The 60,948-nt window shown below is 33.2% G+C and overlaps 7 protein-coding genes, 1 long non-coding RNA gene, 2 other non-coding genes and 1 pseudogene across 13 annotated transcripts; 4 read left to right on the top strand and 7 right to left on the bottom strand.

Annotated features, from left to right (window-relative positions):
- Window positions 1–8,088: 8,088 nt before the first annotated feature.
- LOC122608547 lies at window positions 8,089–9,527 on the bottom strand. Its single transcript, XM_043781647.1, has one exon. It carries the CDS (start codon window positions 9,265–9,267, stop codon window positions 8,302–8,304), a length of 966 nt encoding a protein of 321 aa, XP_043637582.1. The 5' UTR covers window positions 9,268–9,527; the 3' UTR covers window positions 8,089–8,301.
- A 4,984-nt stretch (window positions 9,528–14,511) lies between these two features.
- On the top strand, window positions 14,512–15,297 carry LOC122608558. Its single transcript, XR_006325250.1, has 3 exons — window positions 14,512–14,664; window positions 14,778–14,907; window positions 14,992–15,297. It is a non-coding gene; the product is annotated as an uncharacterized LOC122608558 (long non-coding RNA).
- A 721-nt stretch (window positions 15,298–16,018) lies between these two features.
- On the bottom strand, window positions 16,019–19,243 carry LOC122608130 (annotated as a pseudogene).
- Window positions 19,244–22,108: 2,865 nt separating this feature from the next.
- LOC122607073 lies at window positions 22,109–24,404 on the top strand. Its single transcript, XM_043779992.1, has 5 exons — window positions 22,109–22,180; window positions 22,278–22,381; window positions 22,491–22,644; window positions 22,759–22,899; window positions 23,414–24,404. The coding sequence occupies exons 1-5, from the start codon at window positions 22,109–22,111 to the stop codon at window positions 24,107–24,109; spliced, it is 1,167 nt and encodes a 388-aa protein (XP_043635927.1). The 3' UTR covers window positions 24,110–24,404.
- A 668-nt stretch (window positions 24,405–25,072) lies between these two features.
- LOC122608058 (methyltransferase-like protein 22) lies at window positions 25,073–30,736 on the top strand. 3 transcript variants are annotated; one of them, XM_043781143.1, is made up of 10 exons: window positions 25,073–25,337; window positions 25,519–25,632; window positions 26,612–26,685; window positions 26,976–27,078; window positions 27,914–27,964; window positions 28,405–28,552; window positions 28,968–29,106; window positions 29,204–29,309; window positions 29,742–29,923; window positions 30,287–30,736. In XM_043781143.1, the coding sequence occupies exons 1-9, from the start codon at window positions 25,166–25,168 to the stop codon at window positions 29,894–29,896; spliced, it is 1,062 nt and encodes a 353-aa protein (XP_043637078.1). In that variant the 5' UTR covers window positions 25,073–25,165; the 3' UTR covers window positions 29,897–29,923; window positions 30,287–30,736. The 3 variants fall into 3 exon arrangements, with proteins under 3 accessions (XP_043637078.1, XP_043637077.1, XP_043637076.1); XM_043781142.1 differs by lacking the exon at window positions 30,287–30,736 and adding an exon at window positions 30,133–30,276; XM_043781141.1 differs by lacking the exon at window positions 30,287–30,736 and having other exon boundaries at window positions 25,074–25,337; window positions 29,742–30,053.
- A 750-nt stretch (window positions 30,737–31,486) lies between these two features.
- Window positions 31,487–34,225, bottom strand: LOC122607794 (coatomer subunit beta'-3-like). The gene is made up of 9 exons (XM_043780842.1): window positions 34,208–34,225; window positions 33,315–33,335; window positions 33,146–33,207; window positions 32,984–33,038; window positions 32,845–32,881; window positions 32,428–32,753; window positions 32,202–32,333; window positions 31,881–32,101; window positions 31,487–31,800 (listed from the first exon to the last, which is right to left on the bottom strand). The coding sequence occupies exons 1-9, from the start codon at window positions 34,208–34,210 to the stop codon at window positions 31,740–31,742; spliced, it is 918 nt and encodes a 305-aa protein (XP_043636777.1). The 5' UTR covers window positions 34,211–34,225; the 3' UTR covers window positions 31,487–31,739.
- Window positions 34,226–37,731: 3,506 nt separating this feature from the next.
- Window positions 37,732–40,235, top strand: LOC122608361 (protein ROLLING AND ERECT LEAF 2-like). Its single transcript, XM_043781456.1, has 4 exons — window positions 37,732–38,380; window positions 38,629–38,804; window positions 39,039–39,262; window positions 39,431–40,235. The coding sequence occupies exons 1-4, from the start codon at window positions 37,804–37,806 to the stop codon at window positions 40,197–40,199; spliced, it is 1,746 nt and encodes a 581-aa protein (XP_043637391.1). The 5' UTR covers window positions 37,732–37,803; the 3' UTR covers window positions 40,200–40,235.
- Window positions 40,236–47,923: 7,688 nt separating this feature from the next.
- On the bottom strand, window positions 47,924–48,005 carry TRNAL-CAA. The gene is given in 2 exon segments: window positions 47,924–47,959; window positions 47,968–48,005. It is a non-coding gene; the product is annotated as a tRNA-Leu (tRNA).
- A 1,315-nt stretch (window positions 48,006–49,320) lies between these two features.
- Window positions 49,321–52,019, bottom strand: LOC122607035 (trihelix transcription factor ASIL1-like). 2 transcript variants are annotated; one of them, XM_043779956.1, is made up of 3 exons: window positions 51,863–52,019; window positions 50,598–50,746; window positions 49,321–50,523 (listed from the first exon to the last, which is right to left on the bottom strand). In XM_043779956.1, exons 2-3 carry the CDS (start codon window positions 50,617–50,619, stop codon window positions 49,460–49,462), a joined length of 1,086 nt encoding a protein of 361 aa, XP_043635891.1. In that variant the 5' UTR covers window positions 50,620–50,746; window positions 51,863–52,019; the 3' UTR covers window positions 49,321–49,459. The 2 variants fall into 2 exon arrangements, with proteins under 2 accessions (XP_043635891.1, XP_043635890.1); XM_043779955.1 differs by having other exon boundaries at window positions 49,321–50,746.
- Window positions 52,020–54,396: 2,377 nt separating this feature from the next.
- On the bottom strand, window positions 54,397–54,470 carry TRNAR-UCG. Its single transcript has one exon. It is a non-coding gene; the product is annotated as a tRNA-Arg (tRNA).
- Window positions 54,471–55,025: 555 nt separating this feature from the next.
- Window positions 55,026–60,581, bottom strand: LOC122608322 (probable sulfate transporter 3.4). Its single transcript, XM_043781417.1, has 13 exons — window positions 60,303–60,581; window positions 60,121–60,169; window positions 59,215–59,422; window positions 58,957–59,128; window positions 58,665–58,730; window positions 58,181–58,294; window positions 57,977–58,093; window positions 57,460–57,586; window positions 56,752–57,038; window positions 56,073–56,263; window positions 55,827–55,912; window positions 55,372–55,448; window positions 55,026–55,281 (listed from the first exon to the last, which is right to left on the bottom strand). Exons 1-13 carry the CDS (start codon window positions 60,549–60,551, stop codon window positions 55,162–55,164), a joined length of 1,863 nt encoding a protein of 620 aa, XP_043637352.1. The 5' UTR covers window positions 60,552–60,581; the 3' UTR covers window positions 55,026–55,161.
- Window positions 60,582–60,948: the final 367 nt, after the last annotated feature.

Genomic DNA, 60,948 nt, shown 5'->3' with positions numbered 1-60,948 from the left:
ATCTACCAATAAACTAAAACAAGATTGAGACATTTCGAAACGACACATGGCATAATTCTTGATCGACACGTGTCCTTTTAATTTATTTATTTTATTAAATTTGTTTTTGTAATTGTATATAGATTCAAGTTCTTATTAGATATAGAATTAAACTCTAACCTTGGCTTATTAATACAAATGACATTATAACCTTATTCGATTAATCGTGATCTCATTAATAAATTGTCTCTTTTTCTTTCTCAATACTTAAACTCCTATTACTTATAATAATAAGTTATTAACATGAAAACTTTAAAATTTTGAGTTTACGATCTGAAATCACAAGGCTATTTGACGTCATCCACTATGCTTACAAGTTCCAATTTTGATGTGATTCTAAAATTTTTAGTAGGTAAATCCAAAATTCTAACTAAACATATTATATTTATCATTACTACTTATATAAGTTAGCTTCGATAATCGATTTACTTTAGCCAGAATTTATTTAATACTCACGAATCATGTATTAGGCATATTCAAACTTCTTTATGATACAATCTATATAACTACCATATATCGTACGGGTATTAGGACTATATAATACGGAGTATATTTATTGGTATATCATTGTTTTATAAATTTGAAACTTGTGCTCAAAGTCTCAAACACGTAAGAAGTCCCCAGCTAAAACATTTGCATTATGTACACTATTAGGTCAGTTCGAAGCAAACAATTAGTTCTCCATTCTTCGTGATTTCAGTTCTATTTAGTTTCTAACTAGCAAAATGGCCAAATGGGTAAACAAAATTTATAGAGCTTGATACGAAACAGGTCAAAAAATATACGTACACTTTTTTTCGGTAAAAGGCAAATATACGTACACTTTGTTCTCTTCGGTTGTAATGATATTTGATGCATTAAATATACATGAATTGCTACAAACTTTCTACTACTATGGCATATTGAAGCGCATAATTGGTTGAAGATCGCTAGACGTTTCGAATGAGGTCAACCAAGACCATCAAGCACTAAGTTAGTCGTTTGACACATCCAACCCACATAATATGCCCATTTTGCTATTGCTTTAAGCATATTATGGAAGATTATGGAATACAAAAACAGGATGAAATTATCAAGACAATGGAATATAAAAACAATGAAGGGCTAATTTGATTGTGTATACATACAGTTTCAAAAAACTATACAAAATCAAATTTGATTTTATGCATCGAAAAACTATACAAAATTATATATGATTCGATACATACACTTTGATTTAGACATTTCATCAAACACCTTGTAGGCAAAACTATTCTAAGAAATTTTTAACAACGATGTCCAAGTATACGACTACTCATCATATCAAGCAACAAAAATTACAAAAAAAAAAAAAAACAAACTAAAAATCATGCATAAAATTGTATAAGTAATATCAATATGAATTAAAAATACAAATATGTAAAAAAAATGTGATTGGTGACATTAATGAATGTAGCATAATAGTGAGTTGATGCCGTTGTAATGTTTTTTTAACTAATTTCATTTACTGTATCATCAAAATTTCTTTTATCCATTTTATTAAACGACAAATTTGTTGACTACATTTGACGACGGTGATGAATTGATGACAGTGATGAATTGTTTCGCCAGAGATTACATTTTCTATAATGATGATGATAATAGAATTAGGGTCCTGGCGAAGGAGAAGCACAACATGATCGTAGAAGATGATGCCCGACGTTTAAAGGTGATTAACGAACACGATGACATGATCGATCTTCGGCGAATCGGTTAGTTTTTTCCGGCGATGATCTCAGGTGAAAAAGAGATGGTTTTTGAAAGGAGTGTGTAAATTTCTCAAAGAAGTGTGTGTGTGTGTTTTGTGCGTATGTTTAGCAGAATGAATGACTGAGCTTTTTTTAGATGCAAATTGACACAAATACCCCTTTATTGTATTTTTTAGATCTAATCTTAGCCTTACAATGTGTTTGGTCCAAGGGATAAGATTTAGCTCTTGGATTTCACCAAATTATTCAGTTTCTCCCTGATCACAACTTATATATATATATAACGATAAAGATAAATGATGATACGTATTATCAAGAGGTAATTACAAGATTGGTCCTTGTGGTTTGTTCATCTTAGCAATGTGGGGTCACTTTTATGTTGTGAAAAAGACGATATTGCCCCTGCACGTGATGGCCACGTGCAGACTTGACGACACTCGAAAACCCATTGGAAAAAAGACAAACTTCAAGGACCAGTCTTGCAATTAACTCTATATATACAATCAGCGGCGCCCCCATGAATTCAAGTGCCCAGTTCGAGCTGGGAACAAAATGCCCCCAATCCTTAGAAATCCAATTATATAAGCAATTTTCTTTTTATAATTGAGACATTATAACAATAACAAAATGATAGTATTAGAAATACATATAACCAATGATTCGAGAAGCTCGTCTAGCATTCTTCATAGCAAATTAGTTTATTAGCTTTTCGCAGTCTGACTCTCTAAGATTTCATTTCTCAATAACTATCATTGTCAATCCATTAAGTCTTTCTTAAGATTTTTCCTTGTTCATTGTAAATAAGATTTCAATAACTTCAACTTCGAAAAAACTCTTTTTCGCAGATACAACTATGACTGGAATAGTCAACAATATTTTATATACAATGGTTGCATTCGGAAAATAACCAAGCTATTTCAAAACCTTCAAAAAGTGTCAGGAATATTTACTCTTTATCCCGATGTGGATAGTCTAATTAAGCTTTATTTAGCTAATTGTAAAACAAGTACTCTCTATTTATTACTAAGGACATAACTTTGTATGTACATATATATTTAGTACCTATAGTATTATATTATTTACAATTTAAGCATTAATTTGTTATTAGAATCAAATATATCTATATCTATACCTATATCTATAAACCCTTATAAAGGGTATTGAGTTTAAGAAATTAAACAACATTTTCCATTCCCATAATACCCCCCTTCTTTCTTTTGTATTTTACCCCTCCTTAACTATCTACTGAAAATACCCTTATCACAAATAATCACAAACCGGATCTTCTCCCCCAAAACACAAACCCACACAAAACACACACACAAAAAAAAAGAGTCGGCCAGAAGATCCATCTCGACCATCACCGGATTCATCATCATCATCACCCATAACTCGAACTTCCGGATTGATCATCATCATCACCCATGCCGGATTCTTTCCGCCGCAACAAACGGTTTATTCGGTATGTCGTTTTACATCATTGATGTGTAAAATCTAGTCTTAAATTTATAAACAAGAAAATACTAATAGTTAGACTTCTACACACAAGCAGTATACCTTATCATGTATAGTAAAGCTATCAGTAAGTCCAGGATCGAACACATGGACTGATTAAAAGCTAGCGAGTTTAATGCAGTTTAAAAAAGAGTTTGGTTTTTAAAGACACCACGTCATCTTGATTTTATATTAAAAGTTAGTTGATTGAAAAAGTTAGTAATTCCATAGAATTAATTGAAAAAAGAGTTTTTAATATCAAAATTAATTAAAAGATCATCTACTTCGACTCCATGACACTATAAATTCAGGTTGCACTTAATTGAAGAACCAATTCAAATATGTTGATTAATAACCGAGAACTAAACAAAGACTAACCCCGTACCCGTCAAGTTAGTTACTTTATTCAATCCTCTTAATTAACTAGTTCCATTACTAAGACCGGTACCCCAAGACGCCTTTAATAACTTTCCTAGTCAACTAATTGTTTTGGTTATTTAGATAACAATTGTGTCTATTGATTGTACCCAACCATTAACTCGTTAACTCTTATTAACTATTAATTACTTTCTACCGTACCCGTCATAGAAACAATCGCTTCTAACCAAGCAATCAAAATAACTTCTACACAACCTAGTTACCACTGAAGTTATGCAAAAACTATCCGCAATTGAGAGTTAAATAACAAAGAATTAATAAGCTAAAATTACGACACAATGTTAAATTAAATCAACTTGAATTCAAAAGATTTATGCAACCATTATTCAATTGTATCACTTCATCTTAGTAGATGATCAAAGATTTAGCTAGACATATTAAGACAAATAAAACTAACAACAATTATATAAATAGAATTCATAATAGTAATTGTATAGTAGTATAGTCTAATAATATGCAACTAATAATAATACTAATAAAAGATAGGAAAAAAAATCGAACGAGTACAGGATGCTACGGCTGAATTCGATTAATGCTGCTTCACAAAAAATCAAAGGCATAAAGTCTTTTTGTTTTTGTCTTTTGCGGCTTGTAATCCTAAAAACAAAGATACACCTCACGAATGCTTAATTCTTTTAGCGGATGAAACCCCCACCTGCCGACCTCACGTACGTCCACGAGATCCTCTCCTCTCCTCTCCTCTATTCGATTCCCTCCTAAAAAACTCTATATTCGATGATAGATTATTGTGTTCCAGCTCTCCCTTGAACGAATATATATATATAGATAAATTATGTCGGTACTTGATGACAACATTAGTGAACCGACTCTCCCTTTGACTTGTTTCCCACGTATGGACTTTTGTCCATTCAGCCGAGCCCATCACAACAAACCAACAATAATATTGAGCTGCTTCTATTCTTTTTGTCCTCCTCGGCCCATCACCTCTCTCTCAATCATATCATATTGTTTATTAGTATATAATAACAAATACTCATATTATTTTGTCCTGCGTGAAGTGCCATTGCCGAGCCCACAAGGATTGATGGCATTTTACTCTACTAGCATCCATGGTCCAAATCATCTTAGTTCATATTCGCGTTTCGTCTTTTGGTTCCCATCTTCAATTTTTCATAAATGATCTTTATTTAACATCTTTTCGTTAACTTTCATCTTATAGACCTATAAACATATAAAATTACATCTTAAGTATAAAAGTCTATAAAAGTGACAATAATACAAACATAAAATAAATAAAAGAAATGATATCGCGCAAAAATAAATATATATAAAATAGGCGATATCAATCATCTTCTTTCAAGATCAATTTCTGGTAAGTATTTAATTAGTTTGGATTTAATTAAAACACCTTCTTTCTTAGTAATTAGTTTGGGGCCTCATCAAGTCAAAAGTTTCCGGCGATCGACACATTCGAACATATCATTTAATGGTTAATCGACACGTTCATATTGACACATTCGATCTTTTTTGGATCATTTTATGTGAACAGCAAGAGAAAAAAGTGGGAAAATATGCATTTGAAAAAAATAGGTGAATTCTCTATGATTTTGTTTTTTTCCTTTGATCAATTATATATCATGTAATGCTTAATCTGTTCTTTTTTAATATCTATTTTTGATTGTTTTAGGTTGGTAGTAATTGCAGGTCAATCTTCGAATCGTTGGGGATCAAGGATTTTTACGGACATGGAGTTATTATACTATCGCCACCATTTCTCTGTAATCTCCACACACATCAATTTACACACCAATAATTCTTCCTTATAAGTCTACCTTTTATTTTTGTTGTTGCTCCAACCATGGCAGAAACAGAAACAGAAACAGGTCATTAAACCCATGCCACTATCGATTCAATTCCAGTTGCTCAATCCCCCATACCCAGTGCAACCCCTACATTTGATCATTTTGATGTATTTGAATGGCCCATCAAATGATTTAGCAACATGAACCAAAAGATGATACCACCACGACCACACCCCAATTTTTTTGGTATTATTCTTAATATTTTTAAAAATATATATTCTAAGATACATGAATCTATGCCAAACTGGTCGTGAAGATGAGAACTTGCTCTTTCCTGTGCGTTTTTTTTAATTTAATTTTTTTTCCCTGTGCGTTTATAGTGTGTTTAATTTATAATGTGTTCGTGTTAAGTGACTTTTTTTACTTTTTTCGATAATGTCTTGGTCAACACTTCTGACATCTTTACCATTTTCAGTCATGTTTTATAGTTTTGGGTATTCGGTTCCCTGATATCTACATTCTCAGAAATACTAACGCCGTTTAGTGCAATGTGGTAACATTTTCTGACTTTTTAAGTATCTTTAGTAGAATTGAGTAATTCATGATCAAAAATAAAGGAAAATAAAATGGGTCGACATTTTTTTATGGATGAGGATTTGTAATTTCTTTAGCAAATGAACCAATTTTTGATTATTGAAAGTGTTGATTCACAATATGTCATCAATTATTTGTTTTGTCCATACTTAGATTCTATTTATATAATGTGGCTATGTGTTTGCAGAGTGTTATTTGGTCAGAGGGTTTCAACTTTTCGGGGTGGTGTTGCACTGTTGCTTAAGGTTGTTTCATTAAATTTTTAGGGGTCAAGCAAGAAAGTTCAAGCTTAATGGTACGTACATTGTGGTTACTGGTAAGTGACCACCGACCTCTGTTGTTTGTGAGTCATAGTTAGTCATTTGTGTGATTCGAGAGCTGTGTTTTGTGTTTAAGGGTTTAGGTTTGAAGGAATGATGTTAAATAGTTTTTGGATGTATAATGACATACTTAGGATGTAGTTTACTCTATTGCATATATTGTGTGATTCTTTTCACATAAGCTCCTCAAGACGAGTCTTAATATTGAAATGGTGATACACTTAAGTGGATTCTATAACATCATGTCAGGCTCCTTTTTCTGCATTGGTCATTGCAGCAACAATGCATTCGGGTGAAATATGAAAATAAGAAGCAACACCAGATCTTTCTCAGGTTGTATACATGTCCCCGAAACACAAGTTACTTTTGACTGTTGTTACCTGCGTTTTTATCAGGTTGTATACATATGGCCCTAGCACATGTTGTTTTCATTGTAACTGAATTTTTATCAAGAGTATTATCTGACCATTTTAAAAAGTGCTTTTATTGTACATGTATCTTTAATTGTTTCTTTGATAGTTGTAGACCCTGTGTGGCACCATGAATAGATTCAAGCTTATATTTGGGGTTCCTGTATCTTTTATTCACGTTTATAGTTGTCTTCAGCTTTGTCTTTCTTACTCTTATTTTTTTCTTCGTTTTCTAGGAACTCAAATTGTCTTTGCCCCTTTCTATGATTAATTATGCAGTACGAGGGACAGTTGGGTCTTCACTGCCATCAGGGGGTCGGTGTTTGTATTGCAGCTGCTCACAACCACGCTTATCACTACATCCATGAACAAAGGTAAATGTGTCGAAACTCCGAACTATTTGTCATTAACCAAGAAGTGCGTTGATAGTCTTAGTGGACAACATATACCAGAAGTCAACTAATAACCATACTACTATCTACGTTTATCAAGGAACGAGACTCTTGGAAGTTCCCTTAGTTGTTTAATCATCTTATTATAATTGATCTTTATGTAGCATACAATTTTACAAAGTACATGAGCAGATCCTGTTCCCGCTGATTTTGTTCATGTCCTTGGTGATGCTAATGTATATTAGGACTCATGTGAGACCTCTTTATTACCTCAAGATGATGCCTAGGTCGTTTTCAGTTAGCAAAATTATGTTTTACTTCTTGGCGATCGTATGTTCATTGTTAAAATATTTACATTAGTGCAGATGTTGAAGATCAATCAAGAAAAGGAGATAGATGGGTTTGTTCCCAATGATTTTGACTCATAGAGTATGATCCTCAACAACAAATTGAATGGAAACAAAGAATATATAACATGTGTATCTTGATTTAGTGTGCAGCAAGAGTATAGAAACGTTTGTATTGTATTTCATTAATCTCTAATTTGAAAAAACCTGTACACATCTATTGTATATTTTTGAATATTTTTGTCTTTTAATTATTTGTTATATCTTATGTTTTCTAGATTATATTTGGTAAGGATTTATGAATCAATGCAACTTTGCCAAGTTGGTTCATTTTTACGTATGAATCAATACATACTTATTCTTTCTTTGTCAAAAATGCCTTTTTGGGATTATGTGTTTCTTCACACTTAAAGTTTGCTATTTGTTAGTTACCAGTCAATAACTTAGCAATATGGGTTATCTATTGTTAAGAAAAACATAACATTAACCAAGTACCAGTGTGACTACTTTGACGGTTTAAAACATGCAACGGAGATTCTGGTTCATTGAAAACGAGTATCATTTCGTATATTATTTTGTATATGTTTATTTTTCGCTCATGTGTTCATAGCTTGGTGTGTAGCTATACATTATCTTGAAGTAGCTACACATACAGAAACTTATAAGACAAACCAAGACACACTGACCACCTGTACCATGGTATCCGCTGCAACGTGCGGGTACCATGCTAGTATATATATATATATATATATAAGCTAATGAACATGATCCATATTATTACTTAATTAATCGGCTCTCGAGACACTGATAATGAATCGCAAACTGATCGCACTCCAGGCACTTGAAAATCGGCATGTACTGCAACTGGGCATCACACATACTGCATTGACCATGGCTTTCAATCCCTTGTACAAAGGTGAGAGTGTGTGGGTGAGTATCTTTGATTTCAACTTCTCTTCCAAACTTAACATTCAGAAAGAGAAAGACACATCTCGGATACTCGGAATAAACAGCTTGTTCACTTTGTAGAATTAAGGGAACACAAGCTGCATGCATGGACCAGGCACATGTAGTGCAATGATAGAACCACTGTCTCGAGTTAAATGAGTATATTCCATCCTCGCAAATCTCACAAAAGTATTCTTGCGGATGGTTCTCGACTGGACCGTATCTTAGACTCAACGGATGTTTGTCGTACTTGTGCCGGACTTGTCGAGGCAATAACAAAGCACACGATGTATGGATGTAGAAATCACAAGAGGGACAATGGAAACCCCATCCAAATTTCATCAGGACCCAACATGCCTTGCAATACTTATCTGATGGGATGTCTGAACCCTTGATTCTTCGCAACAGATGGTTGGGGTGAGCTTCATGAGTGATTTCCTCCGGTATGAGGGAGCAATTGATGTCTACATAATATCCACACGTTGTGCACCCATACGCAAAACCATTGCAGGGTAACCGGCAAACTTCACAAACGAATACAGCGGCCAACTTTGCTTTTGGCAGTAGAAGTAGTAGCGTGTGCTGTGGATGGCCCGGGTGGTCATGTAGTTGAGAGGGTAGCTTTGCACACCACTCATGGAGCACAAAACCACCACAGGATGATGATGATGATGATGATGATGATGATGATGGGTTTTCTACATTATATTGGGGACTACTACCACTAGACTTGTAAAATGGCACTGACGTGATTGGTCTGACACATCCATCACATAGCAGCTGTGTCTTCTTCATGGGATCATGAAGAGGAATAACTAATGATTCGTTACGTACTAGAATGAGTGGGTGTGGATGACTAAAATGGTTGATCAACCTCCTTTTATCATCATCGTCGTCGTCGTCATCATCATCATCATACTTTTCTTTGGCAAAATATTCCTCCTTGCGATTGTAAAAATAATAGTGCTTCAGAAGGTTGCAACTTTCATCGGGAAATGGGCAGTGGAGTAGATTAGGATGATCAGTGTCGTTGAAGTTTTTTTTGTAAGTTTTGCCACGGCCTGATAATTTAAAGTTAGAACCATTAATTAATATATCAACCACATGCAATATACACATCATGCACGTACACTTGTAATTTATCAAAGGTTAATTGCTCACCTGCCCGCGGTGAAGTCGCACATCCAAAATGGACGTAATATCGACATTTATCGCATTTGTAAAGCCACGCGAAATAGCCAAGAAAAGTGTCATCACAGACTTTGCAAATAGGAAAGGTGTTAGCTTTCAGTTCGATATAGGGAAAGGAAGAGGCAAGGGTGAGTAGATGAGAATGAGTGAAAGTGTCTTTGGTAGATCGTTGAATCGATAACTTTGTCGGCAGCAAAGCGCAGTCCAGGTGGATCCGGAACCAAGAACAGATGGTACATTGGTAGAAGGTCCCCCTTTCATCATTATGACTCGTAGCACAAGCATCACAAGTAGCTGATGTCGACTTGAACGTACGCTGCAACGGGTGATCAGGATGATGATTTGGGTGGACCATCTTTTGTTGAGACGTGGTCGCACAAACTATGTCCATAGTGAATTTGCAGATGGCACAATGGTAATTATAAAACATATTATGATAAGCTTTGCAGATGTAACAGCTCCATGTCCAACCAGAAGGATCTGCAATTCTGAAAGAGGGATCGGGTTCGGTAAACTGGAGTTTCTTGGACAAGGTCAGCTGATGACCCGCCGGATGATCATGTAACGGGTGGCTCTCTAGGATTAAAGGCAGTTCCGCACAGAATTTGTGCAGAGAATAGTCGTCGTCACATTCATGACACTTGTAGTAACACAAATGAAATGAATAAATCCGCTCCTCACACATTTTACATTGCCCCCCATGCTGCTGCTGGTCTTCTTCTTGTACCACCACCTTCAAATCATCATCTTCTTCTTCATCATCAGAGGAGCAATAATTTTGAATGATGTGGCGGGTTTGTTGTAGATGCGTAAGATAGAGCATATGTTGGTGACTAAAGTGCTTCAATTTTTCCATTGCAACTCACCTACCGACCTACATTATGCATCATGAGTTATATATATGCGTATCGCCAATACTACTTATTTTTTATAAATTAAGTTTAGTGTTCTACAATTCCCTTTGATACATTTCGTTATTTATAGATAAACACTCATCTTTGGTTATCATCCGAATGGGAAAAAAACACACACATGTAAGAGCCTGTTTTAATGCAGATGGAAAGGAAAAAGAAAAAAGAAAATACCTGTTTTAATGCAGATGAAATAATGGAATGAAACTATTCCGTAAAGAGCTCTAAATTGAATATAAAAAAAGTTCAAATTTAAAAAACCAATCATGAAAATGGATGGAATTGAAATGCATTGTTTTATAAAAATGTATACATTGTTTGATGGAATTAAAACAACCAATCATGAAAATGTATTTCTCGGCAATAATAGGCTTTTACTTACCTACACGCATCAGTTATATATGAGTATTGCCCATTAATACTACTTTTTTATAAATTAAGTTTAGTCTTCTACAATTCCCTTTGATACATTTCGTTATTTATAAATAAACACTCATCTTTGGTTATTATCTAAATGAAAAAAAAAAAAGCGCACACACACAAACGTGTTAGAGCCCTTCAAAATGGAAAGGAAAATGAAAAAAATACCTGTAATAATACAGATGGAAAAATGGAATGAAACTATGCCATAAAGCTCTAAATTGAATATATAAAAAAAGTTCAAACTAAAAAAACCAATCATGAAAATGGATGGAAATGCATTGTTTTATAAAAGTGTATACAAATATTTTTGGTTACACAAATGGAATTGTTCAATGAAAGTGAATAAAAATATCTTTAGGCCTAAGACATTAAGGAATCCGCCCCATTCTCACGTATAACGCATTGCAACATCAATGCCAGACCATTTTCATTTAATTAAACATAAAATTAAAACAATAATATAAATTTATTGAACAAATTATTTTATTAATATAATAATAAAATATTAAATTAATAAAAACACATTTATTAAACAAACTATTTATTAATATAACAAAATTATCTTAAAGAAAATTATTTTCTCAAATATTAAAGCTATCTAGCATGTAGAGACTATAAGTGTCAAATTAATATACTCCCTCCGTCTCACTAAATATGTCCACTTTTAAATTTTCAAAGTCAATTGTTTACAACTTTGAGCTTGAATATCTTTGTTTGTGTCTTATAATACTTGATGAAGTTATATGAATTAATTGAGTTATCAAGTGTTATATATAATACAAACAAAGATATTTAAGGTTAAAGTTGTTAGAATTTAACTTTGAAAATTAAAAAGTCAACACATTTGATGGGATGGAGGGTATTTTATGTCATCTTCTTCTCACTTCTTCTTAGAGATGTGGGCCCTAATTAAATGGCCCCAGAAGACGTTGCCACTAGCGTTTTGAGAATGCGTTTTGAGAACATGGTGAAGAACACGACACTAAAACTAAGGACATGAGAACGCAAGAATTTTGCCCAGCGACGACCCTTATTGTCACCGACTTTAGTTATATGAAAGGAGTTATTAAATAAATAATAATAAAAATATGTTTGGTTTCATTTCAAACTTAGTTAAATTAAAGGAATTATTATTCTGTTAACGTGACTCTATTATATTATTCCAAACTTAGTCAACAAATTAGAATAACTTATGTATTAAAAAGTTGAAACTCGATAACAACTTAATTGTGTTCATTACAAGGTGGATAGAATTGTGAAAATACATTGACAATATTCTATGTGTGTTACTACAAATGATTCATTACAACTTACGGTACCATCTAACCCGCCTATTCATAATAATAAACTATGATACTAAATTACAAGTTTTTTTTTTGTCTCCGTGGACTTTTTTTCTGAACCCAAAAGCATTTTTTAATTGAAGAAAAAAATGGATGAATAATAATGAAGATAATACGCTTTACAAAATTTAAAGGAAATGTAATAAAAGAATATTACCTTGTTGTAGTGCAGGTAAAAGTTCTTCCTCAAAGCTGAATATTGAATAAATGTAAAAAATGTCACAAAAATAACCAACTTATATTTAGCTAGTGTGGAGGAGAAAGAAATATTTATTTAAATAGAAGCGAATGCGAATAGTTTCAACGGTTGGTAAGGGACTTAAAATGAGTTAGTTATCCAATTAATGAATAAGAATATATTTGGTTACACGAAAAGAATTGACCAATCGATACGAATTCACATTCTTTTTAGAAAAAAATAAAGTCATATTAATTCCTTAAGCTAAAGTGTGCTTTATTCTACCACGTAATCTTTTGCAATTAATTTTATCTTTTGAAAAAACTGCAAGCAAGTAATCTTTTGCAATTTATTTTATCCTTTAAAAAAACTGCAAGCAAGTAATCTTTTGCAAGTGTAATATTCTTTGTTTGCAAATAACTTCCATTTTTTGCATTTGAGAATAATAGTATCATGAAGCAACATGTCGCATTAGAACAAGTGAACAACCATATTAACGTATTACGAGCTCTAACAATTTTATACCTCATAGTAAACCTGTCTTTCATGATTAAAGTCAAAATGAACACAGTATATTGGTTTTAATATAAATTTAAGTTCAGATTTATACGTAATTACTAAACCTTGACGACCATCGGTACATCCCAATTGCGTAATTACTAAATTTATTTTTAGTAATGATAAAAGTAGTAATCCATACATGGTTGGAAATAATTAATATTTGACAGTTAAATATATAGACGTAAAGTTAAGTCCTTATTGGCCATATTCACTGGGAATATCAAGTTATATGAAAAAGACTCGTTCCCTAGAACTGGTTAGGGGCATAAAGTCTTGATCATTCATGAGCCAAGTACATCTGTACATTCTTCAGATTATAATTTGAGGTGGACGGGTTGTGTAACGGGTCAAAACAGGGCATAGTGAGTGGTGTTGACTTGCACACACTTTTTTTTCTATTAAAAATTGTAATGCGGCAAAGAGTTTTCTAATCCCATTGGACATTAGAACTATTTACTGAGCTTAACTTTTTTTTTTAAGATCAGCGTGTTAGTTGGTTACTGAGCTTAGTTAATGTTCTTAAATGTGTATAATTAAATCTGAAAGAAACAGTGTGTATTCTTACTGGTTGTTCAACCCACAAAAGGAATGAGGTGCTGGAGAATATATGTTAGCCATATTCAGATTTCATATTTCTCCCGAGAAACCACTTGGTTAAGCCTTTTCTGGATTCAGTATTTCATTCACTGCATTATCGTTTTTGAAACTGTCATAACTGGAACAGGAGTTCATGATGCTTTTCGACAATATTCCATTGACACAATATTTAGCAGCCTCAATGTTGTTGCCAATTTGCAGAATCTCGTATCAAGGGACTGATCACCTCTTGATTTCTTAGGTAACTTTCAGATGTATCTGACAAAATGGCGGATCGAGTGGGTTGAGTAATGGGTCAAACTGCTACCTTATAGTAATGCAGGGAGACAAGTCAAGTCAGGTTTGATTGACCTCACATACATCCTATCAAGAAATTTTTTGTTTTCTTGTACATAGCTTAGAATACCAAACGGCTAACTACTTATGAATGGTCCTGTTACATCTGTTTTAGTATTAGTATTGTTGGAGTGTGATCATGTTAAATAATAAACGCATGTTCGGAAATAATTTAAGCCTACGGGGTCACACGAAATGACACGGTAACTCTATACTATTAATTAGTATATTAAAGTAATATATTGATTAATTAGATCACAAAATGATTAATAAACTTTTATTAAGTGTTAAAATAAATAATGTTTATTAATTAAAAAGGAATTAATAGTTAATTAAAGAGTTGGAGTTGGGCTAGGATTAAAGAAAGGGAGCCCGAACCATTTAAGGGGTTTTAGGCCCTAACTAAACTTGTTCATCAAGTTTAATAACTCTAAACATAAGCCCATATATACAAGGCCCTAACTAAACTTGTTCATCCATAAAAAACTTTAAGCTCCCTTCAAAATTGTCTTGTTTGCCTCCTCCGGGCCTCCCATGTATACAATATAACCCCAATTAACTCTATATATACAATATAACCCTAGACGACGTTTCTTTCCTTAACGATTTGTTTAGAAGCCTTTCATCATCATTCTTTCACCAAGTCAGTCGGGTAATTTCTGTTTTCGTTTATTTTTGTATTTCGTTTTCAATATGGCCCCAAACACAATAATAATAATAATAATTTATACTAATACTAATAATAGTAATTGTCGTCTGGTAAAGATCCCATGGATTTTTAAAACAGATATCATTTAAGCCCTGGTATGAATTCTCCTCGCCCCTGGGTTCCGACTTTACATAATATGTTACGCAAATTGCATCCTGAGTCATCATCAGCACCTTTTCAAGAAAGGTACTGTAATTAATAATTTTTCTTTCCCGTAAATAGTGTGATGATATACAAAAGCCGTAGTTAACAACAAATTGATTGTAACAGGTATAGGAACGACCCAATATATTGTACACCCGAGGGACTAAGAATTAAAGCTTTGAATAATCAGTTTTCAGATCGATCTGCATTTGAACAGTTAATTAGCCTGAGTAATTTTGGGGAGAATCATTATCATATGCTTTTGTGTTAAGATTCTTAATTCAACCTGCTCTTTTTATTTATTTGGACTAATCTCACATGAAATATATTACATGATGATCAAATTGCATATGTGGGACTCCCACTTGACCCGGGACATAGCTTGATGTGCATTTACGGTCACATTAATATTAATATTTCAGGTGATTATTTTTGGTGATTATTCCGATCGACATTTCAGAGGAATTTGTTGATGGGCTTTATGAAATTTATGTATGCAATTGTTTCTTTTTTTTTTAATTTTTAAGTTTGTCTACTAATATATGGTTTCGTGTTAATTTGAGGTTTGTTTGTAGTAATATGTTTCAGGAAGTCGAGTTTTATTAGAAAGGGAATTTTAATTTAAGCTAGATTATGTTATACACTCCTATTTTATTAGAAAGGGAATTTTAATTTAATCCAAGTAGACAAAGCTGGTTGATATTGTATATTTCTTTTTGTTAATTAGTTTTGTGGGATATTATCGGGTGAATTATCATATTTGAACAGGCTAGAATCAAGATAGCGCTTAAGAATATTATGGAAGATTATGGAATATAAAAACAGGATGAAATTATCAAGATCTAGATTGATAAAGTAAAGTCGGAATACTTGTTCGCACTACTCAGAATTAGGAATTCTACTAGACAATACACAGGATCAAACTGGCACATGTCAACAATCATTGACATCCAGCGACCAGCTTGAGTGCTTAAACAATGAGCACGCTATTTCCTCTTATGACCTGCGAAAATAAGGCATGGTGATTTTTTTTTCAGTTTGTGACGATACATTAGATATCATTTAAGAATTCTACCCATTTATTAGACTTTGTACACACTACACACTATACGTTTACTTGGGGAGATGGAAAAATAGATGGGTTGGATAATGGTTTGAAATAAAATGATCTCTGCCATGCATTTAATCATAAACATGGTGTCCTTTAGAGAAACAAGGTCCATCAACTAAAATCAAGAAATGACATAAAACATAATAAAGAACTGAGCATCGATAATGGCCACCGCCAACTTACCAGAGCCAACTAAAAAGATAATGAGAGTTTCTAGTCACTGCTTATCTCTTCTTACCACCACGTTCTTTTAACGACAGAGAAAGCATTTCACCTTCACCAACATTATAGTATGCAAGCGATAGATTGTCCTTCAAGAAACCAGCCTTTCCACTTAGCTTCTGCTTGTTTGCAATAATCTGAATCTCTGCAGCAATTTTCTGTTTCAAACTGCCAACGCTCTCACTCAAAGATTGAACAGTAATTTCCAGTAACTGCCCTTTCAGATTTCCTTCATCCACATTTGGCACAGACACAACAATACGAACAGCTCCCTGCAAAAGCCACACAAGAAAACTTCAATCAATAAACTCAATACCTTAGTTAAGAATCTACTATAGAATACATAAATCTTATACTATTTAGAGATGGCAAAATGGGTTGGATATCAGGTCGAAATGGATAACATTTTGCAACGGGTCAGTTTAAACCAACACCTTTCGTCCAATATTTAAAAATCCTCTATTTTATAAATACCTACTGTAATATATGATTACAAAACATACGGTATATCTGAAGTAAAATGGATTGAAAAGGTTATAAATTAAAAGAGCTTTAGGCACCCCTCAACCCAGTTTAAGATTAAAAAGAACAACCCAAGTTGACCCATTTGTAGATAAAAGGGTTAAGCAGGGCGGACTGGGTAACAGGTCAAAAGAGCTAAGCTTTGATACATATCGATTTGGTTTGACCCAAAAGACCTTTTGTCCATAAAGACTTCTCTTTAATTACTGATTAGTACACCCAGCACGATTAATTATTCTAACAATTATCTATTATTACCAAAAGATGTCAGAGATTTTATGCCTTAATTTAAAAAAACCCCACCAACTTTCGACCGAACAATTTTTAAAAAAACTAATTTACCCATTTTACAATATCAAAGAAGTATACAAACAAATTGAGCTCTATCATATGTCATAGTAAAACAGAAATAAAGTTGTGAGTTAAATAAAAAAAGTGTACCGGATGTTGAGCCAAGAACTGATCCTCTGGAACAAATAAAGAATCATCAAGTTTTAGCTTCTTTGGCTCAGGCTCTTCAGTGAGTGGAGGAGCCTCCTTTGGTGGAGGTGGTGGCGGCGTTCCTAAAGGCATAGGTGGTGGAGGGGCCATAGGCATGCCATGTTGGGGCATAAAAGAATGGGGTGCAAGAGGCGTGAACTGAGATCCTGGCGGTGGTGGCACCGGTATACTAGGTGGATCCATTGACATAGACTGACCCATTTGTGTTGCGGGTCGATTCATCATGTAAGGTTGCTGACCATAATTCATATGTGTTATGGGTGGTTGTGAACGTACAAGACCAGCACTAGTCACAGTTGTATACGGAGTATTAGGTGGCACCCGGGGGAGATTCAACGTAAGTCCAGCAGGTGGAGGAAGTGGCCGAACGGATGGAATTCCAGGTCTAAATGGAGGAGCTGCAGGACCCGGAAGGTTCCGCCCGTCATTCACCCCATCAAATTGATCCTCTGCATTCTCGGACATAGCTTGAGTGGCAGTCTGCCCAATACTACCAGAATGTCCATCCCATATTACCTGCTTTAGCTGCTCATTCTTCTTTTCCATCTCGGCCTTAACTGCATTAGAAACCTCTTCCTCTGTTGTCCCGAATATATCAGGCCGAGTTCGAGCAAGCCCAACAATATTTTTGGAGATTTCATCATCCTGAGCAAGTGTAGTTCCCCTAATCTTTGCAAACATTCTCTCCTTTTGTTCCTTATATTTGGGGTCAATAAGGGAAATTCTCATATGTTCTGACATCTCGTTGACCGGAATGTATTCACCAGTGATTGGTGAAACCACATATTTAGTTGGATTTCTCTCAGCCAGGACCCTATCCTCAGGCCTCTTCCAGTTTTTAACAATCCTCATTGGTAGTTTGTTCTCATCCGATATTGCAGCCTGCATACCTTCTTGAAGAAGTTGCACTTCTTCTTCATCCATTTCCATTTCTACTTCCTTCCCAGGCTCCACAATCTCTTCAACCTCCATTATTGACATCTTGCTCCTCCTTATAACTTCTTCTAATGTCATTGGAGGCGGTAAATCATCATCTTCGTTGTCAGCAAAATCTATGGACTCGACAGCAACAAAATCATGCCAATCAATCATAGACATTAACAATCTCTCTTGTTCAATCTCCTTTTCAGCTTTTTTTCTCACTTGTTCCTGGGACCGGTCCCACTTGAGCCGATGCAAGCTCCGTTCAAGAACCGTGGTCATGGCGCCTACACTTTTTCTCAAGTTATCAGTCAAACCTTAAGGTGGCATTAACACTTTCGAGTAGGCATCCACAAGTGATGTGAAAAACATAAACATACTATGGGTCGGCTTCAAAAACTGAAATTGAGGATTATTGTTCTCCCTGCTAGTCAAACCAGTCAAAAACGATTTCCCGTTTCGCGCCACAAACTGCGCAGTTAACTTCTCCAGTTATACCCTTTGGGAGCCGAATAGAAAACTGCTCTGCCTCTGGGGGATCTAAAACCTTCCAAACAGGTCTAAACTTTGCCAACGGGTCAATTCTGTCTTTGCCATCTGTAGTAGCAGCTGATAGGGTTGACTCAGGAGCAGGTGTGTCGGTTTGCAGAGTTGACTGATGGCCAAAGGCTTGACTTTGAGCCCGAAACTCAGACAACCGGTGCTGGTAATAGGCATGATAAGGGTCTGAACCATTAAGAAAGCTGAATTTCGGATTCCTAGATTCGCTAGCAATGATTTTGTTTTCAAACGCAGGTTCATATTTATCCACAAAGCTTACGGTTTTGTCTACTATGGTTCTGATATCAGGGGGAGGATAGATGATTCCTATTGTTCGGGTATGTGTAGCTATCGATGCAGGGACGAAATTGGGCAGGATTCGGTCATCCTCGGCCTCTCGCATAAGTTGATCAGAGTCATTATGGAGTAATTGGGCTGCAGGCAAAGGACCATCAGGTGCTGGAAGGGGCAATATTGGCAATGAGCTCAACATTTTTTTTAATAATAAATGCTTCAGAAAGTAAATTAATTACCCAACCTGACACAAATACAGGTTAATATTGGAAGAAAATTATAAACCCTAATCTGACCAAAGAAGCAAAACTCGTATTGCGTGAAGAGATATACACGGAGTAATATATATGTATGTAATATATGCGTGTATAAACCCTAATCTCACCAAAGAAGCAAATTTCGTATCGCGTGATGACTGATGAGATATATATATATATATATGTACGTATATATTTATAAATCCTACTTACAAATTAATTAAGCGCCTAATCACGAGTCTTGTTGAGGAGAGAACTAATGGATAATATACATCGTAGATGGTTAGATAATATACATCGTATATATTTAACTAATGGATAATATACATCGTAGTTTAATAATGAGACTTCCATGAAAGTTGCTCAAAGGGGTAGGCCACTATGCTTAAAAACAATAAGAGTTATCGAGGTTAAAAGATATTATTATTAGTAGTAGTATTTTCATTCTATTTTAAACCTCATATCATTAAAGTAGCTAGAAATTAATTTTTATTTTGAACCCTGCATTTCATTGAAAAGAGTTATTTATTATTTTTATAAAATAAATTTCTACTAATAAATATTTAGTTATTGTTTTCTTTAAAGTATAATAAGTTGAGGAGAAGTAACAAATTAAGATCGTAAATAAATGAGATAAAATATGAATACTACACGTAAGTTTTTACACAAATAGATTTTTAAAATGAGTCAACACACGATACACAATTCAACAACTATGGATTAAAATTGCAAAAGACTCATTGAAGTTATGCTATTTGGTCTATCGATTTTAAAATGGAAAAAGTCAATCCAGCTTAAAATAGTCAAACGAATTGGACCTTAACTTGTAAAATCAATGCCCGTTTAAGAATATTAATTTCACGTAATCAGATATCAAATATAAGGGTAAAGTTTGAAAGTTAAAAAGAATGCATGGTCGACATTAATAATTTTCAGTGTATTTTAATATTCAGGTAGGAATTATTAAAACTATTGACTTGGTGAAATTTGAAATTTACTTGTCTAAATTACAATTAACTTATTAAAAGTTAGAAGAGTTTTAGCGAGATATAGTTCAAAGTTTTTGTCAAAATATTAAATATAATTGTGAAGTTTGATATTATTTTGCATGAGTTGGAGAAAAAACTATAAAATAGCATAAATTATTCAATTTAGTAGTTAAAAAGTATTTTCATTATGATAGTAAATAAAAAAATAAAGTTGACTTTTTGAGACTGAAATATTTCTTTTAAAAAAATTTTAAGTAGAAGTTTAGATCGAGATGAAGAAGTATTTATTATTTTAATTGAGAAATAAATATTGCATTTGCTACTTTTTGAAAAAATAATATTTATAAGCTCGCTTGGAAAGTAAACAAAAAAATATTATATGTGGGAGTGATGCTTAGATAGAATTATGATGCTTTGATATTTTATATGAAATTATTTTTTGTTTTGTCAAACTTTTTTATAATAGTTTTATATTTTATATCTATTGCTTCAATAGAATGTGTATGCATTCATATAAGCATTAAACCATATAAGAAAATTGTAAAAAGTGACTTAACATGGTTAGAAGATCACTTAAGAATAAGTCAAATACATGGCCAATTTTTAATCAAATTCGTTAAATATTTCTTATTATCTTTGAATTTAAAACTATCTCCTAATACAACAATTTAAATTTTACTAAATTATTTATGAAATATAAAATCATGAAACTTTATGTTCTTCTTTTTTTAACCAATTCCATTTAGATGGGTTGGTCAGGGGTATCTTCTAAATCCACTATATGGGTCCTGGAGGTGAGTTTTTACCAAGATCTCGGGTTTGAGTCTTGGGTTTCTCATCTCAAGGTATATTCCATGAGGAGGGGGTTGGAGGTCCAGCGATTTGTTGGTTAAAATTGCCTCCAGCACGTCTGAATCGAAACTAACTTAAAAAAAAGATTTTTTTTTTCTATATAGAAACTGTAGTAATTATAGTTTATATCTTAATTTTGATTATACATGCGTTAATCTTCAATAAATTTTGTTTATTTGTCAATTAACCTATTTTAGCATGATATTATGAATTAACTTGATATATTTTTGCATCATAATGCTAATTAACTTATTTTCAACATCTTTTATCTATGTATCAATTTACATTATCACAAAACAATAATATCTCATAAACTATATATGTCACCCGCGTATTACGCGGAACAATAATCTAGTTAAAATAATATTCTAACTATGTATACTACATTATAAAACTTTTGGATCATCTATTATAATTTGAATTTTAAGTACATGTATTAAATAATATATTAAAGTATAATATTAAAGTATAGTATAAATATGTGAGAAAATTCTTTACCTAATTTAGATACATCACAATCGGATATTTACCTTTCCCTATAAATATAGAAAAAAAGTATATTATAGACATTGTTGCAACTTGCATCTATTACTATATCTGTCTATACATTCGCACACATTATAAAGACACATATTCTTTGCTTTACTATTTGATCCTAGCTATAGTTTTTTGTTCATAGTAACAAAGCTTCCTTTCTTGGCTAAATTGACTATTATTTGTTTGACTTGTTTCACATGCTAAGTTTCTAACATCAACAATAATAAGGTTAATAGTATTCATCCATGTTCAAAAAAATAGTTTCAAGCTATAAGTTATATCTAAAGTATTATTATATTTTATGAAGTTATTTGCAAACATGTTTGAAATGTGGTTCAGACACAAGTTTCACTCGAAATGGTAATAATTAGTAATTTGGTTAAACATTCTTTTGTGACGTATTAGCTTTTGAATATTTTTCATTATGTTATATTAGCAAATCAAATATCGAGTCGCTGTTGATGAGAATTGAGTTTATAAGAAGAAGGCGGAATGCAATGCAGAAGTTTTTGAGGAGTGATATTGCCGAGCTTTTGAGAAATGATCTATATTTTGAAGCATATAAAAGGGTAAAACAATTTGATAGTTTTGTCATTGTTGTTTATTTTCATCTTTGTTTAACAGTGTCATAATTGCTCGTTACGTTATTTAATTTGACAAAAATAGGCCGGAAGACTATACCTTGATCAGGTTAAAACGTTAAGTTATGATGTCGTCGAGCAATTTTGTACGCTCATTTCCAGCCATCTTGTAGCCTTGGATTGTCAAAGGTAAAAGCGTAAAACTACATTTCTAGATCATTTATATTGTTTCCTTTTTTATTATGCTAAAAAGTTGAAAGTAGTAATTATCTGCAATTGATTTTGTATTCATTCATAGTGAATGCCCAGATGAATGCAAGGAAGCTGTCTCATCTTTGGTATATGCAGCTGCAAGATTTGGTGATTTGCCCGAACTACATGCTCTAAGAAGTTTATTTTCTGAGAAATATGGGGACACCCTTAAATCTTATGACTTTTTTGTGAATAAAGAGGTGGTTTCTTCATTGATCTTGTTAAAAACTTAATAGATACTGCTCATAAACTCTTATATTTATAGTAGATAAGGATATAAAATTGAAAACTAAAACATATATTTTTTTTGTTAGTTTGTTAATTTGTTGGAGCCAGACCGTCCCACAAAGGAGATGAAGGTTCATTTGATGCAAGAGATTGCATCAGAACACGGTATAGAATGGGATTCTAAGTCATTAGAACATCAACTGGACAAACCCCCCATATCACTACATGTAAGTTTCTTTTTCCTTTGGCCGGTTACCTTAATCACGTCTATTTGAAGGTAGTAATATGGGTGGGTTGGATTGGTAATGGGTCAAAACATACACAACCTTTTAATGTATGTCGGGCTGGGTAATGTGTCGACACTTTCTAGCCTTTTACTTAAGGATTTTATATAAAACAAACTGTGTCATAACTATAACTACAAACAAGTATAATGCACAACAATCTTATATTTTTTCAAACAATAAAAACAACTTTGAAAGTTTTATGCCTTTTAACTACAAGTTTGGCACTTTGCAGTCTCATTTGATGTTTCATATTAGCTCATTTTTACTTATTTTGTTTACAACCCATATTGGTCCGTTTTACATGGATCAAGATGGTCATTTCTCGGTTTATATGTTCTTTTGATGGACACGAGTTAGAGGTTGGAATCCATTTGCAGCTTACTCTGTGTTTAATTGGTAACAGGTCAAATAAGGTAAAAGTACAAAAAACGGCCTAACGTATCATTTTGTGTAGGATTGGTCCCAAAATGCTTATAGTGATCAAGACAATGAGTATCGAATAACTGACCATGAAAATAGTTGGTTGGTGAACATTCAAGAATCACGAAATGAAGATACAAATGATCCAGCTATAGCAAAAACAAACAACAGGGCAAGTTCTGAAATTGAAAAGCAAACAGAAACTATGCGTCAACGTATTTTGGATTTCTTGTCAAGAGCCACTAGTTTCCACTCTACTAGCCGAGAAACTACAACGAGTCCAGAAGAAAGTTCAAGCTCAAGTTCCACTGATGATTCAACTAAATCAAAACCATTCTTTGGATTCAGGCTCATGCCACCGCCTTACATTAGAAACGATCCTAACAAAAAGGAAAGAAATTCTAACCCCTCTCCAAATTCCACTAAAGCCAAACAAAGACATCATAGAAACAAAGAAAACCTACAAGCTTCAAATGATCCAAATATCGAGATTTTGGACAATGAGAAAGCTCCTGCTCCACATGGTTTGATGAACCTACGACGAAGAAAGGGCGCGAGATCACATTCAATAGACATTTTGCCAAATTCAACAATGCCCAAAGGGCATACAAGGACGGGTTCATACCAACCTGATTTGACAAGGAGTCATCCAATAAGACCTGTTCATCCTAAACTTCCTGATTATGATGATATTATAGCCCGATTCGCAGCTCTAAGAGCAAAATCTTGAGAGCATATTATAGCATGGCGACACTTGTATATAAATAATCCATACAATTCTATAGAAGTATTATATGTTGTAACTAAACTTGTAAGTCCAAGGGTCAGCTTGTTATTAGTCAAGACTCGTTTATTGTATAATATTGTATAATATAAGGGTTAGATGCGTCAAAGTCAAACTTGGTAACCACCACGTTTGAAGTATCAATATTTGTATCCCCAATCGACATCACTAAGGGGTTTGGCGGTTTGAAGGGGCACCACAACTAGATCCCTCATCTTGTATTAATTAATTTATAAATTGATCGATCGATAAATTGTTGGGTTCTTTTAGGGTCAATCCCTGATGTTCCTTTTTCTCTTGATTGATTGGTTGATTCATGGTGGTTGAGTACTACATTGTAATTGCTTATCTGACGAGTGCTGCCTCAACTCAAAACTGAGATCAGGGGTTAGAAATTACTGGTAATTAATTTTTGCAAAACAAAGGTGACAACCACTATCACACTTTAAATGTTGGTAGATGAACAATAATCCGGTACTAACTAATGATCAACTATGGAAATATGAAAACTTAGAGATTAAGTAGTGTTTGATTCGATGATATAGAAAAAGTGTCATACTATACATCTTTGGTGTCAATCAAACAAGGAACTAAAAACTCTCTTAAAACTACGTATAAAGATATGAAAGTTAATTTCACTCATTTTTTTTCCTAATTTATGTGCATTTTAGATTAATTTATCTACAAAGGTATTAATTCATATTTAAATAATATAATAATTTAAAGCTAACGATAAGGTCCATATGCCGTCAACTTAAAAAGTCGAGAAACTTTTTTGTTTTGAACAACTAACTAAAATAATGTCATACGTCCTAATGGCTTAAGGAATTAATGGTAAACATATGCTTGAACCTCGTCAAACCCAAACATTGGACTCCATATCCTAAGTTTCGAACACGACACCTCTAAGATCCAGGATGATGTCCTTTTCCAACTGAACAAATCCTGAAGGAAGAAATTAAAAAAATCGGCCAGGGTTCATCTCACCAGAGTTTAATAAATATGGAGGGTAAAATCGGCCAACAACAGCAATCACCGGCGCCGGAGACAACAAGTTCACCTGGGGAAGACCAAGATAGTCAAAAGGATCATGTAATGAGCGAAATTCACTTGGGCTGTCCCCCTAATTTCTCAAAACCATTCATTTCTCACTTCACATTCTCACTTCCACCAGGTATGTAATTTATTTATTTTTTTAATTTACTTTTAACATTTTCTTTTTTGTCTAATTTAATTATTAGCCCAAAAAAGTAGGCTTTGTCTATGTGATGAACTATAACACTTGCCCATGTACAAGGAACATGATTTTTTTTTTAAACTGGAAAAGAATTTTATATGGTGATATTGGAATGTAGATGTTGAGTACAATGGAAGCAAATATAAATATCAAATCATTGATGGTTCAAAACAGAAGGAGCAGGAAGTTAGTTTGGATGATGATGGCGATCTTGCTTTACCTAGGCGCAACAGTAAGTTGTGTTTACCTTTACGTGTTTTTATATTAGTGTTTGTTGGTTTTTTGTTTGGATGATTGACCTTAACCGTTTATTTGAATAAACCTTATAAACCGATACTAAGGGAAGTAAAAGTTATGTTTGTCAAATGCATACGGGTGAAATAAGCCAACTTTAATTTGGATGATGCAAAAACCAAATGTAGCTAAGAATGTGGATACTTCACAGAAAAGAATGGTTATGTATTTAGTGGATATTGGAATAAACATGATTCCCCCAATCGTCCTGTGGAACCTGTAAGAGCATTAAACGTAATTGCTATTGATTTCGGGTTCCCAAAACAAGATGATTGAGTAATAATGGGATGATAAATTCGGCTGTAACATGATGCACGAATTAGAGAGGAATACACACACGAAATTAAGTGACGGATTAGTTTCTCATTAACCTTAATTTAGGGTTTATGACTCTCTATTTATAATGAGAACATTTACACATTCAACCCCTCTGGTGTTAAATGTGTGTAACATTAGTCCTCATAGTTCCAATCATCTAATGGGAAACCCTATAATATGTCTTTAAGAGTAAATACACCCATTATATATTTACTGGACATAGGGATTTCAGTTCTCTGTCAATTATCATATCAGGAATGATAGATGATCAATGAGGGTCACACTAACGTGGTTCCAACAGTGGAATCTTGAGGGGCAACTACATATGTACTGGTTTGTTCACTTTGCTGCATGGCTACTTTCATTATCCTGCTTGGGGATGGACAATGCAATAGTTTGATTGTGTGTTCTATAGAAAGTAGTGACTTATTGTTCAAAAAAAAAAAAAAAGTAGTGACAGGTACATAGCAGTGGAAGATTATGTGCATTAAACTTGATTTAATCCGAAGCTTTTTTATATAGTGTGATTATTTATGAACTTATGTTTGTTTATAATCCAGAAAGAAATATATATTCTAAAGACACCATCTTGTTTTCAGAGCATTCGAAAGGCAAGTTTGTTGTGGCTATTCAACATAACATCACCTCATCAATTCCAAAGGTTGGTTTGCAGGTAAGAAATTGGTCTCTCAGATATGGTTGCACTTCATGTTTAGTTGTAAGGGACATTGTTTGGAGTTCTGCTTGTCTGAGGCACATCCGCGTGTGGGTGTTAGGTGCAAAAACTATATGGTGATGTAATATTAACAAAATGCTTTTATGTACGATGAAGCATATTGAGAATGTTACATATATCGAAATATGTTTATGTGGGGTCTATGTCTCTCATATATTGATGGGAAGTTTGCATGTGATGCCATTTGTTGTGTTAATTGCCGAAGCTAAAATAGTTTCTTGTATCAGGTTTGGAGAGCTGAACTAGTACTCTCCGATCTTGTTTTGCATAAAATGTTCACTTCATCTGAGTTTGATGGGATTGTGGCAGTAGAACTTGGTGCTGGTACAGGTAATTTTGATAAAAAAAAAAAAGTATTTCTTACGTTTCTTTTTAGCAGGTGTCCTGCTATATAAAAACTTCAGTGTCAATTTATTTTTTCTTGGACCATATCCTAATTCAGTTGGTTAACATTAAACATGAGTCCATTGGAAAATGTAAATGTTTTTTTTGTTTAATGTGAATCACATGCTCCTGGTGCTCTTTTGCTTGAACGCAAATCTTACACATATATAGGAATATAGTAGAACATTCTACTTTGTTATGGAGAGGTCTTTGGATGGACATTTTGAAAGTGATATATGGTACTGAATCATCGAAATTAGATTTTAGTAATAGTAAAATAAAATGGGCTATAGAAGTTAGTGTTTGGATATGCTTGTGCTATATGGAATTGTAGTTATAAGGAAATCGATTATTTAAGTGCTTGTTCAGTTAAGGTCATCTAATTATTAATATATACTGGACTAAAAAAGACATTTTTATGGAGAAATTTAGATGTTTGATAAGTGTAACGGAGGTAATTACATTTTACATTTGTATAGTTAAATAATCAGAAATAGAATCTGTGCATACAAACAATATGAATTAATTATAGTGATTTCAAGTTGAAATAATCAAATAATCAGCTTAGAATGCAAATGAAACCACCCTTTAATTTGTATGTGGCTGCTATCAGATCTTAAACATTGAACTTGCTTCAGAGCCATAAAGAACTAACAACTAAGATAGTTAGATCTACTTGTTTTTACTTTTAACTTTGAGCATGCACTTTAGTTCTGCAATTGTTTGAATCTGAGACATCAGTGTTTACATTACAGGATTTCTTTTCTTTTTCCCTTACCAGGCTTGGTTGGGATGCTACTTGCACGGGTTGCTAAAACAATCTTTTTGACAGGTATGCATGCAAAGATACTGCCTTGTTGGTACCCTCCCCTCGTCCTTTTGCTTTAACTTTTTTTTGGGGAGATCTGGTTATCATGCTAGATAGAGGTAAAAAAAATGGTATGTTGGGTAACAGGTCAAATGGTAATAACTTTACGAAAAAGGGTTGGCTTGACCTGAAATAATTTGTGTATGTTTTTATATTATAATTAAAAAAATTTATTGCATACTTGAGAATCTAGTATGCGTAAAAACATACTTTGGGCGACTATGAACCCATTCGGCCTGTTTATCAATTATTGTTTGACCAGTAGAGGCAGACATAACTTAACACGACCTATTTATAAATATAAGTGTCAAAATTGTCTTCTTAGAGGACATTGCAACTTACATTTGTGCAATTCCTCTCATTCTTGAGTCCTCACTGCTTAAATTCGTCTTATGTGTTGACAGATCATGGGGTCGAGATACTTGAAAATTGTGCTAGGAATGTTCAACTCAATTCTGCAATTATACCTTCTAAAAGTTCAGTTTATGTTCGTGAACTTGATTGGAAGGCTTCATGCCCCCCTAGGCGAGGCAGTACTGCATCTTGTGAAAGGTGACAACAGTGCCATATCTACTTGCTCACTGTATCCACTTTTGTTTAACCAATAAATGTAAAAAATAGGCGGGTCACTGGCTGTATAGGATGTCAAAATAGGTGGGCTGGGTTGACCCGCACAAACTTTTATGTCTTTGGTTTCTTAGAGTTAACGACTAATTGCTGTTTTAAGTTTGATTAGAAAACTATAATGTTTCATTGATTATATAAATGATTTAGGAGGTTTTATGCAATTGGATATTTTCGGTGATTTTTGACCCACGCGGCTCGTTTTCATTTTAGCATTTTTTTTATTCATTTTACCAATTTGCCCTCTAATGGAACCCAAGTTGACCCATTTTTTCCACTATTGGGGTTACTTTGCCATCTCTACTAATGAATGTTCAGGACTCAATGTGCTTTTGTAATGTAGTTATACTTGGAACTTATCAGAACTTGAAGAACTTAAGAGGGCGTCTTTGCTGGTAGCTGCTGATGTAATTTATAGTGATGATCTCACCGATGCACTATTCAATACTTTAGAGAGATTAATGTCACACAGTTTGAACATGGTACTTGCAAAATAATGTTACGTTTGCATCAGGGCTTCAAGTTCAGGTGTTATATTTGGCTCATCTTGATATCTGATAATGTGCTCATCTTGTTCAGGTGTTATATTTGGCTCTTGAAAAGCGTTACAACTTCAGTCTTGATGACCTTGATGTTGTTGCAAATGGGTACTCATGTTTTCGAAGTTATGTAAGGGATGAAAATGGTAAGGTCCCTTCTTGTGAAAGTCGATCCATTATTCTTAGAGGTGGCTAAATAGTTGGGTCAGAGGGGTTGGGTATTGTAGCTAGCCGGTAATTTTAGTATGCGTCAAAACATGGTGTTTTCCTCAAACATTTTATAAAAAATTTATCTCTACAAATGATTAATGTGCTAATTACGATTAGAACATCTGTATCTTTATATGTAACTTATATTGAATATCAATAGTCCAACCTTGTTCATAATAAAACAATTTAGAAGGCTCCATGTATCTAAAGACACTTCGGATGACTTTTAAACAATTTGACGCATTTGACCTACATATATAGGCACACAAGTTAACCCTAATTAACCCCTTCACTAGTAAATAGGTCTAGTTGACACTTCTGAACATCACCATTAACCACTGGTCAATTTCTGATGAATGGGGATGCAGAGCAAATGGAGCTTCAGAATGGATCTTTATGTGCCTTTGCTGGTACACGAATTGATCTTACAGAGATCCCTCAGTATGCGAGTAATTACGATCGAGGACAGGATGTAGAGCTCTGGCAAATCAAGTATGCAAGAGAAAGGAACTCTGTAATTTGAACTTTAGAGCAGGAATCAGTATTAGAGGTAACAAGTTCTACCCGTTTATTTATGGATTGGTGGATATGGATTGTAGGGGTGTTCATTGGATTGTGTTTTATCATTGAAAAGATTTAGTCTTTGTTAGTAAACTGTCACCTAAAGCGTATTTTATGCATGATTTCTTATTTCATTTTATAATAAGATGTTATTGATATAGTATAACTTTTAATCATACTTGACACACCAATTTACAGATTCAAACGGACTTCTATAGGATGAACCCAAACATTACAAATTGACATGCATGTTGCGACCTCATACCAAGTTTTCCATGTTGAACCGCTACCCAAACCCCCTGTCCTGCCAATTTCACCTTTAGCTACTACTGACCGACTAGCCTTGACTCAGGATTGAACCTCTTTAGCTCACCCTTTTGCATAGATGGAATAACCGGACGTCTTCATTTCCCTTAAGTATCTCTGCACACTTCAATCATGAGGATGTAATGCTTGTCTAAGGGAATAAGGGGAAAGAAGAAGTGCAGTTAGGGAAGCGCTCTTTCTGCTTCGAAGATAAAAGCCTGGGTTTTCTTTAGATGAACATAGGTTCGAAATTTGATATTAAACAAGGCATCAAGTGTAACTGTGAGACACATCCGAATATTGTAAACCTCTTAGGCCTCTTAGATTCTCTTCTGGCCTGGCGCCGCTTCTAAGGATTTAAAAGCTTATCAATTTACAGTAATGTAAATTAGAGGACTTTAACTAGGGTGCTATGCAATGACATAAAGCTGGACCGTACAAGTATGTAAATTTGAGAATGTATACTGTATTTGTAACGTATAGCATTGGTTTGGTATGGTGTCATGTGCAGCGCTAACCTTGAACTTTTTGTGGTGAGTTTAGCCTAAAGGCACATGGAAACGGTGCCGTTTAGTAAGTATTAAGTAAAAAGAGAAAGTATATACAATTCTGACAAGTTTAGTCGGTAAAAAGAGAGTCAGTTTCGACAAAAGTGGGACTGAAAACTGATTATGTTGGCATCAGAATATCTGAGTTTTGCAATCATAACTCTACCAAATATTTGTTTGCTTAGTTTTTTTCCAGCAGGCTTTTTCATCGAGAAGCAAATATGTTATAATTATCTTATGGGCGAGGAATCGAACTTTAGACCTCACTTTAAAGACAAGGTGCTTAGTCACTACCGTCTACCATTTAGGGGGTCGGTTGCTTGATTGAGGGGCCAAATGAAGAAAATCATGTTATTTTAACTTTTGAAATGAGAATTTATATAAGTTGTGTTGGTTTGAAGGGGCTGAACACCACTGATTGCTCCTACTGGTTCGGCCACCCACCACAACCAACAGGAGCTCTGATGACATATATACTTTCAGATAACCTATTAAACACTAGATTTTTTCAAAGAAAAAAGCCTATTAAAACGAACTGAAAGATCATCGAAGCCAGTGAGCTGATTTTTTTAACCGTTGGTGTCAACTATTTAACAAACTTGCTGTTTATAAAAGTGCTATTTTTATAACAATATATGTAGATATATAAAGATAGATCATTATTTCCATGATCATATTACCATAATGCAATAGACCAATAACGTATTAACTTTCTTATCTTTTATTATATGTAGGATACAAAGTGCATAACTTAAAAAGTCATACAGGTACAATATATTCTAAGACAGTAAGACATACATAGAACAGAATAGGAGTATAGGACACATAATACATATTGATCAACGATTTGAAACGACATTCTAATAAACAACATAAAGAACAAGGCGTAATGCAAGGACGAGATCGTGAGTAACATATCACCATACATAAAAGGATTCGATCATGATTTGCTTAAGAACGAGTAGAGATGACTTCACACATGATTATTCCTTCATCACAACCAAGTAGAACCCTGTTTTCAAATGAGACGCCATGAGTTTCTCTTATATATAAAACGAAGCAAATATTTGATTCTGGATTAAAAAGACTTACCGTGACGAGTCTTTTATAAATCCGATAGTCCAAACGCGACCAAGTTCAGAGGTAAACACATGGTCTACTTTGTAAGTTTCCGCATTCCAAATACTAACAGTTTTGTCTTCAGATCCAGTAATGATATAACTTGTGTCAGAGTGAACATATTGAATGGATGTAACATTATTTGTGTGGCCTTCAAGTGTTTGAACACTAGCTGCAGTTTCGTAGTCCCAAACCTAATTGACAAAAATGTGCTCTTATATAAGTCATTGATGTACGGCATTAGAAATAAGATAAAAAGTAGTAGTAAAAGAGAATAGATAGATAGATACACACCTTGCTTGTGTAATCGTCAGATCCTGTGACAAAATACAATTTTTCATCATTCTCAAAAAATTCCACCCAATTCACTCCTTTGGAATGAGCTTCAATTGACAAACTTGGATCCACAGCACCAAGGTTCCAATACTAGAAAAGTAGACAAACATATACAAGGTTTTAGAATCAAAACTTGTTAACAAATTTCTTAGGTTAAGAATATTCATAGTTTTGTTCAAAATACCTTGAGGGTACAATCAAGTGATACACTTGCAAATAGGTTGGTGTCTTTGGGATTAAATGCAACTTTCATGACATAATGTTCATGTCCTTGAAATGTTTTTGTGCATTTCCATCCGTTCTCCCAATCCCATAGCTTTATAAGTTTGTCGTCGGATGCAGAAAGTACGTATGGAAGAGACGGATGCACAGCCAAGGACCTAAGGAAATCCGAATGTGCCTCAAATTCTACAACGCTATCCATTGTGTTATAGTTGTATACACGTATCAAACCGTCATCAGCCCCCGCGATTATCCATTCCTTGTGTGCTATAAATTTTGCAGTTCGTACTATAAAATATACAAGTCAGCATTATTGTTAATTACCGTATATGTTTAAATATAAATATATAACTAGATGGTTGAAAAAGTGTTCATTTACCAGGAGACTTAGCGACTTCAAAAGACTTCTCTGTTGTCTTGAAATTAAAAAAATAAATAAAAAATGATATTTATCAGTACATATGACAAAAATGAGAAATGAATTAAAAACACGAAATCAACGATTATGGAATACTTACTTGAGAGTTATAATTCCAGATAGAAACTTTACCCGAATATAAACCTAACAAGGCCCTTCAACAAGATAAACAAACAAAGTGTCAAAAAAACAGATTGATAACAAATTAAACTAAAAAATGAGTATGTGAACTCAAGTGAAAAGTTCATTAATTAATTATTACCATGGTTGGGTAGGATGCAAGTCGATTGATTTTACTCTTTCGGATCTTTCTTCAAATGTTTTCTGAGATCGAAACAAAAAAAGTTACAAACAAGATTCATCATACTTTTCTTTTTTTTTTTTTAGGCGATAGAGATAACATAAGTAAAAGGGTAATGTGTATATGTTACCTTGATCTCAATGGTGAAAGTCTATTGAACCAAGATTTGTATTGCATCCCGAACAAAAGCCAGAAGGTTAAAAAGAAATAATTAAATTAGTGTCAACGTACTAAAATAATCGCAATTAATTGTCAGATACATAATATCATAGATTCACAGCTAGTGTTACATTTCAATGATAACGTTAACAACAATACATGTAACGAGAGATATATATAGTTTGTGTTACATATACGGGTCACTGGACGTGTGTTTTAAAATAGATAAAACAAAAAAGTGAACATAGGGTTGCCTTTGCGCGCGTCTTCTTGATTATCGCTTTCACGTAACGAAAATGAATATAGGGTTATCTCATGTCTATATTTAGGTGTAAAACTCTTTGACATATAGACGATTTCATATATATATATATGCTTAAATTTAGAATAATCATATACTGACAAACGTGAATATAAAGTTGTCTACATCATCGTAATGTTAGTTGTCTTCTGGAATATATATTATAAAGATAAAAATCTATTTTAAAAAAGCTAAAATGTGTAAATTTGTGATGAAAAACAAAATATATAAATTAATTAGACTTTTTTTTATAATTATTAATATAATTAATATTAAAGTTTTTTTTTTGTAGGACCATATTTTTTAATATATAACTTATGTATATATTTTTAGATAATATAATTTAATCAAATGTTTAGTAATTTAATTTAAAGAAATTAAGAGTTATGACATGTCAATTGGTTTTTAAATATATATTTAGATGAGATAAGATTAGACTAGGATATTTTAAAAGTTGGATATATCATAACGGTATTGCATGCATATACTTCACTTTAGCAAAAAAAAAAAAAAAAAAAAAAAATAGAAAAAGAATTGAAAAGAATAAATAGAGAAAAGCTAACCATTTTTTTTTTCTTTCTTCTTAAATCAAGGATAATGAAATATGTTTGAATTGTTGGTGAATATGTAATTGGTTGAAGGCAGGATGAACATGTGTTGTTATATATATACTACAAAAAATCTTAGGCCTTAAGAGTTATGTTGGGAGGTGTCGCTAGGTGCATGCATATATGGATGTGACTCTCAAAATGCCAAATTTGACCGATGGATCGTGTCATGTCATTCGATGCCTTTATAACCGTTGATCATGATAATTTATACAAGTTAATGTTTGAGATCATTTGAATTGAATCATAATAAACTGGCAAGAAAAGGAAGGTCGGAAGGAAGGATATGCATAAGCTATAATTTTCAACTACTTTGATGTGATTAAGTTACAATCAGTGTGAAAAAGTGTATTAAATTATAAATCAAAATTCATAGGATGTAACAACTTCTTAATAAATGTTGTGTATCGATGCATATCACTCTTCAAATATTACTATTCATCCGAATATCTTTAAGATTAATTCGCGGGAGTCATCTTTCGTTTTATCCAAAGTTATGGTTCACTTAAGAATATTCTACGAATGGCATATGTTAAATGTTGTGTAACATCCTAGTGGTTTTATATTTCATAGTTTATACCTTGTAGTTTAAAATATGTTTAAGAATTCACCATTATATAACAAGGTATTCGTTGACGTCGAATATTAAGTACTCTAAATCTGTATACTATTATAAAGCAGATTTTCAACATTGAACTTAAAATTCAATATTGATTTTAAGTACCTTCCCAAAATGTCTCTCATATCTATTCTATATCTAACTAAAATAACTATAATACTCTTTCTCTCTCTTCAAATCTTAACCAATCATTTTTTTTTCTCTCTCCTCCATAAATCATTTTATTATTCTAATTCATTCAAAATCTTTTATCTCAATAACCGTACATCGATAAATTATAAAAATTATATGGTTGTTCATAAAATTCCATGCTCTTTCATTAGATTGGTCATTCAATATACTTTCGACGAATTTTAAATCCGATGGCGGAGTTCATACGGCTAAGGGCGGAGTCCGTCAGGTAGATCACCCATCACCGCCGCCATTACATCACCTCCCTGCCATCACCTCCATCACCGCTGCAACGTACGGGTACCGTTCTCGTAAATAATAATAAGAATTATAAAAAAGTTTACTTTCCAAAAATGTTTATTGTGACTTTATAATCAGATTTCTTTCGCGTGTCATTTTTTGTTCATTTTTATTTTCTAAAATTACGTAAGAAAAAGAAAGAAAGAAAGAAAGAAACGCTCCTTAATTCTCATACCTTCAATTGCCTAATCATTTAGAATTAGACTATTATAAAAATTATTTATCTTTGTTACTCGTACTCGATATTTTAACTTTTCGAAAGTATGAAGATTTAAGAGAATAGGTTTTTTTTAACAGCATATCCTATATCTAAACTAATTTAAAAACTATTTCATAATACGTCATTGTCAGGATTTGAACCTTAATTTTTTTTTCTCAAAAAGAATATGTTTGAGATCAGGACATGCCTTTTTCCACCTCATACCCAAATTTTCTTATAGAAATGAGAAGAGGATTTTGTGCTCGCATCCATTTTTGGTGCCTAAAGCCTAAGGATGGACAAAATCGATGATCTAACAAACTATATCTTATTCTTATTTTTAAATTACAAGAATGTCTACTATAGAATATAATCTTGAAAATATGGAGAATAAAAAACCCGCTTAATTGACCGCCACAACCGTAAGAAATAGCTAGGCCTCAAACTCTAATAGAAAACTGTGGCTGTTACCAATACGCACTAATTATGTGTCTCATGTTTGTCTGTTTCTTTCGTGTCATATACAACTACTTATTTATTTCAGTATTTAACGCGTATAAAATGACTTGTACCTTCTAATTTAAAACTCACCTTCTAATTTTCATGATAAATGTACAAATAATTTATGTATCTTAGACACAGCCCTAAGGGTTGTATTTAGCAAACCCCTTACAACAATAATGTTCTAAAATTGATCTTTGGAATTTAATCAAAAATCAGATAAAGCTTTTTTTATACACGTTAATGATAGTTTCCAAAGCTTGTTGTTAGTATTTTGTATCACATTATAATATATATATATTAAAAACAAACTCTTGAAAAGCGTGTAAAGAATAGTATATTTTTTATTTCTTTTTATTTTTACCACATAAGTTTCAATCTTTACATTTTTAGCATCAAACTATAATACTTTTTAGTAAACTTTTTTTTTATTTATTTTCACCACAAAACTTTCAATCTTTACACTTTTAGCAATAAACTATAATATTTTTTAGTAATAGTATATTTTTTATTCTTTTTACTTTCACCACGGAAGTTTCAATCTTTATACATTTAGCACTAAACTAAAATACTTTTTAGTAAACTTTTTACTTTTTTTTATTTTCAACACAAAACTTTCAATCTTTACACTTTTAGCACTAAACTATAATATTTTTTAGTAAACTTTGTATTTTTTTTTATTTTCACCACAATATTTTAACTCTTTACACTTTTAACACTAAACTTTTATAGTTTTTAATTTTCTTTTATTTTAAGGTACGAGAAAATGTGTACAGATTAGTATACTTTTTATTTTATTTTTTATTTTCACAACAATAGTTTCACTCTTTACACTTCTAAAACAAAACTTTTATAATTCTTAGTAAACTTTTTAATTTTTTTATTTTCTTAACAAAATTCTAACTCCTTACACTTTTAGCACTAAATTTTTCTACTTTTTGATAATCTTTTATTTTAACTACAACATTTTAACCTATTACACTTTACCAACAAACTTTTTAACACATATATAAAAAAGAAATGTACGGGAAAAGTCCTAAAGTATAATAAATTTTCTATTCATTTTATTTTCACCACAACATTTTAACCCCTTATACTTTTAGTACTAAATTTTTAAAATTTTTCATTTTCTTTTATTTTCACCACAACATTTAAGTCACTTACACTTTTAGCAATAAACTTTTACGCGAACGACTTTCACTTTCACACAAAACTTTTACAGTTCATTTTTTAACTGACAAATGTCAGTTTTTAATAATTTGAATAATACATGTTTTCTTCAAAAAGTTTATGGCACATTATCTCTTAAATAATATTTTTTCTAAATCGTTAACAAATGTGATGTCTTCCGGGGCAACGACAAGGTGACATATCTCGTTAAGTTAAAAAGGGAAATCTACGAAGATTTCAACATCTATCATTGACTTGCTCAGTTGCTCTATAGCTTTTATTTCATTGACTTGATCTTTAGGTTTGTTTTAATTCACTTTTCTGGATCTTAATTGATACCAAAAATTAGCTTTATATAGAGATATATGTCAGCAAAATTTGGAAATTAGTTTGGAAGTATGGCATAACATTCCATTATTGGGATATTAATGTACATCTAGTTTTCCAACAATCAAACATTGGAATAATCCTCATAAGGCCAACATTCTATATACTTATACATATATTTCTTTCCACATTTTAGTGACTAATTAAAATGCACACCAAGTTTATTGGTTGAAAACACACATCAGATCTTAAAACACAAGAAACATGGGGTGTTCTCCATCAAAGATTAACAACATAGAAACTATAAATCAGTGCAAAAAAAGAAAAACATTTTTGAAACAATCAATCTCTGCTTGTAATGCATTTGCCAATGCCCACTTTGCGTATGTCACTGCCCTTAAAAACACTGGTATCGCCCTTAGTGACTATGCCCACGATGAGCTCCAATCCAACGACGATGACCTCTCTCGTGTGCCTCCACATCCGTCTTCTTATGATACTCTTTGTCTAACGAAGAAAGATGTGGCGTGGGACTTTTTTTCTACGTTGATGGAGGATGTGAGATTGGTTGAAGTTGACGATAATCAAGGTAGTAGTAGAATCGAGATACCAATGAGTCGGAAAATTCAAAGTGATCAACATGGTGTTCACAAGGAAAGCAAGAAAAGGCCTTCTCCCGTTAGATCATCATCCAATAATGTGGAGAATTCAAAGTTGTTGGATGTATTCACAGAACTTGATGATGGTTTTCTTAAAGCTTCCGAGAGTGCCCATCAAGTGTTAAAGATTCTCAAGGCCAATGATCAGTTGCACCACCACTCGAATTTAGCCAATAATCAAGGTATATATATATATATATATGATCAAATTGTATCATCATATGGTTTTATATTCTTGTTTAGTGAACCAATTTCAAGAATACATTTCAGCACCTTTAGGCGAAACTATCTGCTTATGCCAAAAAAATTTAAAAGACTGATAAGACGATATGGTACATTTTTCACGACAAGACAGTGTTTGGACCATTTTTATGGAACTCGATTATTTATTTGGCTGAACTCGATATTATGAACATTTGCTTGGTTTTAGGCCATATTAATCATTCTACACGGGTCATGCGCGTCATCACATGGAACAAGTCAATTGAAAGACCACAAATCGCCAATGTTGTGAAGGGTGAGTTTGCTTCAAAAGGGAAAGAAAGTCTTGTTACACTATTAGATAAGATGCTAGCTTGGGAGACAAAGCTATATGATCAAATGAAGGTAACTTATGATTTGTTTTCAATTTTTTTATTTTTATTTTTTTGTATTTCTAGTCCTTTGTTACTAAATACATATAGCCTGAATTTAATTTCTCTTCAAACCAACAAAACTTAATAACATAAATCTATGAACCAAGAATCTGCATTTGAACATTTCTTGTGTTGTTAAGTTTGTGAGATCGATACGATTTTATTTGATAGTAAATCTTAACTTAGTGATGATGTTGATCAACAGACTGGTGAAGCTATGAAATTTGCATACCAGAAAAAGGTTGCTTCACTAGATAAACTTAAAAAGCGTGGCGCTAGCACTGATGTATTGGAACGAACAAAAGCAACTGTAAGTCATATGCACACAAGATACATCGTCGACCTACAGTTCATTGATTCAACCATTGCAAAAATCATTCGCCTTCGTGATCAACAGCTATACCCCAAACTTGTTCAGCTTGTTAAAGAGTATGTTCAGATTCATAGAGCAATTTAATAATTTGTGTACACTAAAAATAAGTCAATTTGTTACACCCAAATTCTTCGCAGTTCCTTTTCTCCTGCGAGAAAAGAAACTAATTGTCATAAATTCATACTGTACATTTTTATGGAAAAGTGATTGAAAGTTGTTTGCAGGATTGGAATAATGTGGGAGAATATGCGAAAGCAACACGAACACCAATTGAAGATCGTGCAGGCGTTACAAAATATTGAAATTTCGCAATTGGCAAAAGGATCGTTATGTGAGTGCAATATGATTAACACGCAACTACTTCAATTTCATTTGAAGGTTTGGTGTTGTGAGTTTGAAAAACTCATCCAACACGAGAAAATCTTCATCAAGTCACTTATGTATTGGCTAAAACTTAACCTAGTTTCGTTGGACAACAATAGCTCATCTGCGAAACATACTCAAAATCGCAAGATGGTGACATTGTTATGTACATGGCAAGAAAAATTGGAGAAGCTGCCAGAAGAAGAAACAAAAACGGCGATAAACAAATTGGCATGTATGATAAATACTATGGTTGAGTATCAGTCAGAAGAGAAGAGGCTCAAAAACATATGTGAAGAAACGCAACAAGAAATAATAAAGAAATCACGTAAGTTTGAAGAATGGTGTGACAAAAAGATATCAAAGAGAACAACACATACAGACGAGCTGGATGATATAGATGTAATGGATGATATGGAGGCGATTGCTGAGCAACAGGTTGTGACTGAGGCGTTGAAGAAACGATTGGAAGCGGAAGAAAAAATGTATCGTCGGAAATGTGTTGAAGTGAAGGAGAAATCATTGATCAATATGAAAAATGGGTTGCAGGATGTTTTTAGGGCCATGTATGAATTTTCTTGTGCTTGTTCATGCATGTATGGAAGCTTGAATTCAAATGCAAGTTTCTAAGTATTATCTAAACAAAAACTTATCTATTATAATAAAATTAAGTCTATTGATTCTCAAATCAGCATGATTCAATCTCAATTACATAAAAAAACCACTCAAATCTCACAAAAATCACACTGATAGTCAGGGTTGATTTGCCCAAATTAATAGAAAAAGTTTTTTGTTTTTTTTTTTGTATTTGTTGTATTTACATGCGGAAAGAAAACCTTCATCTTTCTGCAACGCGGACTTCCATGGACAACTTTTTCATGTGCCCGAACCATTATTTTGCCTAAAAGAGATGCAACAGAATTACGCTCAATGCAGCAACCTTCAGCAGCTATCATTTCTGATTCTAACAGCTATAGGCGCATATCCTGCAACTGCAAGTGAAGCTATCCACCCTCCAAACTAAAAGGGCACAGATTTTGACTCCTGAAGCTGCAGGAATATCTTGAACAGCAAGAGGCAAAATAACCAAAGACACGACAAAAAACAAAGGCACCATCTTTGAATACAAAAGTGCAGGTTCAAAAAAAAATAATTCATGAAAGCATTAGCGGCTGATGGAATAGCAACATCAAGAATCACAAGAATAGTTAATATACAGAAAATCCCAAGAATAGCACTTGAAAGTTAAAACTTGGTTAAAGCAGCAACAAAAGCCTGTTTGAATTGCTTATCTGCTGCAATGAATTGGCTACCAGACTAAAAAAAGTACTTAAATTCATAGTAAAAAAGAAATTGACAATAAATATGGACTAATTGTCCTACAAGAGAAATCTATAATTTCAACTTAGCAATGTGCTACCTTTTCTTAATCTTTATTGTGATCTTACAGTTTAAATAACTTAGAGTTTTGCCCTCTAAGAGCTGGCAGGGCCTCAGTGTCTGGAATATCAAAAGTCCCAACTTCAAAATCTGGTGGTGGCGACAAAGTTAAAGAAGGTAAAGTTGATAACAAACTGAGGCAATCAACTTGAAAGAAGGTGAAAATTCAAAGGAAGACGAGGATACGAAGAAAAACGAAGATCGGCCAAAATTATGGTTTTTCCATAAATCATAATAGAACATAATGTTTTTTTATCAATAAACTTGCATACAATGTTCTTAAGGTTGCCATCAATGAGCCCAAAAATTATGGACATAAACAGGTAATGATACAAGTATGTTACATTATGGCAGAATCTTGACTTACATGTTGTTATCTTTTATTAAATTTGCATAGTCAGAGTTATCCAACCAGGCCTGTTTTGCCCTGTATCAGTAAATTGCCCATTTTGACTTGACCCATTACCCAAGTTAACCATCCTGGCCAGTTTTGGCTTATACTATCATTTTGATGTACTCAAAGGAATCCCAGGCAATACTTTTTATTTGTTGTTTTTTTGGTAAAGGGATCGCTTTAAGGAAAAATGAATGCCTCATGATGGCTGTAAGAAGAGCATATCGCCTCCTGTCCTTTATACGTTATGGTTTAAACCACTTAGCAAAAAGTATATCGTCCCCTAAATGGACCATGTCATGATCTCAACAAGGTTTTTGTGCGCCACCCGCTGACAGCAAATGTCGTTAAGACGGCTGCAAATTGATTTTGGTCCAAATAAATATCTATGAAGGTAAAAACTGATAGGTTGTCGTGTTAATGGTTATATATAGATTTCTAGTTTCATACAGTATATAAGTGATCATAAAGATGATTAAACAAAGTAATGTTGCCTTTTATATAAGCGATATATCAATTATATTTATGAAAACTTCAAACAAGATGCCGAAGCTAAAAAAATATTATATCAAATGTCTAGGATTATTTTAGTTAAAAGTTATAATAGAAACTTCGGCAACAGCCAAAAATTAATATATCATTTGAGGTTTTTAAAATTTAAAAAATGTAAAACTTAAAAGTGAAAAAAAAAAAAAAAAAGTGTAAAAAAAAAAAAAAAAGTGTTTTTCAATTTTTTATTGAACAGTGAAAAACACTATTTTTAGGAAAACTTTTATCGAAACTATGATTTGATCGCATTTTCTGCACTGTTTTTGGGAAAACTTTTATTGAAACTATGATTTGATCGTATTTTCTGTATTCCATATTTTCTTGGAAAACAAAAATGAAAAATAAGAGGTATTTTTCTCAAATAAGAGGCATTTTCTGTATTCCACGTTTACAAAACATCTGATGAAAAGTGTCATGTACATATGACATATCTGTGTATATGTAGACAAATTGTACTATGTATATATATAATAAATTCATCCACATTGCTCGTATATATAAAATAAAATACTCCGCCATATATATATATATATATATATATATATATATATGTATATCCACTCATCTACAAACCACATTCAAGTGAGGCTGGTTGGTGACTTTGTTATGTGTATGTCTTATACATCCTTTCCCCAACATAGAGCAAAACCAACTCCCATTCTCTACTTAATTAGCTTCTTACTCCATTTAATTTAGACATGGAAGCCACTATTACGGGCTGGTGCAACTCCGGCTGCCAGAGCAGGATCCGACGACAAGACAAGGTCGACAACAGTTTATTCATCACTACTCGTATATATGTAGGTTTAGAAGCACCCATATGGAGCATTTTGTGGAGGAAAATCAAGAAAAGTAAGAAAAAAGTGCATGGGGTCTCAAATTCGACACAATTCAGCTATGATCCTTTTGAGTATGCACAAAATTTTGATGACGGATTAATGCTAAACGATTATGATGATCTATCAAGATCATTTTCGGCTCGCTTTGCTGTCCCATCTATGGTCTTCCACAAGGGGTTAATTGTTTAAATTATGCAAGTACTCAATAAGATGTAATGTCAATAATGTTTTAATTCTAGTGGACCAAGTGAATGTATATTAATTACATCTATTTTTTATGTCATCATGTATGCATCTAATTTTTACATCTTTGTTCAAACGTAGATCATGCCATCATGTCTTTTTCACGTGAATAAATGCTTAGATTAGAGAGTTAATTACTTAAATGGTACCTAACGTTTACGCGATATTGCTAGTTTGATATATTTCCTTTCGAAATTACGCGGATCATATCTAACGTTTCTAAAACTCCACTCGAGCCATACTGAAACCAAACGCCGTTTAATGGATGTTAAACCCCCCACATGACTTGCACGTGAGGGGTAAAGATGTATTGCGCGTTTCTCAATTATTTAAATGGTACCTAACGTTTGCACGATTTTACTGATTTCATACCTAATGTTTAGTTAATTTTTTTTTTTTTAATTTTTTTGTATTTTTTTTGAAAAGTGAATTTCGCTTGAAACTTCGTGTGGCAATAGGTCTAACATATGTTGTCTTTTTTTCTTCTAACAGCAACGTATGCTAGATCTCCTACTGTCGAAGCGTTACACGGAGCTTAAAGCAATGTTTTAAATACCGGTAAATATCGGCCGGTATTTCTGGTATTTTCCGATATTACCGTTGCAGTATTTCCAATATTTCAAAAAAGAAAATTTTAGTTTATTTATAAAAAAAAAAATTATGATACTTTATTGCGATTTTTGGTTATTTGTGAACTTTAAATCTTATATTTTGTTATGAAATACCTATTTGGTATTTTTTTTTTTAGTGGATTATAAGTGCATTTTGACTATTTTCGTTAAATTATAACAAGTTTTGGAGAAGTTTTTTTAAAAAAATAAACAAATTAAAAATAGTCGTACTGGCGGTATTTTCGATAATACCGGAAATTTTTCCACACTGGTATGACTAAAATACCTTTTTTTAAAACATTGGCTTAAAGCGAAATTCACGTCTCAAAATAAAATAAAAGTACAAAAAAATACAAAAAAAATTAATAACTAAACGTTAGGTATGAAACCAGCAATATGATACAAACGTTGGGTACCATTTAAGTAATTAAGAAACGCGATATTACATCTTTACCCCTCATGTGCAAGTCACGTGGGGGGTTTAAAGTGGCCATCAAATGGCGTTTAGTTCGAGTATGGTCCGAGTAGAGTTTTGAAAACGTTAGGTATGATCCGCGTAATTTCGAAAGGAAAGGTATCAAACCAGCAATATTGCGGACACGTTAGGTACCATTTAAGCAATGTTTTAAATACCGGTATATACTGGTCGGTATTACCAGTATGTGAGGGTACTACGGTATTTTAATCCCGGTATTTTTTCGGTATTTTCACTATTTTATAACGCCCGGTATTTCCGGTATTTTCCGGTATTATCGGTATTTTCATTTTTGTTTTTTGAAATTTTTTTAAATATTTTTTTTATGATACTTTAATGTTAGTTTTTGTTATTTGTGAACTTTAAACCTTATATTTTATTATGAAATACCCATTTGGTATTATTTTTGAGTTAATTATAATTGCTTTTTGACTATAGTCGTTAACAAATTTTGCAGATTAATAATAAAATAAACTAAGATAGTCGTATCAGCCGGTATTTCCGGTAATATCGGAAAATTTTTCCACACCAGTATAATTAAAATACCGGTTTTTAAAATATTGCATTTTAGTAATTAACTCTAGATTATATGGACATGTTAGGTGTTCAACAAGAGATGTCCTTTGGCCAAAACTACTTAAACATCGGGTTATTTTTTTTATTTTTTCCTTTTTCTTGTTTATACTTTATTTTATATGTTAATGATCTAGTTTCCAAAATTGATATGGCTTAAGTCTTCCAAAAACCCTAACCCAGTAGTGCTCTTGTGTATATATCATCTATACATGCATGCTGGACGTTAATGGCCCAATTTAAGATTTAATGTAGTATGGTTGTAATGGGAGGGGATACCCTCAAGTTACTCTTAATAATCTTGATCCTTAAATGAAAATCAAGGGTCAAGATTTTTGAATCTTAGTCTTTGATTTTTTATTCAAAGGTCAAGATTTTTCCAACTTAACTCAAATTGGAGAATTAATTTAAGGAAATCCTGTCCCGGTTGCAATATAAAGTGTCCAACCAAGCTATTATATACGTTCACATTATATTTGGGGTTGAAACATGTCGTACTATCATAGTATATAGTACAGTATATTTGGGGTTGCAATAAATGAGGTGCATTAAAAATCATGTATAGTATATAGTATAGTATATAAACACAAGGACGAGATCTATACAACACTTTAAAACACATTTGGTGGTATACGGTCTACATTTAGTGGTATACGGTCAAAAACGAGTGATGTATTGATCATCACCCATAAATAATAGGCACGGATCAAATCTTACATAGTTCGCCAAAAAGGCCCCTACCTCTCATTGTAGTCGACAAGAGAGCTCCCACTCCCTGTTCTTAAGCCCTTTTTTCAAAAGTAAAATTTTATATATGGTCATTTGTTTATAGTATTTACTGATTTTAGTGTACCGGTTGTTACTTTAGACCAATTAAGATTTTTTGATAAAGCTCATATACGAGTTCATTTGTTAAAACTAACTTAATATCGATTATTATGGCAGGGTTCGGAGTTGCGTTCCCTTGTCGGGATCAAAATGTCTGCCCTTGTCGGGGTCTAGGGGCAGTGGCAGTGCACGCCACCTTAATTTAAAATGCACATAATATAAATTTTCCATTAAAATGTTCTTTTCAAAATGAGTAATGTAACAATGTAAGTTATTTTTCCAACTACGAAAGCCACTAATCAAAAATATCTAATCTTGTCGCATGGGCCATGGCGCAACCTACCCCAATGAAAATGTAAGAAAACCATAAAGAAATTTTTTGAATAAAAGTACTCAAGATCATATATGCTACTCCACCTGGTAATGAAAGATTATTGACAGTTCAAATCTTTTAACTTGTCATTATTAGTTTGAACGTTTTTTTTTTTTTTTTGAAAGAAGGTAAGATGTGCAAAAATATTTTTCACTATACAAGCATAAGCATCATAATGTCATATTCAATATGATGTACAATTAGGTGATGCATAAAATTTGTGTGTATGGCCGTATGTACTATGGAGAAAATACTTTGTACCACCTTTGAAAATCGTTGTTTGTTTCTCTTAAATGTATAAATGGTTGTTATTGTCTTTGTTGCAAAGAACTTTGGTGTGTATCTTTTTATTTTTTTATTTATATCAAAAGTGATTCAAGTGATATATACACATCAATACATCATACTTTTGTTATACACAACTATCTCTAATTATAATTTGGTGTAAAGTTGACAACTTCGTATTGAAATACACATTACTATGGACGATTATATCACCATTTTCTACAGGACAATTATTATGGACTAATTTTTTTGGTTTTTCTTTTAAAAAGAGGGTTACGACATTAGAGCTTCCTAGTAATTAGTCATCTATTCTGATACTACTCTCACGTAAACACGCTAACTCTGGAGTTATGATGGGATCCGGCGTAAGTGATGGTACGATCAATTTGAAGGATATGCCACTATCAGTCTATCACTCTTATATTTTCTTAATTTAGTCTTCTTCTCATATGAATACTAACAAAAGAAAGTCAACGATAGATAGTCCAAATAAATGAAAACTTGTTACAAGACCTTAGAATGGGTGCCACCACAAATTGTGGACACTTTAAACACAACAATGGTCCAAAAAACAGTGCACAGGCTAACCATGTGCTACTTCAAGCAAAGCAAACACTGACCAATTGCTTATCTTATGGTCTAGGCAAAATACTTTCTGAAAGCTTGGTCCCATCTTATTGAATTCATACCCACTGACAAATCAAACACAATAAATAAGTAAAAGCTCACATCACTTTCTCACAATCAAAGTGTACAAGTTATTGATGCATGTAATAAAGGTTAGATTCACATATTGTACCTAATGTACAAGTGGTTGATGCAAGAAAAGGGGACAGTTTAAGTTTACTACTTGGAAAGGCATACCATAGTACCATACAATACCATGATATATGGTCTCAGGCCCTTACCAATAAAACCAAACAACCAACCACATTGATGATTCATCACAAGGTACAAATTAACGGTATATGCATAGAAATTGGTATAAGTTTTATGAAAATTGGAAACAAAACACCTTTACATATTAAACAAGTTAAAACGGATATTAACTTACAAACACATGCATTAGTAACTAACGTCCAAAAATCTAAAATGCTTTCTACTATAATTCATAATCTTGAAAAGCTCGATAATACACCTAAGCTTAATAAACACTCGAGCAATGCAATTTAAAGCTTGGTCACAGCTTGTTAATTAAGTATTTCGCCGCTTTAAAAATGGTTCTATGTGGCATGTAAAATGATCTAATAATTGAAACTAATTAGTAGGCAATACTTTTTTATAAGAAGATAGCTGTAAGTATAAAATTGCTCAAAAATTTACCTAGACATAAAGCTAAGTACATTCATGTTAAAACAAAGGAAAAAGTTAAAACAAATTTGTGTTTTAGTGTGTCAAGTCACGAGCATATATGGCGCTTTTTCCATACAAAATATAGTTACGTTCATGTAAACGTTAAGCACATCTAATGCATTAATTGTTCTCACAAAATAAATCGGCTATTAGTCTATAACCATACATAGCAAATAAAAAGTATATACATAATAACATAAACAACACAAAGGGAAAAATAAAAAAGTAATATGAGGAGTGAGATTCGAACCCACGCCCTCGAGAGGAAAAGATCTTGATTCTCCCGCCTTAGACCACTCGGCCATCCTGACTTTTGGCAATTTTTTCATAAAGATACCAAATAAATCTATAAGCATAAAAATAAAATACAAAAGAAAAAATTAAAAATTAATGTCTGGAGTGGGATTCGAACCCACGCCGTCGAAAGGAAAAGAGCTTGAGTCTCGCGCCTTAGACCACTCGGCCATCCTGACTTTTTGCAATTTTTTTGCAATTTTTTTTTTTTAATTTAAAGTTATTTAGTTTTTTACTCGAATAAAATACAAATTAATTAGTTATATGATCTTGAAAACTGAGAACTTAATAAAATACGTTATTTAGCATAATACATTTTAATTTGACAATTTGAATATTAACTAATTATTTAATAATTGCAATTTGTTTGTACTGGTTTTAAATCATTTACAAAATACATTTACATACATATTCACACAAACATACACTTGCAATTGTCAAAATCGGTAGATCCAGCTGCTGTTCATAAACGACTTGCAACGTATAAATGATATTGACAAGTTTCACATACAAGTACTACTTGTTACAGATCATCGAGCTTAAAAAGGACGACATCATACCATTGACTCACATTACCATGTCACTCGTACTTGTCATGTTTGTGTGTGAAATTATCAAGAATCTGATAAATCCCTTCATTGGACTCTTTAAGCGACATTGTCCATATATGGCACCAGTGGACCATGTGCTCGTGAGCTTTGTGAATTTGGATGCTCTTTTGTACTTTTCCTTTTAATGAGTAGAAAGTCTCTTGGTAATCGGGTGATGAGTTCAAAAACGGTTTCCTTCTTCGTTTCTTTTGGTAATGAGATGATGTTGGAGCCACAGAGAAAAAAATATGTCCTTGTTCATGTTTGGCTTGAAGAGTACATACCGATGGTCCTTGCATCTTTTTTGAACACCTTTGTTGTCCAAATGATTCAGTCTTATACTAGTGTGACTTTGGTTCTTTTGAGATTTGTTGAGTGAAGGAAAGTATTCTTTTTACAAGTCATATTTAGCATAACTTCATAGGATAGACTTGGACATTGTTGGGGTTTGGCTTATCTTGTTCCTTGCCACAACAAAGATAGTTGATCCACTTCAACTTCAACCCATTAAACCACGATTTCAAATCCCGCCCTGGTGTGGGTATGAACAACTTCAATCCATTAAAACCATAACAGTAATAAAGGTACCTACGTAAGTGTTTTGCGATTGATTATCAGATTCTTGACTATATTTTATGCATATGTGTGCAGTTTCGCACAAAAGGTTCTTTTCGGTTACATGGAGTGCTCATTATTTGGACTAACACAATATGAATAACAAAATTGTATAAATTGGCATTCTGGTAGTATGATTATCGGATACGTACATACGGCTTCCAACCCTTTTCTGAAACCTGAGTTTCCTATCTATGTTCTCCATAAAATCGTGTGAAGTCGAGACACATTGCCTCATATGCTTGAATGTCATCAATTCAAGACATTATATGACTTTTATGAGAATAAATAATATAAAGTACATCTATTTATTGCCTAAAATAATTAAGCAGCCAAATGGAGTTACAACTCGCATATTATACAACAGCAGTAAGTCAGATAGCAAGTTTGAATTAGAAATTAAAAATATTAGTCAAAAGCAGATGTGTTTACCCACTAACATTCCCTGCAGAATCATTTTCTTCATAATCCCGTCGTCTGAGTTTTATAATCTCGTCTCTCGCTCTTTCAAGGATTTGCTGTTTCTGTAATTCCAACTCTTTATGGAAATCCATCCTCATTTTCTCTAGTTCTGCCATCTGCTTTCTCTTCTGAGTTTCAATCTTCACATATATATCACTAAACTTGTTAATGGAGTCAGCAAGTAATTTGAATGAGCCTCTGTTGACTATATCCCCATTATGTTTTGACCTTTTTGGTGGCAGCAAATCATCATCATCGTCATCATCACCCTCTTGCGATTCTGTGTTTCCCGGGCTTTCCCTCATTTCATCTAATCCATTTGAACGGTTGACAAATGCAGTCGGGTTCATTAACGTGTACTCACCTGGATCTACTCTACCTGAAACTCCTGCCTGCCGGGGTGTTGATGACATTAATACATCCATTTTCTTGAAATACACCCATTTCGAATTTGCACCTCTATTACCTTCTAACAAAGCTTTCTCCTTTTTATACTTCTTTTTCAATGTGTCCAAACGGTTTCTACATTGAGTGTCAGTTCTTTCCATCTTTGATCCACGTGAAACCTTATTAGCTACTTCCTGCCATTCTTCTGATCTTAGACTCTTCCTTCCACGTTGAAGAAACCTCTCACCCCACGCATCAAGAAGAACAAATGTCTCATGTTCACTCCAGTCAGTAAGTGTGTTTCTTCCACCGAACGAGGACCTGGCGACAACTGGTCGTGCCACCTGCAGTGGCACTGGGGTCGGTACGCGAGGCACCAATTCAAAACTAGATAATAAGCTCTTCAGCTTTCTTTTTTTCGGATGCCTATGTAAATTAATATTTTCACTTCTACGATTGCTACTATCGTCACCATCATCGTCAGTATCCTCATCATCAACCTCGGCACCATCTCCATTAAGACGAACCACACCGTTCATTTCATTATCCCCACCATTACCTTCCTGCTCATCTTCATCGTCTTCTACTTCATCATCATCCAAATCAACATAATTCTCCACAATTTGCTTTGAGTGAGGCTGACCTACATCACGAATAGAAACTTTAGAATGTTGATTCGACCCATATCCTTGACTCGCCCCGTAATTCGACATATACCTCGAATCCCCTTTTGTCTCATCCATCACAATTCACAACCAAGTTTCAAATCTTTAAAAGAAACCAAACTTGCAGCACTTAGTTTTTTCAAACTATCAAAGTCCTTCCCGTAAAATCCACAACTCATTGACTAGTTACAATTCTCCAACCTATCAAAAACATATACATAAAACAATCAAATTCAATCCATAATGTTAAACAACTCAAATTTATAAAGATTTTGAGTTATATCAACAGAAATTAATCTATCTATGGTAAAACCAAAATGAAAATAAACTAGAAAGGCTAAAACATAAAAGAAGAAACACAAAGAGAACCTTTTTTTCTTTCTTATTATAGCGTTACATTCACGGCAAAAAAATACCTAATCTTACAACTTAATATGATAAAACCCCTATTACATCAATCAACGCCAGGCAAAGCCGTATAACAGAGTTTCTGGAGACCCAATACAAAAATAAACTAACTACTAAAACGAAAATCGCTAAACATAAGGATGGAAATATAGAATTCCTAAACACGTTCACGCCTTATTAACAACTTAACCTAACAACTATTGTCTTATCTTTCAAAACAGACAAATAACAAATCACATTCTCACATATTTACAACTTGTCGACAATGTAACTAAAGCTAAACGCCCACAACCTCTAGATTAACGGGTCATCTCGAGTACCAAGCAACTACTATATCTTTTCCATTAGATACAATAATATAATACACGTGGGTGTCTATATTAGCATACTTTTTAGGCTTATTTAAGAAATCAAAAAAGACAATGAGCTTATTTTTACCGGCATATGAGCTTAACAACTCGAGCTCATTGTTTATACAAGCTCATACGCCAATAAAATCAGCTTATTTGCTTTTCTTTTTTTTTAAAGTTTCAACAAGTCAATAACCCTAAAAAAAACTAGCTAATTCAAACACCCAAAAATATCTGTAGTAAGCCCAAACATAAATAAATAAAAAAAAAACTGCTGTTCGCACACTCAAAGACCGCCCTCAGTGTGTGTGTATATATGTATATGTATATCTATATCTATATTACTATATATGTAGGATTCTAAACACTACTTGTCACACACCTTTTGGCCCTATCAGTAATGGAAGGAAATTTACCAATTAAGGCTAAATCACCCAAAATGAGAAACAAAAAGATGTATATATCTAGCTACAGATAAAAAACAATTAAATATATATATAACTTATTTAACAACAAAATAAATAAGATTAAAAAAAAAAGGAATTTTTTTGTTTTATACCTTATAGATCTTGGTCGATTAAGGATCAATGAAACCTTATATTTAATGTTCGAAATAATTTAAGAGTTTATTTTGTTACATATAATTTTATATTTATTATTATGGTGAAAATTTAGGGTTTGATAGAAGAAGAAAGTGGACAGAGAGTGAATTTTGGTGTGCAATAATCGAATAATAAAAATATAGATTTACATGAAGATATATATCCGAGATAATGCTAACATACGCCGGGGTGTTTCAGTGTTTAAAATTTTTTTAAAATTTTTTAAGTTGACCTGGGGACCTATATGTTTGTCAATTGATTTGCTACAATGGATGGTGCTTTTTTTTTTCAACATTAAAAGATAGGATTTTTGTCGCTAGAAACTAGTGACAAGCTAAAGGCGTGTTTTGGGAAATGGAATTTGATGGAATAGTTTTGGTTTTCTGAAGATTCAAGTGAGAGATGAAATGAAATTTCTTCCCTCATCCCCAAGGATTGGAGATTCCATTAAATGAGGAAATGTTTGCATTCCAACGGAATGTGATTTCACTATCTTTAACCAAATAAACGCGCTAAGGAATGGAATTCAATTCCATCATATTCCATTAAATTATGTGAATCAAACGCGACCTAAGAGTTACATAACAAAAAATAGGGAGATTACAAAGAATGATTAAAAGCAAAAACTACTCCATTGGGACCAGGAGATGTCTATGAAGACGATCTATTAGATAATCATAGAACGCATTTACCTTGAGTACTCTGGTACCAAAACGGATTGACGGCAACTTGTTATTGAAAATTCGGTCATTTTTGCATTTCCATATTACCCAGCATTATGCGATGATAATCAAGTTCATGAAACTATGTTTCTGTGAGTTCTTGGGGATGGATTTTGTGGACTTCCATGAGATCTTTCAAGTTTTGCGGTTTTTGTAATGGAAGCTCCATATCGCATCAACAAAAGAGCATTGTAAAAACAGGTGTTCCTCGGTTTCATTATGTGAGTTGCACAATGAGCATAGTGTGCTCGAGGCTGTGATATTTTTTACAGAGAGTTGATCCAGTGTTGGTATTCGCTCCATTTCGATTCGCTATCCAAGTATGTTAGCCTCTAGAGGGGCACGTTTATTCCAAGGGAAGACCCAACATTGGGTCCGTATGTTGCCTTTTGAAGGTTATTCTTGAAAACTTGATTGAAAAGCAATTCAAAGGGTTACAATCTATTTCCATGAATCGCTTTCACTGGAGAGATGGACATTTTGTATCTTTGACAGCAGTTTCAGAAGTTGTTGCAGTTCCAAGAGTGTCAATGGGGTTCTATTCCAGTTCCATTTCTATTGGGAAAAGAATCCACCTCCTGTGCATCGCTCATGGATAAAACAACCTTTACGTTTCTCCAATCTGAGCAAATCAGAGAATAACAAATAGAAACGAGTTTATCCATTTATCCATCTAAAATATGAGATTTCTACAGTTGCCTAATTTACCTGTGAATATACACTTTAGAGCAATATTAAACTGGGAGATGTGGGAGTTTAATCACAAGATGGATTTCCAAACTCCCACAAAATTATTCCTTACATGTAAGGGTGAACAATTCCTTGGAGATGAATACATTGCCGAGATAACTCGAACCCAAAGACTTTCAGGTTCAACTCTAAATAGCCACCGCCATTTAGACAAAAGAGAGATGATTTTTAAGTGTAAACAACCAAAGCTCAACCTTCTCGAATCAACAGATGTAGCATTCCTATCCCATGAATCAACCAAATGGTTTAAGATTGGTTTGAGCATTTGAGGCCTTGGGTTATGGACCATTTAAACAAATTTAAGTCTTATTATCGAAAATAATTTAATCATGTTTATAGCCTGGATAAAAATCTTTTAAAGCTAAGAACTAGTAGAAATATGAGATACTAACATTATGTTCGAGCACTAGATCATGTTGATGATTTAATTCACCATATTCATACTTTTTTATAAGATCTTATGAAAATGATTTTCTTTTTATTTCTAATAAATTTGACCAACTTAGTGACATGTTAATACGGGTGGAATTAAATCAACTTATTCATATCCAATGATGTTATTTTCTTTAGTTTTCGTTTCTATCATTATATTTGTTTGTTTGCTGCATTATTATTGACTTGTACTAGCTTTTATCATCAATTATTTCTGTTTTTAAAGCATATAGTTAAACCACACTATATTAGTGGACCATGATAAATGAATCTTGATGGTGGATGCATTATTATATGGCCATTTACATCTAACCTCAAAATGAAATAAATGCGATAAACATGCAGATTATATACACTAGTCTTTTCCATATCTATCTCTATCACAATTTTATACATGTCTTTAAGTTAAACAAGCCATCCTGTTGTTACAGATTAAGATGGTTACATAAGGGATTGAAAAGGTCAAAAGGTTTCATCAAGTTGCCTATGTTTGGGCACAAATTCAATTCAATATATAAGAGATAAACCATTTTGACTTTTGGTATTGGACAAAGAGTCAAAAAGTGACAAGAGGAAAAAAGGTCAAGCGACCACAGTGGGAGTCGAACCCACGACCTTTTGATCCGAAGTCAAACGCGCTAATCCACTGCGCTATGCGGTCTAGATGTTATTACTTTTAGAAACTGTGAATATATATTGGAAATTTATCTCTATAAATATTTATCTTTTTTTAAACGCATTTTGTACTCATTTCATCTCTAGAGATTCTTTATACTTTGCAAGTTTCATTTTTGAGTAAACATGTGACACTAACTTATAATACTAATACTAAAATTAACTAAATTATATACCACGTTAAGATAGTTGGTGAAATGTAATTATGTTTAATAATGTTTATACAATTTGAAGATGTGACATTTAGATTAGATAATCACTTGCTACTAATAGCAAGTTATGCCTTTTTTTATATAATGTTATTATATTTGACAAAGAGTGTAGATCGAGGAGGACACCCTTGACTTCGGGTGTCTTTTTGACACTGGACATTGTTCACCTAACAAAGAATAGCTCCACGACTTAAGACCTCTTTATTCCCAAAAGTTCTTTCAGTAGGTTATGTGTTTGCGGTTGTGGGTAAGAGTGTGTCACTTGAGCTATGCTCAACTGGTTAGATTTAACCAAAATAACGTACTTGTTATTATGGAATGATGTTGATTAAATTAAAGTTCTTGTTACAATATATTCTTAACTTTTATAGTACAATGAATTCATCAGAAGTTAAAACATAAATTTACAATGAAGTACTTTTTGTCCTCTATCTGGTTCGATTCACAGTCAGCCTTCCAGGAAGACTAGATGTTAGAAACAGCTTCACTAATGCTGAGATATAGTCTATTTGACCCGAATGAATCCAGACTTTTCGACAGGTGTAACTTTTCCATCACATTTCCAGTTGGATTTACTAACACAAGCTACATTTTCAAATCAAACCATAATTTTGTTAATTCCAGTTTGTTAGTATATTCGTATATAATATGTATGCATACACAACTAAATTTAACCTGAAGTGATTGCTTTTCCAACCTCTTTCTAAGCTCGTTCACCATCGCAAGCCCACTCGTGTCTATGGCTGTCACCGCTGGAATTATATAAAGAAACTTAATTTGTGATAACTCAACGAGTATGGGTGGCAAAATGGGTGGGTCATATGACACGTCAAAACAAGTTTCTCTGATAAAATTGTTTTAGGTGGCAAAATAGAAGTGTTGACTCTTGAGTATAGCGAAAACTGCAAAACATCTTATAATAACTTAAATATGACATATAAGTATATAACCATGTTAGATTGACCTAATTAGACAAAAATAGTTCGATGGCCAAAAGGGAAAAATGGAAAACTATGTAGATATTTTAGACTATAAACCATGTTGCGTATGTAACTTGTTTCATTTTTATCTGAATTAAAGCGATTTTACCTATTAAACGCGTCAACTATAAAATATAAACTCACTCATACCTGTCATGTCCATAATCACACACTTAAGTGAATTGCCATTGTTTGCTGCAACCCAATTTTCCTCCTCCCTTAACCATCTTAATATCCTGCAAATATTTAAACTTCAGTATCTCGACATGCATTGCTTATTTATATGTACCCAACGTAAACATTTTCTTTCTAAATGTTTATTAGATGAGTATAATATAAATATATTTGGTGTTTCCGAAAAAGAAGTGCATAGAATGTAGGTTCCTTGTAGTTAACCTTTCTTGTAGGTAAGTAGAATTTGCAAAGTAGATGGGAGCCTCAATGCCAAGTATAACACATGATGGTACTCTTTGAGCTTCTTGGTATCGATTAAGGTCTTGATATATTTTAGTGCCCGGAATGTTTCCTAAGATGCTAGTATTTGGTCGTGTCACATGTAACAAAATCTTGAAGATGGAAACTCCCACCTATGATAATAAACCATATAAAACATGAACAAAATTAATAAATATTAAGTTGTTTCTATGAAAACATAAATATATAAGTGGTAAAGGTGGCAAAATAGAATGGCAGCTCAAGTTGGGTTATGGGTCAAGACGGGTTAAAACAAAATGGGTTTTTTTAGGTGCGGGTTGGGTTGATCCACATCACTTGATTATCAATTTCTTGAGATGTTTTTTTATATAAAAATATATTTTGTTGAATTCAGTTACAAAATCTGTATTGTTGCAATAAAATCTGTATTGTTGCAATATTAATCTGAATTGTTTAGATATCCCTAGTGTTATACTTTAAGCCAGTTTTGACCCATTTCTTAAGCTAAACTTTTTAACGTTACCCGTTTTACCAGCAAGAAACAAAATATAACCCAAATTGACTACTTCATTAGTAAATTACCACCCCTGGTCAAATATTATCAAACTAAACATTTTCTTGAAGACAGATGGTAAATTACTGCGATTGTAAGGCCAACGGGAACTGAGACAAATAAAACCCCAAAGAAGGATGACAAGCAGACTAGGAAATCAAGTTTGTCAACTTTCCAAAGGTGAAATACACTTTGATAATCAATTAGCCCAATCACAGCAGTGACGATGATTGCAGCCAGTATTAGATCAGGCGTATATTTAAAGAGAGGCATCAAGAACAAAAGTGTCACAAGCACTGTTAATGCCATTATGATATTCGACACTGCTGTTTGTCCCCCTGCATTCTCATTCACAGCTGATCGCGAAAATGACCCTGCCAAAGCCAAAAATAGACGATATTTATGTTTTAATTTTCAGAAGTGAGGAAAAGGGCAAGCGGGTCAGATTAGATTGGGCTGTTCAGAAACACTTTTTGTATCACCCAATTTAGTTATTTTGATTTCTTGTTCCTTTAATTGGCACCTCGCCAATCCAAATAAGCTAGGAAATTCTTTTTCTCCCATTACTTTTAAGCTACTTTCGTTTACCCATTATTGATAAAACGTAACCAAATAAACCTTTATAAACAATCTTCGGATTAAATGATTATCTCTAATATAATCTGAGTCTGTATGATTTGTCTCAGTGGCCCATATATTCTTTCATTACTAGGTGAGACCATAATGGCATTCTATTTTTTTGATTCACAGTTCATAAAGATGGTCCATGTCCATGAATTAACAGTGTTAACCTACCTGTCGTGACATAACAAGAGGAGCAAGAACCAGCCATGTTCATAACCCCAATCGCTATCATTTCTTTATTTCCATCGACTTGGTAATTCTTCAAAGCTGCAAATGTTCTTCCAACAGCGATCCCTTCCTACAAATCGACATGAACATGATATATCCATCACGGATTCATTTTTCACTGATGAACCCAAAGCTGAAAATACATGAAAACTTGAAGTGGGACTTAAAATTCCATCTTCCAATGTATAACCGGTCTTCCCCAAAAACTTCTACATTGTTCTAGATTTGGAAATTCCCAAACAAAGATGGTTGAAAAAGAATTTATCAAAACAGTGAAAGTGGGGTGGATTATGTAAGTAGTTAAAATGAATTTTAATCAAAACAAGTCACTTTTCTACATGATCAAAATGTTCGGGTCAAGTAAAGCTGAATCATAATTTTTTAATTTTATTTTTTGAACGGTAAAGTTGAATCATAATTGATATATGGGATGTAGATGTCCATTTCACGAAAAACCTACGGTGAGGGATAATAGTCCAGTAACAGCACCGGTTTTGACAGCAACTGCAAGAAACTCTCCATGGAAGTAAAGTATCTTTGATGACGGCGGATTCAGACCCTTGTGCAGATGACCAATCTGCAAAAAAGAAAGTTATTTAGTGCATTACGTTAAAATGTAAACTGCAGGTACTAGATTAGTATGTAGTAGAGAAGTTCTTCTTACGGTTGCAATGTCAGGAAGCTTTGAATTGAAAAAGGCCACCATAAAGGTTGACAAAATAACTGATGCTAATGGAGCTGCTGCTGATACCCAAAAGAGTTTCGGTTTTCTCAGACCCTGTGTTAATCTAAGTTCATTAATTTCTGAAAATGAACTTAAAAGGATAAACACTTAACGGGACCTTTTAATCAAATAAAGACTAGTGGGGAAGGATCATAGAGAAGCCTTGCAGAGAAATTGGCACAAATGTTTGATGCACCATTGTTACTTGATGGACCAAAAAATATGGGAACAAGACTAGTATGCCAATAACAATAATGAATTGTAATAGCTGGACAGTTGTATCTATAAGATTTATCTATAGTTTTTGCATCATCTAAGATTGTGGGTTACCAAACTTAGTTCGTATCCCAATATATCAGTTCTCGTGAAAGAAATCCATATCTGTGATGCAAATAATCATTTTATCGAGTTGGATAATACTTACTATTTGCCTTGTAGTAAGCAAAATGGCCAAAAAGCTAAAACCCATCACAATAGTATGCCAAGACCACTGCATCAGAAAATTCAACCTTTAAGACTATTTTGGTTAGTACTTTAAAGTTGAGACATTATTTACGCAATTACACATACACTACACACACAACAATGTAAAAAAGACCGTTTGCTTGAGTAGATTGAGGATGAGATTTGCATTTCTAAAAGTTTGGCTTTTAAAATCCTTTAGATAAACATGATTATACGAAACTGGCATTATAACCAATGCATGTCTTAGTTACCTCATCTCTTTGCTCAAAAACAGACGATAAAACAGGTATTATTTGCATTTTGCTAGTAAAATCTACGATACCAAGTAGCCCTTTTAGCTGCTGCAATGAGACAATCATTGCTGCCCCAGCCATGAAACCAACTAGTGTCGCCTTTGATAAGAAATCAATCACAAAACCCAGCCTGTAAACCACCATGTTGATCAGTCGTTTTTTAAAATGCACTTCAAAATATCCTGTTACTAAATAAAAAGTCAATATAAATGGTACCGAAGTAATCCTAGTGAAGCTTGAAAGAGGCCAGCAAAGAAAGTAGCAGTGAAGGCCAAGTTAAGATATAGACTCGGATGTAATGAGTACGAAACAGCATCATTTAGCATTGTTCCCATCACCAACGAGGCAATGGAAACTGGCCCGACAGCTAGATGTTTGGAGCTTCCCAGTACAGCATATATCAATGGTGGCACAAAGCTTGAATCTGATTAATATTCTCATATTTAGCATGTCGATAATAATGATTTAAAAAGGTTTTCTAATATAACATGCCAAGTTTTCAAAAACATTTAGTCAAAACTGTTGACCCATGTGCTGACTAATTGACTCATATATCATACGATATTTTGTACTTTATACTATTGTATTCTATGCAGTTTATACTACTTATAAAGTTGTACATATTGTGTATGGCTAATTTTTGTCGACTATATTATAGATATTGAATGATTATCTTGATTTTGTATAAAACGGGTAAACGGGTGAGGTTTATCTAGGAAAGGCTAGTTATTTTACCCGGGAATCCCATGGTTGTTCCAAACCTTTTCGTAGCCACCCAAAGATTGTTTCTAGCTTGATTCAAACTTGAGACCTCTTGTAAAAATCTCTGGATGCGATCCACTAGACTAACTTGCAGATAGATTATTTTTGTATATATACTTTTATATGAACGTAAAGGTTTACATGAACATCATAGATTAGTGAGACAAAAATGTTGATTTTAGGTGATCAAAATACAAAATTATTATCATAATAGCCTTTAAGTGCGATACAAAGACCTGGGTTAAGCAAATATCTTTCTTAAACTATAAAAATCTTAAAAAAACATTTATGTAGTATATCTAAGAAAAAATGGATATTGATAACAATTAGACCAAACTATTTAGAAATAAAGAGACTTACAGAGACCAATTACAGGAGGCAAATTTGCAAGCTTAGCATAACTTATCCCCTGAAAATATAATCAAGTTTTAAATCAAATTTCTATATAACTCATTTAAGGAGTCTTTACGATATGAAATAAATTGATTATAATAAAATGTAGTATGTCAGAATGCATATGTAACTATCAATCTGAAAAATACTTGAGGGATGGCAAGGCTAGCAATAGTAAGACCAGCAACAACATCAGAGCGAAAGAGAGCAATATTATAACTAGGTGCCCACTCAAAAACCGGGAACACGAAGTGAAGAGCTAACAAGATTTTATTAAAACGAGTTTGGTTTTTGAATTTGTGGAGTGGATCATCCGGGAAAAAGATTTCCAAGAGTTTGTGGCTGAGTTTTTGAAAAGTAGTCATTCGTGGTGGAAGACACACATCGTGCAACTCCATCGGAGTTGATGTTTCCGGTGGAACTGATATGAAAATGGTTGTAGGTTCGGGCTTAGCTTGACCCGAACCAGAATCATTGTCCACTCTATTTGGATTCAAACCCATATTTGATGGCGGGAGTAAGGATACGTTGGTTGGTTGGTTGTGACTGTTAATGAGAATAGCACTTGACTACTTGAGTTTATATAGGTGTGCATTAAGGGTATAAATGGAATGTTATTTTGATAGTTAGGGACAACATTTGAAGGTCAGTCTATCTTTTTTTTTTTTATTATTATCTCACATTTTCCTTTTATTTGATAACTAATTTGTTCATTCATAACATCTCAAATCATGTCATCATAAATTATTTTATGAAAATTAGTCATCTTTCTAAAACACCTTGTGACTAACATTA

This window comes from Erigeron canadensis, chromosome 7 (assembly GCF_010389155.1).
Source record: "Erigeron canadensis isolate Cc75 chromosome 7, C_canadensis_v1, whole genome shotgun sequence".
In the NCBI taxonomy this organism is placed as follows: Eukaryota; Viridiplantae; Streptophyta; class Magnoliopsida; order Asterales; family Asteraceae; genus Erigeron; species Erigeron canadensis.
Note: the sequence above shows the minus strand (reverse complement) of the source record. Positions and strands in the feature narration are given on the sequence as shown.

Coding starts and splice junctions, on each gene's coding strand:
- LOC122608547 (XM_043781647.1), bottom strand. CDS start 9,267: ATGAAGAAGACACAGCTGCTATGTGATGGATGTGTCAGACCAATCACG.
- LOC122607073 (XM_043779992.1), top strand. CDS start 22,109: ATGCAGAAGTTTTTGAGGAGTGATATTGCCGAGCTTTTGAGAAATGAT. Junction 22,382..22,490: donor GTAGCCTTGGATTGTCAAAG/GTAAAAGCGTAA, acceptor ATTCATTCATAG/TGAATGCCCAGATGAATGCA. Junction 22,900..23,413: donor AACCCCCCATATCACTACAT/GTAAGTTTCTTT, acceptor CATTTTGTGTAG/GATTGGTCCCAAAATGCTTA.
- LOC122608058 (XM_043781143.1), top strand. CDS start 25,166: ATGGAGGGTAAAATCGGCCAACAACAGCAATCACCGGCGCCGGAGACA. Junction 25,633..26,611: donor TGCTTTACCTAGGCGCAACA/GTAAGTTGTGTT, acceptor TCTTGTTTTCAG/AGCATTCGAAAGGCAAGTTT. Junction 28,553..28,967: donor AGTACTGCATCTTGTGAAAG/GTGACAACAGTG, acceptor TTTGTAATGTAG/TTATACTTGGAACTTATCAG.
- LOC122607794 (XM_043780842.1), bottom strand. Junction 33,039..33,145: donor TTGCATCCTACCCAACCATG/GTAATAATTAAT, acceptor ATCTTGTTGAAG/GGCCTTGTTAGGTTTATATT. Junction 32,334..32,427: donor CACTTGATTGTACCCTCAAG/GTATTTTGAACA, acceptor CTACTTTTCTAG/TATTGGAACCTTGGTGCTGT.
- LOC122608361 (XM_043781456.1), top strand. CDS start 37,804: ATGGGGTGTTCTCCATCAAAGATTAACAACATAGAAACTATAAATCAG. Junction 38,381..38,628: donor GAATTTAGCCAATAATCAAG/GTATATATATAT, acceptor GCTTGGTTTTAG/GCCATATTAATCATTCTACA. Junction 39,263..39,430: donor CTTGTTCAGCTTGTTAAAGA/GTATGTTCAGAT, acceptor AGTTGTTTGCAG/GATTGGAATAATGTGGGAGA.
- LOC122607035 (XM_043779955.1), bottom strand. CDS start 50,623: ATGGATGAGACAAAAGGGGATTCGAGGTATATGTCGAATTACGGGGCG.
- LOC122608322 (XM_043781417.1), bottom strand. CDS start 60,551: ATGGAGTTGCACGATGTGTGTCTTCCACCACGAATGACTACTTTTCAA. Junction 59,129..59,214: donor GCTTCACTAGGATTACTTCG/GTACCATTTATA, acceptor GGTGGTTTACAG/GCTGGGTTTTGTGATTGATT. Junction 57,039..57,459: donor CTCTTGTTATGTCACGACAG/GTAGGTTAACAC, acceptor TGGCTTTGGCAG/GGTCATTTTCGCGATCAGCT.